Source organism: Bos indicus x Bos taurus, chromosome X, assembly GCF_003369695.1.
Source record: "Bos indicus x Bos taurus breed Angus x Brahman F1 hybrid chromosome X, Bos_hybrid_MaternalHap_v2.0, whole genome shotgun sequence".
In the NCBI taxonomy this organism is placed as follows: Eukaryota; Metazoa; Chordata; class Mammalia; order Artiodactyla; family Bovidae; genus Bos; species Bos indicus x Bos taurus.
The window spans coordinates 106,970,533-107,042,621 of NC_040105.1; the positions used below are offsets into that span (position 1 = coordinate 106,970,533).

At 43.3% G+C, this 72,089-nt stretch overlaps 1 protein-coding gene and 1 pseudogene across 1 annotated transcript; both read left to right on the forward strand.

Annotated features, from left to right (window-relative positions):
• The first annotated feature begins 41,954 nt into the window (after positions 1–41,954).
• LOC113888134 lies at positions 41,955–42,295 on the forward strand (annotated as a pseudogene).
• A 27,168-nt stretch (positions 42,296–69,463) lies between these two features.
• Positions 69,464–71,315, forward strand: LOC113888135 (PWWP domain-containing protein MUM1L1-like). Its single transcript, XM_027535440.1, is given in 2 exon segments — positions 69,464–70,575; positions 70,577–71,315. Coding segments are annotated over 2 exon segments (1,851 nt in total).
• The last annotated feature ends 774 nt before the right edge of the window (positions 71,316–72,089 follow it).

Below are 72,089 nucleotides of genomic sequence, written 5' to 3' on the forward strand. Positions count from 1 at the left end.
CTTGATGAGTCTGGCTAATGGTTTGTCAATTTTATTTATCCTTTCAAAGAACCAGCTTTTGGCTTTGTTGATTTTTGCTCTGGTCTCTTTTGTTTCTTTTGCATTTATCTCTGCCCTAATTTTTAGGATTTCGCTCCATCTACTAATCCTGGGGTTCTTAATTTCTTCCTTTTCTAGTTGCTTTAGGTGTAGAGTTAGGTGATTTACTTGACTTTTTTCTTTTTTCTTGAGGTATGCCTGTATTGCTGTGAACTTTCCCCTTAGCACTGCTTTTACAGTGTCCCACAGGTTTTGGGCTGTTGTGTTTTCATTTTCATTTCTTTCTATTCATATTTTGATTTCTTTTTTGAATTCTTCTGTGATTTATTGGTTATTCAGCAGTGTGTTGTTCAGCCTACATATGTTGTGATTTTTAATAGTTTTTCTCCCGTAATTGAGATCTAATCTTACTGCATTGTAGTCAGAAAAGATGCTTGGAATGATTCCTTTTTTTTTTTTTTTTTACCAAGGCTAGATTTATAGCCCAGGATGTGATCGATCCTGGGGAAGGTTCCATGTGCACTTGAGAAAAACGTGAAATTCATTGTTTTGGGGTGAAATGTCCTATAGATATCAGTTAGGTCTAACTGGTCTATCACTATCAGTTCAGTTCAGTCACTCAGTTGTGTTGGACTCTTTGCATCCGCATGGACTGCAGCACATCAGTCTTTCCTGTCCATCACCAACTCCCAGAGATTGCTCAAACTCATGTCCATCAATCAGTGATGCCAATCAAACATCTCATCCTCTGTTGTCCCCTTCTCCTCAGACTTCAGTCTTTTCAGCATCAGGGTCTTTTCCAATCAGTCAGTTCTTTCAGTCAGTTGGCCAAAGTAGTACAGCTTCAGCTTCAGCTTCGGTCCTTCCAATGAATATTCAGGACTGATTTTCCTTAGGATGGACTGGTTGGGTCTCCTTGCTGTCCAAGGGACTCTGAAGAGTCTTCCTCAACACCACAGCTCAAAACCATCAATTCTTTGGTGCTCAGCTTTCTTTATGCTGCAACTCTTGCATCCATACATGACTACTGGAAAAACCATAACTTTAACTATATGGAGCTTTGTTGGCAAAGTAATGTCTCTGCTTTTTAATATGCTGTCTAAGTTTGTTCTATTTTTTTCTTCCAAGAAGCATGGTTGCAGACACCATATTCAGTAATTTTGAGCCTAAGAAAATACAGTCTGTCACTGTTTCCATTGCTTCCCCGTCTATTTGCCATGAAGTGATTGGACAAGATGCCATGATCTTCATTTTTTGACTGTTGAGTTTTAAGCCAGCTTCTTCTTTGTTACATTCACTAGTTTGTTGCATTTTTAGATTCCACATACAGATGATATTACAGAGTATTTGTCTTTCTCTTTCCCTAATTTGACTTATTTTACTAAGGAAAATTCCTCACAAGTCCATCCATATTGTTGCAAATAGCAAATTTTCATTCTTTTTTGTGACTGAGTAATATCCCTGTGTGTGTGTGTGTGTGTGTGTGTGTGTGTGTGTGTGTGTGTGCATGCAGCTCTGTATACAATACTGCTTCTTTATTCATTTATCTGTTGATGAGCATTTGGTTTGCTTTCATATCTTGGCTAGTGTCTTAACTAGTGGGATTCTCCCTCTCCCACAAATTCTTTCTTCTTTTCTCTTTAGAGAGGATCCTCTAACATTTATTTCAGGTTTAGTTTAGTATTGATGAACTCTTAATTTTTGCTTGTCTGAGAAGCACTTTGTCTCTCAAGTCTGAATGATAATCTTACTGGGTAGATATTCAGGTTGTAAGTATTTCTCTTTCAACATTTTAAATATAAATATATAATGCCACTCACTGTGGCCTGCAAGGTTTCTATACAATATTTAGCAGATAGCCTTATGGTGCTTCCCTTTTATGTGATTCTGTGATTTCTCTTGCTGCCTTTAGAATCTTCTCTTTATTTTTAACTCCTGCCATTTTAATTATACTGTATCTTAGTGTGGGTTTGTTTTGGTTTATTTTGTTTGGTACCCTGTGTGATTTCTGTACTACCTTCTGGTTTTGGAAGTTTTCAGCCATAATTTCATCAAATACAATTTACCATCTTTTCTCTCTTTTATTCTTTTGAGACACCAATAATATGAATGCTGATAAGCTTAATGTTATCCATAGGTCTCTTAAACTGTTCTCATTTTCTTTGGGGGGGGGGAAGGTTTCTTTTAGCTATTCTGATTGGTGATTTCCATTATTATTCACTCCTGTGTTATTGTCAGTTCTGCTGTTAATTCTTCTTGTTTTTTTTTTTTTTTTTATTTCTGTTAATGTATTCCTCAGCTCTGTCTGGTTCTTTTTTATATTTTCTGGTTCCTTGTTAGAATTTTCAATGCGTTTTCCTATTTTTTTCTAGTTGAGTTAGCATTATTATTACTATTTCTTTGGACACTTTACCTAGTTAATTCTTTATCTGTTATTTAGTTGTTTGGTCATAGGTTCAAAATAAAGCACAATTGCACTCATCTCACATGCTAGTAAAGTAATTCTTAAAATTCTCCAAACCAGGCTTCAGCAATATGTGAACCATGAAATTCCAGATGTTCAAGTTGGTTTTATAAAAGGCAGAGGAATCAGAGATCAAATTGCCAATATCTGCTGGATCATCAAAAAAGCAAGAGAGCTTCAGAAAAACATCTATTTCTGTTTTATTGACTATGCCAAAGCCTTTGACTGTGTGTACTGGGGTCCAGCTCCGGTAGGATCCAGGGAATCCCTCAGGAGGATGGCATCAGTGAATAGGGAAAGTAAAAGGGGAGAGAAAGAGGCTTGATCTTCCTTGGTTTACACAGAAAGCCAATAAAGTCCGTGACACTGGACTTGCTCTGTCTACGGAGGCCACAGGAGCCCTCTCGGTGGGGTGAAGACGCAGGGCGCCCTTCCCCTGAAGACGCTAGGCACCTTCCAGATTGAGTCTTAGAAACCCGGGCAGATAAGTGGACTCAGAGAGCCCCTGTGCTCCAAGTAGTCATCCTGAAAGAAGAACAGAGAGAGAAAAGGAGAGAAAATGGAAAAAGAATGACACGGGAAGACCAAGCTCTGATGAAGCCAGCTCCATAGCTTTATTTTCAAAAGGACCTTTTATACCCCAAGTTGTACATAGAGGATAATAAGGGGTATAGAGTCATGAAAGGTCAGCAGTCCTTGATCCTTATCGAGACCAGGTTTCTTTCTGCAAACTTACCATATACAAAGGCTTTAGGTGATTTACATCATCTTCTGGCCAGGAGGCATGTTAACATTTTTCTTCTGATAAAGCTGAGTCAACCAGAAAAACTTATTTTCTCCAAAGGTGATTTCTTTAAAGTTTGGCAACACTTTCTGAAAGCACTAGATAAAGTTGCATTCCTATAGGGCAAAGTGCAGTGGGGGATAACAAGGAAAGAATTTATTAACTCAAGGGTCGAAGGAGGTTAACATCAAGGTTACTACTTATATTTCTATATACCAACTATATTAATTAATATACTCACAAGGACACAATGGGTAAGGGATATAGAAACTTGGCAGCAAGCATTAGCTCAAGAATGAAATCCTCCATCAGTTCTGTTCTAATAATTTTTAACTCCCTGAGAAGCTCTATATTGTTTGAATATCTTAAGCTTCCCGTGCCTCTCACGGTTGGGAGGATGTAAACAATCATATGCGTAGCTGTGGGAGTCTGGATAAACCTGTCAGGCAAGTTAGAAAGCTATCTGAGGGATTTGAATTGAAACACTCCTATTGTGCCCAGGAGACTTATTAACTAGAGCTCTAAGTTGATGTCCTTCAGAGAAAGGTGGTCGGGGATAGCCTCCCATTAATGTCAGAGGAGTTGGTGCAAGTCATAAAATAGTAAGACAGACAGATTCTGGTTTTGGGGTAGATGCTCGAGCAGGTCCAGGGGGTCCCTTGAGTCCTGACTCGCCTTTGCCTTCAGGTCCTCTCTGCATGACCTTTGTTATGGGTGGGATCTCCCATGCTGGTTCCCGGCATGTGTGGATCACAATAAACTGAGGAAAATTCTTCAAGAGATGGGAATACCAGACCACCTGACCTGCCTCTTGAGAAACATGTATGCAGTCAGGAAGCAACAGTTAGAACTGGACATGGAACAAAAGACTGGTTCCAAATAGGAAAAGGAGTACATAAAGGCTGTATATTGTCACCCTACTTATTTAACTTATATGCAGAGTACATCATAAGAAATGCTGGGCTGGAGGAAGCACAAGCTGGAATCAAGATTGCCAGGAGAAATATCATTAACCTCAGATAGGCAGATGACACCACCCTTATGGCAGAAAGTGAAGAAGAACTAAAGAGCCTCTTGATGAAAGTGAAAGAAGAGAGTGATAAAGTTGGCTTAAAGCTCAGCATTCAGGAAACTATGATCATGGCATCTGGTCCCATCACTTCATGGGAAATAGATGGGAAAACAGTGGAAACAGTGGCTGGCTTTATTTTTCTGGGCTCCAAAATCGCTGCAGATGGTGATTGCAGCCATGGAATTAAAGGAAGCTTACTCCTTGGAAGGAGAGTTATGACTAACATAGATAGCGTATTAAAAAGCCGAGACTCTGTGGGAGATGGAGAGGATGGGATGATTTGGGAGAATGGCATTGAAACATGTATAATATCATATATGAAACGAATTGCCAGTCCAGGTTCGATGCATGATACAGGATGCTTGGGGCTGGTGCACTGAGATGACCCAGAGGGATGGTACGGGGCGGGAGGTGGGAGGGGAGTTCAGGATAGGGAACACGTGTACACCCATGGCAGATTCATGTTGATGTATGGCAAAAACAATACAATATTGTAAAGTAATTAGCCTCTAATTAAAATAAATAAATTTATATTAAAAATAAAAAGCAGAGACATTACTTTGCCAACCAAGGTCCTTCTAGTCAAGGCTGTGGTTTTTCCAGCGGTCATGTATGGATGTGAGAGTTGGACTATAAAGAAAGCTGAGCACCAAATAATTGATGCTTTTGAACTGTGGTGTTGGAGAAGACTCTTGAGAGTCCCTTGGACTGCAAAGAGATCCAACCAGTCCATCCTGAAGGATATCAGTCCTGGGTGTTCATTGGAAAGACTGATGTTGAAACTGAAACTCCAATAATTTGGCCACCTGATGCAAAGAGCTGACTCATTGGAAAAGACCCTGATGCTGCGAAAGATTGAGGGCAGGAGGAAAAGGGGATGACAGAGGGTGAGATGGTTAGATGGCATCACCAACTCAATGGACATGGGTTTGGGTGGACTCCGCGAGTTGATGATGGACAGGGAGGCCTGGCGTGCTGCAGTTCATGGTGTCACAAAGAATCAGACATGACTGACCGACTGAACTGACTTTCTCAGTCTTTCAATGGAGATCAGTCCTTCTGTCTTCCCATTTTTCTCTGCCTCTCTGAATTTAATTGCATCAATTATCTATTATGGTCTTGAAGGGGTGATCTTGTGGGGGAGCATCACTGTACAGCCTGTACCATATTCAGTGGGGGGTGGGGGTGGAGGTGGGGGTGGGCCTGAATTTCATGGACTACAAGTCACATCTTTCCTTGGGGTGTGCAAGCAGCTATCACCTGGGAAGTTCGGCGGTCCCAGGTCTGAAGCCAGATGTGAGGCAGAAACTTCCTTTTTCTCAGTGGCTTTCACTGTCCTATTGGGGGCAGGGTGGGGTCCCAAGTTTCTGGAGAAGAAGCCCTGAATGTCAGACCAGATCTGGCTGTGTTCCCTCAAGTATGTACGCTCCCCTCTCCCAGCACTGCAACGCTTGCCACAGAGGGACAAGAGGAGCATGTTCTGGTTAGGAAAAAAAAAGGAGCAAATCTATAGGCTGGCTGCTTACACAGGTCCAGGCTACCTCCAACTTGCCATCTGTGCCAGCACCGGCAGTAGCGTCTCCTGCCCTGCTTAAACATAGCTTCTGATCTGAGACCTCTTAGTCCCTCACAGCTGATCACTTCCCCCAGCCTCTGCTATCCCTACCCTGTTGAAGACGGGTGCCATTGGGCAGATGAGGCCCTCATGGGCTCTGGGCACATACTGGATCATCTCCTGTGGCAGTCTGGCCTCCACCAGAGATCAGCACTTCTCCTGATGTAAGTGCCCTCCATGAGCATGGCCCTGTCTCTCCCACCCAGATGCCGCCCTGGACCAGATGTACCTCTGTTTCCCACATCCCAACTCTCTGCTTCGTCATGGCAGCCCCTGCTCCAATGCAGATAAGCCACACTAAGTAAGCTTGGCATGTGTAGGGGTGGGCACTTGGGGGGAAAACAGGCATCCACAAATGCAGTCTCAATCTGTCCTCTTTACTGTGGCTTGGGAGCAAGCCCCTGAGCACATGCTCCTGGAGAGGGAAGTCCAGGCTTTCCACAGACCTCCTGTTAGTCCACATGGCTCTGCAACCAGCTAAGGGTGTTTCTCTTCCCTATGTCAGACCCCAGGACTTGTGTGCAATATATGGCTCAAACCACTCACACCCAGGGCATATCTCCAACCGTGTAATCTCCCTTATATTCTTAGTCCTCTCCCATGGGCACAGGTCAGGACTTGAATGATACTTTTTCCTTCCTACCCTATTACCCGTGGATCTTTCTTTGAGAGTAGGTTTAGGAATCTTTCTGCATTTTCCGATTAGTTTTTTGAGCTAATTGTTCTACATGTCGATGTATTTTTTTTTTTAATTTGAGTATATTTGATTTACTATGTTGTGTTTTAGGTGTACAGCAAAGTGATTCAGCTTTACATATACATGTATTTGGACTTCCCACTTGGCTCAGTTGTTAAAGAATCAATGAACGAGATTTGGGTTCAATCCCTGCGTTGGGAAGATATGCTCAGAGGGTCATAACAAGCCACTCCAGTATTCTTGCCTGGAAAATCTCATGGACAGAGGAGCCTAGGAATCTACAGTCCATAGGGTTACAAAGACTAGGGCACATCTGAAGCAACTGAGCTTGCACAGGCACACATACATATATCTATTCCTTTACAAATTCTTTTTCCATTTATGTTGTTACAGAATGTCTAGCAGAGTTGCCTGTGGTTTTGTAGTAGGTCCTTTTTGGCTATCTATTTTATATATAGTGGTGTCTATACCACAGCCTTGTCTAAATCAATGAAACTAAGGCATGCCGGTGGGGCAACCCAAGACGGGTGGGTCATGGTGGAGAGATCAGACTGAATGTGGTCCACTGGAGAAGGGAATGGCAAACCACTTCAGTATGCTTGCCTTGAGAACCCCATGAACAGTATGAAAAAGCGAAATGATAAGATACTGAAAGAGGAACTCCCCAGGTCAGTAGATGCCCAATATGCTACTGGAGACCAGTGCAGAAATAACTCCAGAAAGAATGAAGGGATGGAGCCAAAGCAAAAACAATACCCAGCTGTGGATGTGACTGGTGATAGAAGCAAGGTCTGATGCTGTAAAGAGCAATATTGCATAGGAACCTGGAATGTCAGGTCCATGAATCAAGGCAAATTGGAAGTGGTCAAACAAGAGATGGCAAGAGTGAATGTCGACATTCTAGGAATCAGTGAACTGAAATGGACTGGAATGGGTGAATTTAACTCAGATGACCATTATATCTACTACCGCTGGCAGGAATCCCTCAGAAGAAATGGAGTGGCCATCATGGTCAACAAAAGAGCCTGAAATGCAGTACTCAGATGCAATCTCAAAAATGACAGAATGATCTCTGTTCGTTTCCAAGGCAAACCATTCAATATCACAGTAATCCAAGTCTATGCCCCAACCAGTAATGCTGAAGAAGCTGAAGTTGAACGGTTCTATGATGACCTACAAGACCTTTTAATACAATTTCTGTCCTTTATAGAGCCCATCTTTGCATGAAATATTCCCTTGGTATCTCTAATTTTCTTGAAGAGATCTCTAGTCTTTCCCATTCTGTTGCTTGCCTCTATTTCTTTGCATTGATCACTGAAGACTCAGATGGTGACAAGCCATGCCTTATTTATCATCATGTCAACACAAATAACCAATAAATGATATGTAACAGGAGTCAAAATAGAAAAGAATTTTATTGAACCAAACTGAGGACCACGGCCTAGGGAACAACTTCTCAGTAACTCTCAGAAGCTGTGCTGGAGAAGCATGGTTTTCATCACAGTTTTATATCTTTGCAGAATAAAGAACCATCAAACAGAAACATGCAGGGGTACATTCCTTCAAGATTTCAAAAGTAATAGATTAGCTCGTACAGAGTGAATCATCAGGACCTTGGTATCTGGGAAGGAAAATTTATATTTAAAGGAATACTAGCATAAGCATCATAGAATAGGGTAGCATTTATCCCCACCTTCAAAGTGTACATGCTTTACTTCTGGATAAAGAATTATTTTCTTAATGGCTAAAGCAGATGTACACCGCATGATAAACAGGTCGTAAGACAGGCTGTTCTAGTTAGCATAAAGTTCAAGCTAAATCACATATAAGCCAGAATTGTTTCCCCATATCTCAATTGTGAAAATTTCTTCCATCAATCACAAAGTTTCACTGATCCCAAACAGTGGTCTAAAACTCTAATCCTGCATCTGAACTTTGTACAACATTCAAGTTGTGGGCTATATGTTAATTTTGTCCTCCACTCTCCTGGAGGTAGAAAGGAGATTCCTTTTATTTTCTGCTCCTCTTAGGATATGGAGAGAGAACACTGAGCTGAAATTCTAACCCCTTGCAAATCCACAGATGTTTCCTTTACACCCATTTTTGATTCTGTATTCACACTAGGGGATTAGAAGGGATTCATACCCCTTGAGTGGTGCAGAAGTGCGCTGGCTGTGACAGACTGTGCAGAAGCACGTCTGAGAGTGGCTAACCCACGCCTAAGGTCAGGGGTGGCAACTGAGAGCGCCAGGCTGCAATGGCATAGGAGTGACCAAGAGTAGCTACCCCATTTCTGAGTTCAAGGGCAGAGGCCAAGAGGAGCTATCCCATGTCCGAGGTCAGGGGTGGTGGACGAGAGGAGCAACCCCACATCCAAGGAGGGGTGGGTGTGCGGGTGTAGGAGGGCCTAAAGGAGCTACTCCATGTTCAAGGTCAGGAGGGGTGACCTCGTCCAAGGTAAGGAGCAGCAGCTGTGCTTTGCTGGAGCAGCAGTGAAGAAATACCCCACGTTCAAGGTAAGAGAAACCCAAGTAAGATGGTAGGTGTTGCAAGAGGGCATCAGAGAGCACACACTTTGAAACCATAATCATACAAAACTAGCCAATCTGATCACACGGACCACAGTCTTGTCTAACTCAATGACAGTAAGCCGTGCCATGTGGGGCCACCAAGACAGACGGGTCATGGTGGAGAGGTCTGACAGAATGTGGTCCACTGGAGAAGAGAATGGCAAACCACTTCAGTATTCTTGCCTTGAGAACCCCATGAACAGTATGAAAAGGCAAAATGATAGGATACTGAAAGAGGAACTCCCCAGGTCGGTAGGTGCCCAATATGCTACAGGAGATCAGTGGAGAAATAACTCCAGAAAGAATGAAGGGATGGAGCCAAAGCAAAAACAATACCCAGCTGTGGATGTGACTGGTGATAGAAGCAATGTCCAATGCTGTAAAGAGCAATATTGCATAGGAACCTGGAATGTGAGGTCCATGAATCAAGGCAAATTGGAAGTGGTCAAACAGGAGATGGCAAGAGTGAACGTCCACATTCTAGGAATCAGTGAACTAAAATGGACTGGAATAGGTGAATTTAACTCAGATGACCATTATATCAACTACTGTGGGCAGAAATCCCTTAGAAGAAATGGAGTAGCCATCATGGTCAACAAAAGAGTCTGCACTGCAGTACTTGAATGCAATCTCAAAAACAACAGAATGATATCTGTTCATTTCCAAGGCAAACCATTCAGTATCACGGTGATCCAAGCCTATGCCGCAACCAGTAAGGCTGAAGAAGCTGAAGTTGAATGGTTCTATGAAGACCTATAAGACCTTTTAGAACTAACCCCCCACCCAAAAAAAAAATCTCCTTTTCATTATAGGGGACTGGAATGCAAAAGGAGGAAGTCAAGAAACACCTGGAGTAAGAGGCAAATTTGGCTTGGAATATGTAATTTCCAGAAGCAGGGCAAAGGCTAATAGAGTTTTTCCAAGAGAACACACTGGTCCTAGCAAGCACCCATTTCCAACAACACAAGAGAAGACTCTGCACATGGACATCACCAGATGGTCAACACCGAAATCAAACTGATTATATTCTTTGCAGCCAAATATGGGGAAGCTCTATACAGCCAGCAAAATCAAGACCAGGAGCTGGCTGTGGCTCAGATCATGAACTTCTTATGGCCAAATTCAGACTTAAATTGAAGAAAGTAAGGAACACCACTAGACCATTCAGGTATGACCTAAATCAAATCCCTTATGATTATACAGTGGAAGTGAGAAATATATTTAAGGGACTAGATCTGATAGACAGAGTACCTGATGAACTATGGACGGAGGTTCATGACACTGTACTGGAGACAGGGGACAAGGTCATCCCACAAAAAAAGAAATGCAAAAAAGCAAAATGGTTGTCTGACGAGGCCTTGCACATAGCTGTCAAAAGAAAAGGAGTGAAAAGCAAAGAAGAAAAGGAAAAATATTCCCATTTGAAAGCAGAGTTCCAAAGAAGAGCAAGGAGAGATAAAAAAAAAAAAAAGCCTTCCTCAGTGATCAATGCAAAGAAATAGAGGAAACAACAGAATGGGGAAGACTAGAGATCTCTATAAGAAAATTAGAGATACCAAGGGAACATTTCATGGAAAGATTGGCTCGAAAAAGGACAGAAATGGTATGGACCTAACAGAAGAAGAAGATATTAAGAAGAGGTAGCAAAAATACACAGAAGAACTGTACAACAAAGATCTTCACGACCCAGATAATCATGATGGTGTGATCACTCACCTCAAGCCAGACATCCTGAAATGTAAAGTCTAGTGGGCCTTAGAAAGCATCACTACAAACAAAGCTAGTGGAGGTGATGTAGTTGCAGTTGAGTTATTTCAAATCCTTAAAGATGATGCTGTGAAAGTGCTGCACTCAATATGCCAGCAAATTTGGTAAACTCAGCAATGGCCACAGGACTGGAAAAGGTCAGTTTTCGTTCCAATCCCAAAGGAAGGCAATGCCAAGGAATGCTCAAACTATCTCACAATTGCACTCATCTGTCATGCTAGTAAACTAATGCTCAAAATTCTCCAAGCCAGGCTTCAGCTATACGTGAACCATGAACTTCCAGATGTGCAGGCTGGTTTCAGGAAAGGCAGAGGAACCAGAGATCAAATTGCCAACGTCTGCTAGATCATGGAAAAAGCAAGAGAGTTCCAGAAAAACATCTATTTCTGCTTTATTGACTATGCCAAAGCCTTTGACTGTGTCGATCACAATAAACTGAGGAAAATTCTGAAAGAGATGGGAATACCAGACCACCTGACCTGCCTCTTGAAAAATTTGTATGCAGGTCAGGAAGCAACAGTTAGAACTGGATATGGAACAACAGACTGGTTCCAAATAGGAAAAGGAGTACCTCAAGGCTGTATATTGTCACCCTGCTTATTTACCTTATATGCAGACTACATCATGAGAAACACTAGGCTGGAAGAAGCACAATCTGGAATCAAGATTGCCGGGGGAAATATCAATAACCTCAGATATGCAGATGACACCACCCTTATGGCAGAAAGTGAAGAGAAACTCAAAAGCCTCTTGATGAAAGTGAAAGAGGAGAGTGAAAAAGTTGGCTTAAAGCTCAACATTCAGAAAATGAAGGTCATGGCATCCGGTCCCACTACTTCATGGGAAATAGATGGGGAAACAGAGGAAACAGTGTCAGACTTTATTTTTCTGGGCTCCAAAATCTCTGCAGATGGTGACTGCAGCCATGAAATTAAAAGACGCTTACTCCTTGGAAGGAAAGTTATGATCAACCTAGATAGCATATTGAAAAGCAGAGACATTACTTTGCCAACAAAGGTCCGTCTAGTCAAGGCTATGGTTTTTCCAGTGGTCATGTATGGATGTGAGAGTTGGACTGTGAAGTAGGCTGAGTGCCGAAGAATTGATGCTTTTGAACTGTGGTGTTGGAGAAGACTCTTGAGAGTCCCTTGGACTGCAAGGAGATCCAACCAGTCCATTCTGAAGGAGATCAGCCCTGGGATTTCTTTGGAAGAAATGAAGCTAAAGCTGAAACTCCAGTACTTTGGCCACCTCATGTGAAGAGTTGACTCATTGGAAAAGACTCTGACACTGGGAGGGATTGGGGGCAGGAGGAGAAGGGAACAACAGAGGATGAGATGGCTGGATGGCATCACTGACTCAATGGACGTGAGTCTGAGTGAACTCTGGGAGTTGGTGATGGACAGGGAGGCCTGGCGTCCTGCGATTCGTGGGGTTGCGAAGAGTCAGACACGAGTGAGCAACTGATCTGATCTGATCTGATACTGCTTATGGGACTCTGCTTCTAGGTATTGGCTCCTATTTCCACATACAGACTGTGGTAAATGGACTGAAAGAAAGGCCACAGCAATTCCTCCTGTCCCTGGATGTGCAGCCCTTTTGTTATATGTTGAAGGTGGAGTTGAGGATTTGCTGATGGATTTCGTGAAGGACACGAAAGAAACAGAGGAGTCAAGGAAGATGCCAGGGTGCTTGGCCTAAGCAATAGGAAGTAAAGAACTTTCATTTATCAAGGGGAAGAATGCAGAAGAAAAACAGATTTGGGAGGGGGAAAAAGCAGTCAGTGAGTAAAACGTTCATGAACACTAAATCTATTTGTTTTAAAAACTAAACTTACAAAATCTGTAAAACTAAGATTCCTTTAAATGTTCTGATATATATGCAATATATTAAGTAAGAGTTCAACTAAAATCCAAACTCCAAACAGGTTAGTTAATTGCATATTTTATTCTGGAAAGAGTCACATCCTCTTCGGGTTGAGCTGTTGGGTCTATCTAGAAAGGTTGACTTGTAGCACTGTCTCATGAAAACACATGATTTGTGAAAGAAATTGGAGTGTCATTGCCCTAAGTAAACACTGAATTATGTGCATATATGTGATGATGATGTCAGAGAAGGTAGCTTAATGATCTGAGTGGTCTTTTGATTTTCTGGTATTGGTTATAGAATAAAAGCAAATGCCTCTGGTAACATCAGATAACTCTTCATTTTTATCTTTTCACAGCTGATGCAGATGACCAGATGATTATTTTATTTTAGTCTTTTAATGTAGAATGTTAAGATATTTCTTAGCATTAAACCTTCCTTACATTCCCTGGTCACGGTGCACTCTTTGAACATGCTGCTCTGGATTATGCTGGCTAGTATTTGGGGCTTTCCCATTAATGTTTCAGGCAACATCTGCAGCGTAGGTGCCAATAATCTGTCTGAGAGATGCATGAATAAGCAGGAAAATGTGTTCACAGAACCTCATGCAAGCCAAGGAATTCAGAAGGACGAGTGCGTGGCAAACTCGGCAGGGAGGGTGGGCACCTGGCTGACTCCTCTGCTCCAAGTGCAACGGGCCTCACCTCCATCTTGTAAGACACAGACTTCTGGGCTCGCCCCCTGGGCCCTGGCCCCTGCCCCTCACCCACCGCCTGCCTGGGGAAACCTAGGCCCTGCCCCTCATTTCTGATCCCGCCTCCTTATGGCCATTAGCTCCGCCCCTCCCCCAACCCTCTTCTCCCGCCCCTCCAGTCCTGGCTCTGCTTCCACATTGCACCTGTGCACTAGCAACCATTTGCTCTTAAGGGCAGGGCCTGTGCAGGTGACAGTAATGCCCACGGCCCTGTGCACCCCTGCCCTGGGCCTGCCTCCATGGAAAGTGCTTTGGTTGGGGCTTGGGGGTGTAAATTAAGATCAGAATGGTAGTGGGGTTTCATGGTGTTTGGCAGTCTAAATGCAAATGCCTCAGGTAAAATCATACCCACTGACCTGAAATAGGGCCAACGAGAGATGGCTTATAATTTTATATGAGACTCATTCTGTAGCAGGAGAGGATAATAAAAGGGATATAAAGTTCCAGCTGCAATTGGCCAAAAAAAGAAGTGATCTGAGCTCTGCATCCTGATGAACCTCTCAGGCAGGAAATGAGACATTAAAGCTTAGGGTCCTCTAGACTTAATGGCAAGAACAGAATCGCTGCCACTTTCATCCCAAGATCTTTATGAAATCCCAGGAAGAGATAGGCACCCAGCCACCCTGAAGAGCTACAGGCAGAACAGACTGCCAGTCTTACTCTCCTTTCCCGTGGGGGTAGGGATGGGGTTACTGACCACAATAGGGCCATTTTCTGGGGAAATGTTTTTTGTTTTTTAATATGTTTTTATTTGGCTGCACTGGGTCTTAGTTGTGGCATGTGGAATCAAGTTTCCTGCCGGGGTCCAGCCCTGGTTGGATCCAGGGATTCCCTCAGGAGGACGGCGTCAGTGACTGAGAGAAATAGAGAAATAGATAAGGAAAGAATTTTGCAGTTAAGAAAATAGAGAAGAGAAAAGAGGCTGATATTCCTTGGTTTATGCAGAAAGCCAATAAAAACCCAGCACAGGACTTTCTCTGTTCATGTAGGCCACAGGCGCCCTCTCGAATAGCTGAAGGTGCCCCACCTTAGGCACCTTCTCGAGTGGGTCTTAGAAGCCCAGGCAGGAAAGTGAATGCAGAGGGCCCCTGTGCTCCAGGGAATCAGCCTGAAAAGGAAAAGGAAAGAGAAAGAACGACACGGGGAGACCAAGCCTGATGAGCATGGCCCATACTTTATTTTCCAATGCAGTTTTTATACCTTAAGTTGTACATAGAGGATAATGGGGAGGGGTAGAGTCATGCAATTCAGCAGTCCTTGATCTCTGCAAACTTATCATATACAAAAGCTTTAGGTGATTTACATCATCTTCTGGCCAGGAGGCCTGTTAACATTTTATGACCCTTTCTTCAGAAAACTTATTTTTCTCTAAAGGTGATTATTCTAAGGTCAGGCACCACCCTCTGAAAGCATTAGATAAACTTGCTTTCTTATAGGGCAAAAGTGTGGTGGGCTATAACAAGAAAAGAATTAACTCAAGGGTCCAAGGTTACAAACATTAAAGCTACTACTTACATTTCTATATACCAACTATATTAATCAATACACTCCCAGGGACACAGTAGGTAAGGGATATGGAAACTTGGAAGCAAGCACTAGCTCAACAAAGAAATCCTCTACTAGTTCTATTCTAACAATTTTAACTCTCTGAGAAGCCCTGCATTGTTAGAATATCTTAAGCTTCCCGTGCCTCTCACGGTTGGGAGGCTGTGAACAATCACATGCGTAGCTGCAGGAGTCCAAACAAACCTGTCAGGCAAGCTAGAAAGTCATCAGAGGGGTTTGAATTGAAACACTCCTATTATGCCCAGGAGACTTATTAACTAGAGTTTTAAGTTCATTTTCTTCAGAGAAAGGTGGTTGGGGATAGCCCCCCATTAATGTCAGAGGAGTTGGTGCAAGTCATAAAATAGTAAGACAGACAGATTCTGGTTTTGGGGTAGATGCTCAAGCAGGTCCAGGGGGTCCCTTGAGTCCTGATTCACCTTTGCCTTCAGGTCCTCTCTGCATGACCTTTGTCATGAGTGGGATAGCCCGTGCTGGCTCCTGGCATCTCCCCCTTTTTTATTTCTTAAGACAGCCAGATGTAATTCAGTTGCGAGCTTCTAAGTGCTCTGTCGAAGAGTTCTGACAATACAAGGAAGAATAATTATGAGAAGCAGAATTAAAGCAGCTACAGCAGCATACCTAAAAATAGTAGAAAGCATGTTTTTTCCTGAAATAAAGTTAGAGAATGTATGGAAATGGTCACTTGCTACTCCTGTGGCAGTAAAATCTAATCGGGAGTGTTCCATGGTCGTTATTTGATTATTAAGTTTCCCTAAATCTAAACTAATCTCGGAACTGTTCCAAACACCTGAAATATGATTTTTAATTTTCTTCAAGTAATAATTTGCCTCATTTACTTTCAGGGGTGTGACACATATCCACCGGTAGTCAGCATGACAGGACAGTGCCAACTTTATTTTTAAAGCCTGTAATTCAGTTCCAATATGCATTATTGCTTCTTCTAGGGCATCTATCCTCATTTCTAGCTTCCTGTCTATAGTTTCCTGTGGTGCCAATGTAAAGAAACATTTTTGGACATAGTATCAACATATTGAGCAGTATGTACTTGTTGAGTCAATGATATTGCTGCCACAGTAACAGAAGTAATTGCAGTTATTAGAGCTGCTTTTCCCAAGATAAGTAAGCCCACAAACCATTGTGATCGCATTAAATCCTGTAGTTGTTATAATACAGCAAGACCATAATTATCATACCATTGAGTGGTTACCGTTACAGGCACCATAAGATAGGGTGGGCATTGCAACACCATAAAAGAGCAAACATTATATTGAGGGGTCAAACAAGATGAAAGCATACATTGTTCACAAGTTACTATATTAGGTCCACCTCTTTCTTACTGACCTCTTTGGCCCTGATCACTATGTCTGCATTGCAAAATGCCTGTTGTGGGTGCACCGGGGAACAGCTGCAGGTGTCGGCCCGGGGAGCAGTGTCCCCAGCAGCAGGAGGCAGAACACAAGTGGCAGGCTGTGGGCCGAGGCACCCATGGCGGACAGAGGGGTAGGGTTCAGGGACTCGGGCTAGCAGCTGCCGCCTGGGATCGGGGCGTTCCCCTCTCACCTGCGGGGCCATCCTGGTCTGGACGGCACTCCTTGGGTGTGCTTTCCTCTCTGGCCCTCACTCGCTGCACAAACTTTCCTGGCCCTAGGTCATGGGGTGCAGTGAGGAGGGTGCGGGGCATGGCTGGTGGCGTGGAGGTGAGAGCTGGCTGGGGGGCGGTGAGTGAGCGAGTGCCTGGGGACTGTGACATGATGAATTAGTCTGTCTGGGATCCAAATTGGCGAATCTTTGTCCTGAGGAAAAATACAAATATACCCTCTCCCACAAGTTAGCAACACATCTGGCCGGGATATGATATTTATACCTTAAACCAACTGCATTTTGATGGTGAATTTTGTGACAATTTTTGGCCTTATCAATCTTTTTATGTAAGTTTAAAGCAATTACTTTAGTCAATGCATCTGCCAAAGCATTTCCTTCATGTAAAGGGCCGGGCAAGCCGGAATGGGCTTTAATATGTCCCACAAAATATTTTTATCTCTGTGTTTAATCTCTTTCTGTAAATCAGATAACAAGGAGAAAATAGTAGTTTTATTTTCTTGAATATTAGCAGTCTCTATGTGAGGAAACAACCCTACAATATATCAGGAGTCAGTCAAAAGATTGAAGGTGTGGTCTCTTAAATGTTGAAGAGCCTAAATAACTGCTCGTAACTCAGCCCTGACATTTTATTCCTTTGAATTAAAAGATCTTTTAAAAGCCTTGGAGCTGTAATTTCCTGCACCCAAAAGGCTAGATCACTAGATCCAAATGTTTTGTGGCCCCTAGCTTAAGAAGTCAAGTTTTTTCCTGTCTGACAATAAGGTAAAATCAAAAGCTGTGTTACTCTATGACCTTTATTAATTTGCACAGTTTTGGTAGGCGGCGAGATCAAAACTTTAATTTCTCAATATAATCAGAATCTACTACACCAGGCACCACCAATTTTTTTTTTTTTTTTTGAAAAGAAAGCGAGCTACACCTCAGCACAAATCTTACAATGCCCTTAGGTAGGGGGCCAGCCACTCCCATTGGAATTGGAGTAACCGGCACATCAGGGGTTAATATTTTTGTTAAATCCCCTTACCATTCCGCTTTTGTCCTAGCCTGGGTGAGGCCCCCCTGAGGGGGTTTTCTCCAAGGAGCACACTCTGCATTTTGTGCATGCATCTGCTTTAAAAGCTCCTTTGTTCAAAAAAATTTTATCATCCTCAGGCTTAGGCAACGCTTTGGGAGGCTTTGGGGGCAAAGTGGGGAGACCAAGCTTCAGTGAGCAAGGCCCACACTTTACTTTCCAAAGTAGTTTTTATACCTTAAGTTGTGCATAGAGGATAATGGGTGGGGGGGTAGAGTCATGCAATTCAGCAGTCCTTGATCTCTGCAAACTTATCATATACAAAAGCTTTAGGTGATTTACATCATCTTCTGGCCAGGAGGCCTGTTAACATTTTATGACCCTTTCTTCAGAAAACTTATTTTTCTCTAAAGGTGATTATTCTAAAATCACCCTCTAAAAGCATTAGATAAAGTTGCTTTCCTATAGGGAAAAAGTGTGGTGGGCTATAACAAGAAAAGAATTAACTCAAGGGTCCAAGGTTACAAACATTAAAGCTACTACTTACATTTCTATATACCAACTATATTAATCAATACACTCCCAGGGACACAGTAGGTAAGGGATATGGAAACTTGGAAGCAAGCATTAGCTCAACAAAGAAATCCTCTACTAGTTCTATTCTAACAATTTTAACTCTCTGAGAAGCCCTTCATTGTTAGAATATCTTAAGCTTCCCTTGCCTCTCGTGGTTGGGAGGCTGTGAACAATCACATGTGTAGCTGCAGGAGTCCGAACAAACCTGTCAGGCAAGCTAGAAAGTCATCAGAGGGGTTTGAATTGAAACACTCCTATTATGCCCAGGAGACTTATTAACTAGAGTTTTAAGTTCATTTTCTTCAGAGAAAGGTGGTCGGGGATAGCCCCCCATTAATGTCAGAAGAGTTGGTGAAAGTCGTGAAATAGTAGACAGATTCTGGTTTTGGGGTAGACGCTCAGGCAGATCCAGGGTGGGGGGCCCTCAAGCCCTGATTCACCTTGCCCATCAGGGCTCTCCCTCATGACCTTGTCATGAGTGGGAACACCTGTGCTGCCTCCCGGCAGTTTCCCAACCAGGGATCGAACTTTGGCCCCCTGCATTGGAAGCACGGAGTCTCAGCCACTGGACCACCAGGTAAGTCCATGCTGAAATGTTTAAACCATGGTATACTATACGTAAGACATGCAATTTTAGTTAATTGCATGTCTAATTCCAGTTAGAACTGGAAAGTGTATTGATATTCTTAAAGAATAAACAATGCCAAAAAATTGTACCCACTTAGCTAATTTAATTCTGCTATTACAAAGTCTTTATAAGATCTAGTGGTGTGGTGTAATAAAAGATGTCTCAGGCACAAGGGACTAAGAATCTAATGCAGGCTTCAGCAGGAATTAATTGTGTGTTTGCTGCTTCTAGTTTGGTCCTACTGACTTCTGAACTAATCTTCTATAAAACCATGCTGGTCACTCTACCTCTCCTTGCCGTTGGGAGTATCACATTTCTCCATGATCCCCAAATATGCATTCATGGCCTTCATGAAGTGGCTAAAAGTATCACTTCTCATAGGGAGGTTATTAAATTACCTGCTACCTTTAGGGGATTGGGCTTCCCAAGTGGCTCAGATGGTAAAGAATCTGCTTACAATGCAAGAGACCAGGGTTCGATCCCTGGGTTGGGAAGATACCCTGGAGAAGGGAATGGCAACCCACTCCAGTATTCTTGCCTGGAGAATAACATGGACACAGGATCCTGGCAGGTTACAGTCCATGGGGTAGGACAGAATCAGACACGACTGAGTAACATTAAGGGGAATACTTCCCTAAACAAACGAGCAGGCTTAACAAAGAGGGGAACTTTTAGCATGGCCTGGAGACCCCATCCCCTTGCCACCAGCTCCTGTTCTTAATGCATCAGCCTTCAGAGCTTAGAGCTCCGCCCCGGTTCAGGTGACAACGCACATGACAGAGTCTCAGTTTTTGATCATGCTGGTGTTCATTGTGAATAAGAAAAAACATACAAGTGAAATCTTCTGAAGCAAATGAATTTTATTGGAAGAACGTAAGTATTTAACAAAATACAAGAAATTTAAGCAACAAATAGATTTTACAAACACAGAAATGAGGCTAACTCAGGGAAACTCAGCAATGTCTTTTTTTGTCTTTTTTTTTTTTTTTTGGCCATGCCATGAAGCGTGTGGTATCTTAGTTCCCCCAACAGGGATTGAACTCCCTCCCCCCTATATCAGAAGCACGGAGCCTTAACCACTGGACTCCCAGGGAAGTCCCAATAGTATGTCTTTTTATATTCTCTGCAGTAAAAGGTTACTAGTGAACCTTTACAGGCTCTCACTCATTCTTGCAGGTCTAGTCCCAAACTATAACAAAAGTATTACTGGCTCAACTAGGAAAAGATGAAAAGTATACTAAACCAAGTAACTATGGCCAGGAAACTCAGTGACACAGCAAATAGAAGGCTGTGAGGAGGTCTCAGAGAAAATAGGCCTGCTAGAGAGACCAATGAGCCTGAGACAGTGCCTTTCACCCTGTGAAATATAAATACAGTACATACACAATTTGACATGTCCCCATGGGTACAAAATTTTTAAAGATTTCTTGAGTAAGCAAAAAAGCACATATTATAAAACATGAAAACAACCCCAAATCCAAGCCCTCCCCAAAGGCACAATACCACAAAGTCAATTTCTGGTCAAATGACAACTCCTTGATGTCCCAGGGTCACTCCTTGAGCTGAAGTCCTCTGCATGAAGTTGATGACTTCTGTAGAATTGCTGTGATTCTATGAAATTCAAAATCCTATGGAAGAAAGGTTAACCTTATACACCACCAATGAAAATACTACCTATACATAGAAAAACCAAGGCAAAACCATAATACAGAAGCTGTAAATGGAATTACCCATTTCCTCGAGGAGAAACAGTCTTCCCTCTCAGTTCTAAAATCTAAAAACACTTGAGGGGGTGCATTCATTTGTGATCATGGAAGGGTCTTCTTTATTTTTTTAAACCCCTTTATTGAGGTATGAGGACTGACTCACATATAAAAAAAATGTGCACATTTAATGTATGCAATCTAATGAGTCTGGAGATAAGTATACATCCATAAAGCATCTCCATAATCTATACCACAAACACATTCATCCATTCTGAAGTTTCATTTCACCTTCATAATTTATTATTATTATTATTTGGTAGTAAAACATGACAGAATAAGATCTACCCTCTTAGCATTTTCAGTTCTGGGATCTGGAGGAGATGCAGAGGTGCTTGGTTCCTGGCTTTAACTATATCCTATATCCTGTAGCTCAGTACTCTGACAACTTACTAGAGGAAAATCTACAACAGGCCTTTCAGCATTCTGGAAGGTTCTTTGTCTGACTGATGGGGACAGGCTGAGTACACCAGTGAATATTCTTAGGATTCACTGAAGTGAGTTCACTGCTTTTTTTTTTTTCCAAAGCTGATGAGAAGTAGTACAGTAGGCTTGCACATGAATAAGGAGAGGCGAAGGAAGCTCAGAAAGCCAAGCCAAATCTAAACTGTGAGGTGGCCTGGCTGGCGATGCTCAGTAACCCATTTTGTGTGCATGCTGGAGTCAGCATAGTGGACTGGGAGGGCAAATTCAAATCCAGAGGGATGAAGAGACCATTCAAATCTTATGGGAATGCACATATTGTGCTCATTTTGCCCACTCTTTTGACAGAGCTGCACACTAAAATTCCATAACTAAAACTGCAGGATCTGAGTCCTTGCCACCTACCAAGTATTCTAGCAGGTCTTGTGCACCACAAGACACAGAAATCGTACCTCTGCCAACTGGAGATCAAATCTCTGCTCCTTCCGAGCACTTGAGAAAGGGATGGTGAGAGATGAAGTTCAGCTCCTCTTGCCAACAGATTGCTGACATCAGCAGAGCAATTCAAACCATCTCTAAACAAGATTTGTAGTTTTAATCCTCATCTCAAGGGATCCTATTGATCACAGAGAATCCCCACTGAGGACATATGTATGGGTTAAAAAGCAGCTAGAGAGGATAAGAAGTCACTCACATTTTTCACTTTCCCTTCAGGTGCTATTTCCACAAGTTCCTCATGAGGAAGTTCTCTGCACAGGTCTGACTATGGCCAGGACTACTTTAGAATCAGCACTTGGAGGGAGGGTGCAGATACCCAGGGGACCTGGTATCTCATGGGAGCCTATTGTAAGGGAAACTAAAATACGGAAAATTAAATTGCTCATGTTGAAAAGGGAAAAGACCTTCTTTCTCAACTTATCCCAAAAAACTTTGGAATATGTGTCAGTTATTTGTCTGACTCTGCTGCTGTTCAGTCACTTCAGTCATATCCGACTCTGTGTGACCCCATAGATGGAAGCCCATTAGGCTCCTCTTTCCCTGGGATTCTCCAGGCAAGAGTACAGGAGTGGGTTTCCATTTCTGACTCTCTGCAATGTAGGCAAATCTTTTCTGTAAGTTAAATAAGCCTCTTTTTATTTTGACAAACCAAGAGTGTTATTTCAGGGACCTGGCAGGAAAAGCAGTGATAAAGGGCCCATAAAGCTATATGAAAAAGTGGGAAATATCTCTGGAGAAAAAAAAATAGTGTAAGCAACAGCAGTCCCTTCTCAGAATTCCCTTAGATTATACACTGTGCAACAGTATAGCAAGGCAAAGAGCTCCCTTTCCACAACAGCCATGTTTCACAGGTCTAGACAACAGAACAAGGAAGACACAGCAAAGCCTTCACTTGCAGACAAAATCACAATTCACTTGGGAAAATTGAAAATAAATCTGTTCCCATAATAAATGTCCTAGTTTATTTAAAAAAAAAAAAAAAGCCATATTTTCTTACAGGATATCCATCAGGGTCCATTGTTATCTTCTGTCCCTCAGCTATGCTAACCCAAAAGAAGGGCACAAGAATGGAGAAAGGAGACAGGAGAAAGAGTGCTGAACCCACAATGTCCACCACGATCATCACAACAAAGACTCTTGTCCTCCCCACTGTCAGTCTTTCCTTATACTCTCAGAGCCTCCTCCTCAAAGCCCTGCTGGGCCCAAATTTCCCTAATCAAAAGAAAGCAAAAGCCTGAAATGGGGCAACCATTTGACCTACCCCCTACCCCCAGATTGAGCTCCCCTTTCCTCTCCCCCACTCATTACACAACACCACAAACAATTCATAACTGTCCTTCCACTCTTGTACCAACAACACCTTCTTCCTTGAGAGTGCAGAGAAGGTCCCCTTGAGGTAATGTCACCCCCACCAACAGAAAAAACCAAATGGAAGAGGAGCCACCACCAAGAAGAAAGGCTTTCTAGCAGATACACAGAGACGAGAGACAGCTACAGCCTTGCATGTATCCCTCTCCAGCAAGAGGAAACCAAGGGTTTCATCCTCCAGCTGGGGCACCTGATTCTGGAGTTTCCTGTACACCCAGGGTCATTGGCATATGCCCTGAAGGAAGCAAATGGCCCCAGATTCATGGACAGTCCATTGACAAGACCCATCGGACCTCTTTCTTCCAAACAATGTGCAGAGTGTGCTCAGTGGAAGAGTGCAGAAAGTGGACGTGAAAAGTTCCAACCACATTCCTACAAACAGAGTTGGGACTCCTCAGGTTTCCCAATATGCCCTCACTCTGCACAATGGCACAGAATTCTGACATCAGGCTACCACCAACTTCTGCCCCAGACTCAACATTTCCCATGCCCCACATGCTGCCACTGCCAATATGCACCTTCTTTAGGACTTTAGCAAGGCACCTGAGGTGTCTGTGTATTGAAGGAAGAAGTGTCTGCCTGGTATATCAGTAGAACACACCAGCAACAACAGCTCACTTTCATGTGCCTCTTTATGGCCACAGGTAGTCTTCATGGAAGAGTTGAGTGGTCTACTCAACCAAACATAGTCAACATCAGTGGGCGCCTCCCAGGAGACTTCCTCAGATTATTACTCTAGGGCACAATATAGGAGGGGGAAGGCTACTTTCCTGAGCCACTTTTCACAGCCTAAGGCAGTGCACAGACTGAAGCAGGAACACAAGAACATCCCCAACAGTCAAGTCCAAAATTCTGAGGAATGCTATAACATAGGGTAAATCCTTCATGATGAAAATTCTGAGGAATGCTGTAACATAGGGTAAATCCTTACCTTTGCCAGAATGTAACCCACTCTCATGTCACACTCAGCAATGTGCACTATTCCTTTAAGTCCCCTTGCTACAGTGATTACAGGCAGTACCAGGGATTGAGAAATAGGTAGGAGACACTTTTGAGCACAGAAAGTCCAATTCACCTTTCACATTGATGGCCTATGTCCTCCTGTCCAGTTTTCTCCTGTGCTCTGAGAGCAGCTTCCCAGCTGCTCTTCCCAGCCCCTTCCCCACCTCTAGGCTTTAGGCACCCCAGTGAAGGTCTGCACGCAGTTAGTCATTCCATCTTTCCTGATCAGGGAAATCCTTCCCACTTTGGGCCTCTAACCTCTACTGTATTTCTTCTGAAAAGAACTGGCAATCAAAAGTCGCCTGAGAACCACTCATGAAACTCATTTAGTTCAAGATTAAATTGGTACAGCTACTATGGAAAACAGTATGAGAGTCCCTCAAAATTAAAAACAGAACCACCATCTAGTCCAGCAATCCCATTTGTGGTATGTATCCAAAGGAATACCTCACACCGAGAATTTATAGAACATTAACATTCCCATGAGTGAGTAGACATTCACTGAGGTACTGTCTCACGAGCCTAATTGACATGGCTCACCTAAGAATGAATTCCTGGGAAAGAACCAGCAAGCCAGAGTCCATCTCAAATTCAGAGGAGGATTACCTTCTCTTTCCATGAGAGCCCGGATTTGTGAGACTGTCACCAGTTGGAGAGTCACCTTTTTGGAATCCTCAACCTTGTGACTTATTTTTAAGTGCCAATACACAGTAGATTTATCTATTAAACCATCCATTTAGGTTATCTTGACCCCTGCCTCCAATGAAGTCAGCCAAGATGACTTTGATGGGCAGTGGAAGCAAGTGGGTATGGAAGGGGAAGAAGACATCATGTTTATTCTTAAGTTACACAATTGTTCTGACTAGGAAATAAGGCAGTTTTCATCATCATCATCATGTCACTTAGTGAAGGAACATGGAATTAGGACAAGTTTTTCTAAGTATCTCAGCCTTCATGTTTTCACTGAGTAGGAAACTATCATTACCCCCATCTTTCACAGCTTTAAAGTAATTTCACCAATTACAAGGGTAAACAAAACATCTTTAAAATGTCAACATGCCCTCTAAAGACTACACACTTTAGTTTTCAATCACAAAGAAATGTGGATTTTCTTTTAACCTTTGGTGAATGAAATTCAGGTTCTGTGATGCCACCTTCTGGATAACACCTGTGCTAATAAAGCAACAGAGGAGCCTGAGGTTTCTATGAAACTAGAGGGTAGAAGGGAGAAGGCAATGGCACCCCACTCCAGTACTCTTGCCTGGAAAATCCCATGGACAGAGGAGCTTAGTGGGCTGCAGTCCATGGGGTCGCTAAGAGTCAGACACAACTGAGCGACTTCACTTTCACTTTTCACTTTCATGCATTGGAGAAGGAAATGGCAACCCACTCCAGTGTTCTTGCCTGGAGAATCCCAGGGACGGGGGAGCCTGGTGGGCTGTCGTCTATGCGGTCGCACAGAGTCGGACACGACTGAAGTGACTTAGCAGCAGCAGCAGCAGCAGCAGAGGTTAGAAGTGTCTTTGAATGAACCTTAGAAGAGTTCATAAGGTCCATTTAGCACTTTTCCCCACCCCAACTGTGAAGACTCTTCCTCAGATTTTCAACAAATTAACCACTGCCCAGAAAAGAAGTAACTTTATACAGACAATGAAAGAGAGGAGACCTTTTCTGCACTGCCAGTTAACAAGCACCCTCTTGGAGGGAGGAGCCAAGATGGCAGAGGAGTAGGACGGGGAGAACACTTTCTCCCGCACAAATTCATCAAAAGAGCATTTAAACGTCAAGTAAATTCCACAAAACAACTTCTGAATGCCGGCAGAGGACATCAGGCACCCAGAAAAGCAACCCAACTCTTCGAAAGGAGGTAGGAAAAAATATTAAAAACAAAAAAAATGAGACAAAAGAGGGAGGGACGGAGTTCCGTCCCGGGAAGGGAATCTTAAAAAGAGAGAAGTTTCCAAACACCAGGAAACCTTCTCACTGCCGAATCTGTGCCGAGCTTTGGAAGCACAGAGGGCAACATAACAGGGAGAAAAAATAAATAAACAATTAAAACCCACAGATTGCGAGCCCTACGGTAACTCCCCCAGAGGAGAAGCAGCGCAGATGCCTGCATCCGCCATTAGCAAGCCGTGGCTGGGCAGGGAGGCGCGGCGTGGGCTGCATCGCTGAGAGTAAGAATCTGGCCTGAATACCCTGAGCGCTATCTGAGCGAAATAATTTGGGCTAGCAAACCAGACTGTGGGATATCTACCACGCGAAAAGCTAGCCCTAACCTAAGACCGCCAGGCCCGCGCACGGAACAAAGGACTGAACAGAGATAGCCGGCTGCAGATCTTCCCCCTCTGGTGACAGGCAGCCAGAGCCGGAAGGGGGCAATCGCAGCCCCACAGAGACATTATCTATAAAACTGTAAGCAGGCTTCTTTGCTAACTAAAACTTCTTGGGGGTCTGGACGGTCAACATCTGCCTGAGAAGGTGCGCCGGTTTTACACCCAGATAACCGAGTGGCGGGGAGGCGATAAGTCGCAGCATTGGCGCTCGCCAAACACCTCATCACCTGAGCTGCTCGGACCTGGGAAGAGCACAAAACGCAGGCCCAACTGAGTCTGCGCCTCTGAGGACTACCCGAGTGCCTGAACCTGAGCGGCTTGGACCTGGGAGCTGCATGCAGCCCAGGGCCAGCCTCGGATTGTTCCCGGCGGAACAACCTAGAGTCTGAGCAGTGTGGACAGGGAGGCTACATGCGCCGTGAGCGGGGGCAGACCCAGGGTGGCTGAGGCACTGCGAGCCCACGCCAGTGTTATTTGTTTGCAGCATCCCTCCCTCCCTCCCCACAGCGCGACTGAACAAGTAAGCCTAAAAAAAAAAAAAAAAAAAGTGTCCTACACCATGCCCTTTGTGTCAGGGCAGAAACCAGATACTGAAGAGACTAGCAAACAGAAGAAGATATAACAGAGGGGAACGCCTTGGAAGCTACAGGCAATAGATCAAAACCCTGTGGTTACTACGGACTACATAGGAAGGGGCCTATAGATCTTGAGAAATATAAATCTGACCAAGGAACTAGCCAAAAATGAACTGAACCCACAACACCCACACAAAAAAAAACAAAAAAGTCCTAGATATATTTTTATTATTTTTACAATCATTCTTTCTTTTTTTTAATTAAAAAAAATTTTTAAGTCCTCTATTGTTCCTTTAATTTTCACTTTTATAACCTATTACTTTGCAAAAAAAAAAAATTCATATATATATATTTTATAATTTTTTGACCTTGTTTTTTTTGTTTTGTTTTGTTTTTGTTTTTGTTTTTTTCTTCTTTTCTTTAACATTGTATTTGTGAAATTCCAAACTCTACTCTAGATTTTTAATTTTCGCTTTTTGGTATATGTTATCAATTTTGTACCTATAGTTTTTTTTTTATATAATTTCTGTGACTTTTTTTTTCTTCTTCTTCTCTGTTTCTTTCTCTTCTTCTTTTATATAACATTGTATATCTGAAATTTCAAACTTTACTCTAGATTTTTAATTTGTGCTTTTTGGTATTTGATATCAATTTTGTACCTGTATTTTCTTTATAATTTTTGTGACATTGTTCGTATTTGTTTGATTTCTCTCTTTATTTTTCTTCTTTTTTTTTAACATTGTATTTTTGAAATTCCAAACTCTACTCTAGATTTTTAATTTTTGCTTTCTGGTATTAGTTATCAATTTTGTACGTGTACTTTATAATTTTCACGACCTTGTTTGTTTTTGTTTGTTCGTTTTTTCTCTCTTTCTTTTCCTTCTTCTTTTCTTTAACATCGTATTTTTGAAATTCCAAACTCTACTCTAGATTTTTAATTTTTGCTGTCTGGTATTAGTTATCAATTTTGTACCTGTACTTTCTTTACAATTTTCGCGACCTTTTTTGTTTTTGTTTGTTCGTTTTTTCTCTCTTTCTTTTCCTTCTTCTTTTCTTTAACATCGTATTTTTGAAATTCCAAACTCTACTCTAGATTTTTAATTTTTGCTTTTATGTATTTGTTACCAATTTTGTACCTTTAAGGACCCAATCTTCAGGACCCATTTTTCACTAGGGAGTGAGATTACTGGCTTGACTGCTCTCTCTCCCTTTGGACTCTCCTTTTTCTCCACCAGGTCACCTGTGTCTCCTCCCTAACCCCTCTCTACTCTACCCAACTCTGTGAATTTCTGTGTGTTCCAGACGGTGGAGAACACTTAGGGAACTGATTACTGGCTGGATCTGTCTCCCTCCTTTTCATTCCCCTCTTTTATCCTTCTGGCCACCTCTGTTACCTTCCTCCTTCTTCTCTTCTCTGTATAACTCCGTGAACATCTCTGAGTGGTCCAGTTGTGGAGTGCACATAAGGAAGTGACTACTGGCTAGCCCACTCTCTCCACTATTGATTCACCTCATCTCATTTGGGTCACCTCTAACTCCCTCCTCCCTCTTCTCTTCTCCATGTAACCCTGTGAACCTCTCTGAGTGACCCTCACTGTAGAGAAACTTTTCATCTTTAATGTAGATGTTTTATCAATGGTGCTGTATAGAAGGAGAAGTTTTGAAACTACTGTAAAAATAAGACCGATAACCAGAAGCAGGAGACTTAAGTCCAAACCCTGACTCCAGGGAACTCCTGACTCCAAGGAACATTAATTGACAGGAGCTCATCAAACACCTCCATACCGACACTGAAACCAAGCACCACACAAGGGCCAACAAGTTCCAGGGCAAGACATACCAAGCAAATTCTCCAGCAACAAAGGAACACAGCCCTGAGCTCCAAGATACAGGCTGTCCAAAGTCACCCCAAAACCATAGACATCTCATAACTCACTACTGGACACTTCATTGCACTCCAGAGAGAAGAAATACAGCTCCACCCACCAGAACACCGACACAAGCTTCCCTAACCAGGAAACCTTGACAAGCCACCTGTACAAACCCACACACAGTGAGGAAACGCCACAATAAAGAGAACTCCACAAACTGCCAGAATACAGAAAGGACACCCCAAACTCAGCAATTTAAACAAGATGAAGAGACAGAGGAATACTCAGCAGATAAAGGAACAAGATAAATGCCCACCAAACCAAACAAAAGAGGAAGAGATAGGGAATCTACCTGATAAAGAATTCTGAATAATGATAGTGAAATTGATCCAAAATCTTGAAACTAAAATGGAATCACAGATAAATAGCCTGGAGACAAGGATTGAGAAGATGCAAGAAAGGTTTAACAAGGACCTAGAAGAAATAAAAAAGAGTCAATATATAATGAATAATGCAATAAGTGAAATTAAAAACACTCTGGAGGCAACAAATAGTAGCATAACAGAGGCAGAAGACAGGATTAGTGAATTAGAAGATAGAATGGTAGAAATAAATGAATCAGAGAGGATAAAAGAAAAACGAATTAAAAGAAATGAGGACAATCTCAGAGACCTCCAGGACAATATTAAACGCTACAACATTCGAATCATAGGGGTTCCAGAAGAAGAAGACAAAAAGAAAGACCATGAGAAAATACTTGAGGAGATAATAGTGGAAAACTTCCCTAAAATGGGGAAGGAAATAATCACCCAAGTCCAAGAAACCCAGAGAGTCCCAAACAGGATAAACCCAAGGAGAAACACCCCAAGACACATATTAATCAAATTAACAAAGATCAAACACAAAGAACAAATATTAAAAGCAGCAAGGGAAAAACAACAAATAACACACAAGGGAATTCCCATAAGGATAACAGCTGATCTTTCAATAGAAACTCTTCAAGCCAGGAGGGAATGGCAAGACATACTTAAAATGATGAAAGAAAATAACCTACAGCCCAGATTATTGTACCCAGCAAGGATCTCATTCAAGTATGAAGGAGAAATCAAAAGCTTTTCAGACAAGCAAAAGCTGAGAGAATTCTGCACCACCAAACCAGCTCTCCAACAAATGCTAAAGGATCTTCTCTAGACAGGAAACACAAAAACGGTGTATAAACTCGAACCCAAAACAATAAAGTAAATGGCAACGGGATCATACTTATCAGTAATTACCTTAAACGTAAATGGGTTGAATGCCCCAACCAAAAGACAAAGACTGGCTGAATGGATACAAAAACAAGACCCCTACATATGTTGTCTACAAGAGACCCACCTCAAAACAGGGGACACATACAGACTGAAAGTGAAGGGCTTGAAAAAGATTTTCCATGCAAATAGGGACCAAAAGAAAGCAGGAGTAGCAATATTCATATCAGATAAAATAGACTTTAAAACAAAGGCTGTGAAAAGAGACAAAGAAGGTTACTACATAATGATCAAAGGATCAATCCAAGAAGAAGATATAACAATTATAAATATATATGCACCCAACACGGGAGCACCACAGTACGTAAGACAAATGCTAACAAGTATGAAAGGAGAAATTAACAATAACACAATAATAGTGGGAGACTTTAATACCCCACTTACACCTATGGATAGATCAACTAAACAGAAAATTAACAAGGAAACACAAACTTTAAACGATACAATAGACCAGTTAGACCTAATTGGTATCTATAGGACATTTCATCCCAAAACAATGAATTTCACCTTTTTCTCAAGCGCACATGGAACCTTCTCCAGGATAGATCACATCCTGGGCCATAAAGCTAGCCTTGGTAAATTCAGAAAAATAGAAATCATTCCAAGCATTTTTTCTGACCACAATGCAGTAAGATTAGATCTCAATTACAGGAGAAAAACTATTAAAAATTCCAACATATGGAGGCTGAACAACACACTGCTGAATAACCAACAAATCACAGAAGAAATCAAAAAAGAAATCAAAATTTGCATAGAAACGAATGAAAATGAAAACACAACAACCCAAAACCTGTGGGACACGGTAAAAGCAGTCCTACGGGGAAAGTTCATAGCAATACAGGCACACCTCAAGAAACAAGAAAAAAGTCAAATAAATAACCTAACTCTACACCTAAAGCAACTAGAAAAGGAAGAAACGAAGAACCCCAGGGTTAGTAGAAGGAAAGAAATCTTAAAAATTAGAGCAGAAATAAATGCAAAAGAAACAAAAGAGACCATAGCAAAAATCAACAAAACCAAAAGCTGGTTCTTTGAAAGGATAAATAAAATTGACAAACCATTAGCCAGACTCATCAAGAAACAAAGGGAGAAAAATCAAATCAACAAAATTAGAAACGAAAATGGAGAGATCACAACAGACAACACAGAAATACAAAGGATCAGAAGAGACTACTATCAACAATTATATGCCAATAAAATGGACAACGTGGAAGAAATGGACAAATTCTTAGAAAAGTACAACTTTCCAAAACTGGACCAGGAAGAAATAGAAAATCTTAACAGACCCATCACAAGCATGGAAATTGAAACTGTAATCAAAAATCTTCCAGCAAACAAAAGCCCTGGTCCAGACGGCTTCACAGCTGAATTCTACAAAAATTTAGAGAAGAGCTAACACCTATCCTGCTCAAACTCTTCCAGAAAATTGCAGAGGAAGGTAAACTTCCAAACTCATTCTATGAGGCCACCATCACCCTAATACCAAAACCTGACAAAGATCCCACAAAAAAAGAAAACTACAGGCCAATATCACTGATGAACATAGATGCAAAAATCCTTAACAAAATTCTAGCAATCAGAATCCAACAACACATTAAAAAGATCATACACCATGATCAAGTGGGCTTTATCCCAGGGATGCAAGGATTCTTCAATATCCGCAAATCAATCAATGTAATACACCACATTAACAAATTGAAAAATAAAAACCATATGATTATCTCAATAGATGCAGAGAAAGCCTTTGACAGAATTCAACATCCATTTATGATAAAAACTCTCCAGAAAGCAGGAATAGAAGGAACATACCTCAACATAATAAAAGCTATATATGACAAACCCACAGCAAACATTATCCTCAATGGTGAAAAATTGAAAGCATTTCCTCTAAAGTCAGGAACAAGACAAGGGTGCCCACTTTCACCATTACTATTCAACATAGTTTTGGAAGTTTTGGCCACAGCAATCAGAGCAGAAAAAGAAATAAAAGGAATCCAAATTGGAAAAGAAGAAGTAAAACTCTCACTATTTGCAGATGACATGATCCTCTACATAGAGAACCCTAAAGATTCCACCAGAAAATTACTAGAAATAATCAATGACTATAGTAAAGTTGCAGGATATAAAATCAACACACAGAAATCCCTTGCATTCCTATACACTAATAATGAGAAAACTGAAGGAGAAATTAAGGAAACAATTCCATTCACCATTGCAACGGAAAGAATAAAATACTTAGGAATATATCTACCTAAAGAAACTAAAGACCTATATATAGAAAACTATAAAACACTGGTGAAAGAAATCAAAGAGGACACTAATAGATGGAGAAATATACCATGTTCATGGATTGGAAGAATCAATATAGTGAAAATGAGTATACTACCCAAAGCAATTTATAGATTCAACACAATCCCTATCAAGCTACCAACAGTATTCTTCACAGAGCTAGAACAAATAATTTCACAATTTGTATGGAAATACAAAAAACCTCGAATAGCCAAAGCTATCTTGAGAAAGAAGAATGGAACTGGAGGAATCAACCTACCTGACTTCAGGCTGTACTACAAAGCCACAGTTATCAAGACAGTGTGGTACTGGCACAAAGACAGAAATATTGATCAATGGAATAAAATAGAAAGCCCAGAGATAAATCCACGCACATATGGACACCTTATCTTTGACAAAGGAGGCAAGAATATACAATGGATTAAAGACAATCTCTTTAACAAGTGGTGCTGGGAAATCTGGTCAACCACTTGTAAAAGAATGAAACTGGACCACTTTCTAACACCATACACAAAAATAAACTCAAAATGGATTAAAGATCTAAACGTAAGACCAGAAACTATAAAACTCCTAGAGGAGAACATAGGCAAAACACTCTCCGACATACATCACAGCAGGATCCTCTATGACCCACCTCCCAGAATATTGGAAATAAAAGCAAAAATAAACAAATGGGACCTAATTAACCTTAAAAGCTTCTGCACATCAAAGGAAACTATTACCAAGGTGAAAAGACAGCCTTCAGAATGGGAGAAAATAATAGCAAATGAAGCAACCGACAAACAACTAATCTCAAAAATATACAAGCAACTCCTACAGCTCAACTCCAGAAAAATAAACGACCCAATCAAAAAATGGGCCAAAGAACTAAATAGACATTTCTCCAAAGAAGACATACAGATGGCTAACAAACACATGAAAAGATGCTCAACATCACTCCTTATCAGAGAAATGCAAATCAAAACCACTATGAGGTACCATTTCACACCAGTCAGAATGGCTGCGATCCAAAAGTCTACAAATAATAAATGCTGGAGAGGGTGTGGAGAAAAGGGAACCCTCTTACACTGTTGGTGGGAATGCAAACTAGTACAGCCACTATGGAGAACAGTGTGGAGATTCCTTAAAAAACTGGAAATAGAACTGCCTTATGATCCAGCAACCCCACTGCTGGGCATACACACTGAGGAAACCAGAAGGGAAAGAGACATGTGTACCCCAATGCTCATCGCAGCACTGTTTATAATAGCCAAGACATGGAAGCAACCTAGATGTCCATCAGCAGATGAATGGATAAGAAAGCTGTGGTACATATACACAATGGAGTATTACTCAGCCATTAAAAAGAATACATTTGAATCAGTTCTAATGAGGTGGATGAAACTGGAGCCTATTATACAGAGTGAAGTAAGCCAGAAGGAAAAACATAAATACAGTATACTAACGCATATATATGGAATTTAGAAAGATGGTAACAATAACCCGGTGTACGAGACAGCAAAAGAGACACTGATGTATAGAACAGTCTTATGGACTCTGTGGGAGAGGGAGAGGGTGGGAAGATTTGGGAGAATGGCAATGAAACATGTAAAATATCATGTAGGAAACGAGTTGCCAGTCCAGGTTCGATGCACGATGCTGGATGCTTGGGGCTGGTGCACTGGGACGGCCCAGAGGGATGGTATGGGGAGGGAGGAGGGAGGAGGGTTCGGGATGGGGAACACATGTATACCTGTGGCGGATTCATTTTGATATTTGGCAAAACTAATACAATTATGTAAAGTTTAAAAATAAAATTAGAAAAAAAAAAAAAAAAACAAGCACCCTCTTGGTGCCTGAACTTGGTGCTGAGCCACATCAGCTTTGGCATAAAGTATCAGAGATGGCCAGAAAAGAAAGTGGCTCAAAACAATGCAAGGTGTGAGTTGCTGGGCTACTTCTTGGCATCACAGCAGGATTAAAGAGGCTGGTTTCCAAAGAGAAGCCCAGTAATATCTGAGGAAATTTGCTGTCCCTGTGAAAGGAAAGAAACATTTGGTTGAAATGGGATCTGGACAGTAGGTAGACGAGCTAAATGAAGCCACAATGTTCTGTTCCCATATACGGATTCTGGAAATGGTGTACTAATTCCTTCAGTAGCTGCTGTGTGCTGAGCACTTTACAAAAACCATACAAGAGATATCCCTGAGAGCAAGGTGTGATTCCCATTTTGAAAACCTGGGAATTGAGGCTCAAAGATGACAGTAAGAAAGAGTCAGACTCAGATACTAAAATTTATTTTTAATGAAACATGATGTATTGTCTCAGCAACATCTGCAAGGCAAAAAAAAAAAAAAAAAGCCAGACAAACTGTGGAAGGGTAAATATTTAATGAAGTATTGACCTGCATATTATTTGAATTGTTAGCCTAGACCCCCAGAATCCCTGCAAAGTAAATGCCCACCCACTTATAGAGGGGATAGACTGGCAGACTATCATTCTCTGCCACCCACTTGGTATACAGGCCTCATCTTTCTCCCCTTTCCTAAATAGACCTGGCTTTAAATTACATTCAAATCCATGTTCCCCTACCTGAAAAAAAAAAAAAAAAACAGCACTCCCACAGTCTCTGGATTCCTGAAGTTTGTTTTTCATAATTCCATCCAGTTCAGCCTGCTTCTGCCTCATATAACAAGTGTTTTCCAAAAGGATAAAAAGACAGATCAGAACTCTGATGTGAAAATGGCAAGATCAGGCTTTCTAATAAATTCAATATCTGTAAGAATGGCACAGTGAACTGGAAAAAGATGCCACTGACTACTTAAAGACATCAATTATAAACATAGTGTCTGAGAAGCACTCAAGGAGTGATCCTGACATTGTTGGAAGTTCCTATCTTAGGGATGACATTTCCACACCATGTTAAATAATGTTACAGCTGATGGGATCAATGGTACCCTCCTACCAGCATTTGTAGCCTCACATGACATAAGGTTGCACTTACTCATCTGGCAGGTCTGGACAGCTAATTCTGGGTCCACTCTCTTCTCATCACAGGCCCATAGGCTGGCCAGTACTAGATTTTTCCATCACAGGTCCTGGAGGAAACAGTGATTATACAGATCTACAAGGAGACTTGCTTACAGATGGACAGCCTAACACAGTTGCCGGAAAATTAGGTAACTTCGAAGCTTATAACATGAGTTACTGGGGCAAACTTCCCCTTTCCCTTATCCACAAAACACCAAGGCAACCAAGGGCCGTCAGCTGTCAAAACACCACACACGCCTCTCAGAGCCTTACTTTCTTGTTTCACATGGAAAATAACAGAAATACCCTCAATGGTTAAGAAAGGTCACAAAAATGGCCAAGATCAACATTTGAACCAATCCCTGGCAATGATATATCCACCCCAAATGCCCTACAATGTAAAGCAGAATCAGCTCCATGGTGGCCACCAGTCACCAATCAGACTGTCCGGCACCCCCACTCTCCCAGCCAAATGCACCCACCCTTCCCTCACCTTAAGCTGCAAACACTACAAAGCATTAAGACCATAATTGGGAAGGAGGCACTGAGACCCACATTTAAACAAAGAAAATCTTCAAGTTTCATCATGCCATTACAGTAATGCCCAACACCAAACCCGAAAGTGCCTTAGAGATCTTCTCTGCCATCCACCCAGGAGCCCGCAGACACGTCCATCTAAGTGTCCATCAGGACACACCATCTACCTGACTCTTCAAATCACACCGCAGACAGCCAAACACAAATAGAGTTACTAAAACTTACACTTTTGAGATCTCCAGAAAAAGAGCTGCCATGTTAAATCCAGCAGAGGAAAATGGTCCATGGAAGCCCCACAGGACAATCCAGACAGTCAGGAGCTTAGGCACATGCTGGGGCTGCTTCCACAACTTTTCACGCTGCTGCCTCCCAAAATCATCATTGGTGGGCCTGCGATGATTGATGGGGAGATTGGCCATTCCTCTCAGGTATGTCTACTGGTGGGAAATTGTCCATTTCCCAAGGCCCATCTCACATAATGTAGAAGGCAATGGCACCCCACTCCAGTACTCTTGCCTGGAAAATCCCAAGGGTGGAGGAGCCTGGTAGGTTCAGTCCATGGGATCTCAAAGAGTCAGACACAACTGAGTGACTTCCCTTTCACTTTTCACTTTCATGCCTTGGAGAAGGAAATGGCAATCCACTCCAGTGGTCTTGCCTAGAGAATCCAAGGGACGGGGAAGCCTGGTGGGCTGCCTGTCTATGGGGTCTCACAGAGTCAGACATGACTGAAGCGACTTAGCAGAAGCAGCAGCAGCAGCAGCAGTAGCTGACATAATGAAATCTCTGCTTGTATATATCATATCTTTCTATATCTGTGTCCATCCCTCAATGGCTAGCTCTACTTATTAGGCCTTTGCACATACCTTTTGCTTTGTTTCTCGTCATCTTAGACTTTGGAAAGTGTGCACATTCAGTTTCTCCAGGCCTAGATCAGTTACATTCCCCTCCAAGAAGCCTTCCAAGTTTTACTCCTTCCAGGCAAAATGTGAGTTCTTCATATTACATATGGACATGGAGATATATCAGAGCAGAGATGCATAGGACTTATTTCTGAGCCCTGGGGACAGATAGTACTGGGCTGGGCATGGTGTGACGGACACAAGATTTGCACTTGGATATTTTGCAAGTCAGTTCAGGTTGCAGACATTTGGGGAAGACCAGGGAACACTGACAATAGACTAACTCTTAGAAGCTTGCTAAGATTGGTACCACCCTTTTTGGAATTTCATATCCTTTCCTGCTTTTCTATCTGTGAAAATCTTGTCCTTCCTAAAAGGTTCAGGCATAAATCACTTCCCTAACTCTTTTCCTGAACGCATGTTCCCACCCCAGCCACAAGAGTTATTTCTCCTATGACTATAGGAAGAAAGATATGAGGATTTCATATCTCTGCTGCAAATGTCATTAAGCTTCACAGTTATCCAAATTGAGACTGGATGCTCACTTCTTTCCAGGAGGCCTCTTTCTGAGAGATTTCTGCACCTGCTCTAAATTTTTGAGTTGTACAAACAAGAAGGTGCATCTCCCCTAGGCTTGACTACGTTGAGTGTTTAACTCATCTACACTCTACATGGTGTGTGGACCACATAGCCACTGGGTCCCTTACCTGGACTGCATGGTAATAGTGCATAGTGCTTCTAGGAAAGGTGCTGTACTTCCCATGGGAAAGATCATTTAGGAGGGTATTTGAGGCTTCGTGGTGTGCACAGTGTTATGCAGCAGTCTATCATGTTGCCCTATCCAGTGTGACGTCGAATTTTATGTGCCAACTTGACTGGTCATGGAGTGTCCAAATTAAACATTATCTCTGGGTGTATCTGTGAGGTTGTTTCTGGATGAGATGAGCATTTGGATCAGTGACTTAGTAAAATAGAAGGCCTTTCCCATTGTGGGTAAGCATCATCCAATCTGTTGAGGGCCCAAATGGAACAAAAGGCAGAGAAAGGAAGAATTCTTGAATTTTTTCCCTATCTCTCTGCTTGAGATAAAACATTTCTCTTCATTTTCTCCTTCTCTTCAATAAGGATTCACACCACCAGACCCCTGGTTCACAGGCCTTCAGACTGGAACTGAATTATACCACTGGTTTTCCTGGCTTTATACCTTGTAGGCAGGAGATTGTAGAGTTTCTCAGCCTCCATAAATAGGGAACTAACCTCCACATGGAACAACAGACTGGTTCCAAATAAAAGGAGTACGTCAAGGCTGTATATTGTCACCAAGCTTATTTAACTTATATGCAGAGTACATCAGGAGAAACACTAGGCTGGAAGAAGCACAAGCTGGAATCAAGATTGCTGGGAGAAATATCAATAACCTCAGATATGCAGATGACACCACCCTTATGGCAGGAAGTGAAGAGGAACTTAAAAGACTCTTGATGAAAGTGAAAGAGGAGAGTGGAAAAGTTGGCTTAAAGCTCAATGTTCAGAAAACGAAGATCATGGCATCTGGTCCCATCACTTCATGGGAAATAGATGGGGAAACAGGGGCAACAGTGTCAGACTTTATTTTTTTGGGCTCCCAAATCACTGCAGATGGTGACTGCAGCCATGAAATTAAAAGACACTTACTCCTTGGAAGAAAAGTTATGACCAACCTAGATAGCATATTGAAAAGCAGAGACATTACTTTGCCAACAAAGGTCCATCTAGTCAAGGCTATGGTTTTTCCATTGGTCATGTATGGATGTGAGAGTTGGACTGTGAAGAAGGCTGAGCGCTGGAGAATTGATGCTTTTGAACTGTGGTGTTGGAGAAGACTCTTGAGAGCCCCTTGGACTGCAAGGAGATCCAACCAGTCCATTCTAAAGGAGATCAGCCCTGGGTGTTCTTTGGAAGGACTGATGCTAAAGCTGAAACTCCAATACTTTGGCCACCTCATGCGAAGAGCTGACTCATTGGAAAGGACTCTTTTGCTGGGAGGGATTGGAGGCAGGAGGAGAAGGGGACGACAGAGGATGAGATGGCTGGATGGCATCACCAACTCAATGGACATGAGTTTGTGTGAACTCCAGGAGTTGGTGATTGACAGGGAGGCCTGGCGTGCTGCAATTCATGGGGTCACAAAGAGTCGGACACGACTGAGCAACTGAACTGAACTGTGCAGAACAGATCAAAACAGAGGGTCAGCAGAAAAAGCGAGACAGAGCACCCGTAACAGCCTCACTCCAACATCCCATGAGCCTTACATATACAGGAGCCTGCCTTGTCTGCTGCAACGAGGAGCTGGGCTGTGTATGTTTATGCTGAAGGCCAGGTCGACAGCATTGTCGTATAGGCAGTGTACACAGCCATCAATTGTATGTTGGACCAGGTCAGTGCCTGTCTGGACCACCTGAAGGAGAGGAATGACCACCTCCCTAGCCGCCTCCAAGAGTGCTTGAATCCAACTGGCAGATGCATCTTGAGATCCAACAGCTGTTCAGGGAAGCCCCCATGCAATTGGGAGCCCCTAGTGAAGCCTTCCAAGGGCCTGTGAGCCAGGCCTCTACCCCACCTGCCTGGATGAGCCAGGCTCTAGCCTGACCCTCATCACCTGGCTTAGGACTGGCCTCCAAATGTCCCGGGGGATCTGCCTGCCTAGGCCATCCTTCTGCTACTTACCTTTTGCATGCTTTGCATGCCCCCACCGCCTGGCATCCCCTCCTGGGGTCAGGTGTGGGCCTGTGACCCACGCAACTTGCCTACTTGCCCAAATCCTGGATGCTCCTCACTCTGCCCAGGCCTTGAGTGTCCCCATTGAACTAGTCTCCATCAGCATGTGCATGAACATGCACACACACACACACATACACACACACACACAAAATCATTCACATTCTCAACTTTATATAATATTTGCAAACCTCCTACAAAAGATGTCTCCCAAACTTAATCCACCCACGAATGGAATGAAAGTGCCTGTTTTCCTGCATTCTGAATGTTAGATTTCCCAGACATCATTGTACATCTTATTGGGGAAAGCTGTGTCTTAATTTCTCTGGTTTGAATGTGTTTGAATAATATTTGAGGGCAGACTGAATAACATTTGAATGAAACTGATATTGAATATTCACTGCACCTCTGTTAATATCCTCTGTAGATTGCCTGATCAAGACCTTGGCCCATCTATCAGTTGGTCAGTATGAGAGTGTCCCTGGTAAAGCCAGACATGTGCCTGGTTTCTGAACTGATGGCATTCTGGCTGAGGACTGTGCCCTTAACCTGTGAAGTTCAGCCTAATGTGGATGGTTAGTGTCAGAGTTGCCACCCTCCTTCTTCCCCTCATTTGATGGGCTCCATGCAGCCACAAACATAGGGCTGGGCAAGGGTATAGAAATTGTGGTGGTTTGCTTTCTGGGACTTGAGTCAGTCACCAAGAGTAGACCTAACATCTGGAAGAGTAATGGCTGCCCAAAGTTGACCCAGATCACTTGTCTGAATCAGCAGAGAAACTCAGACCACACATAGCAGAAACTGGACCTTCATGTCTGTGACACTGTGTCTAGAGACCAGGACACAATTGTAGCCTGTGTCCCTGGGATACAGATAGATGGATAGATAGATCACTGGAGGGATATAGAGACAGAAAAAAAAGAAAAGAATGGAGAGGGAGGAGGGAGGCTGAGAGGACACCAGCACAGGAAACAAGGCACAGACTAGCCTACATTTGCTTGTGTCTGGAGGGGACTCGTGCCCTAGGGCCTTCCACGATACTCATAGCCTCTCCAGTCTGAGTCCAGCCTTGCTGCAGGCCTCACCATAATCCCTCAGTGCCTGGAGAAACATCCTGAAAGTTATGAGATGACCACCATTCACTCCCAAAATCTTGGCAGAAAGGTACTCCATGCCTTTCTAGTCTTGGCATACCTGGGGTGGGGAAAAGAACCAGAACAAAAAGCATAAAAGGAACCCAGAATGGACAGGCCCCTACTCATCCTTTTTTCCTATATGTTTCCTGTTACCCAGTCATTCATCTCCAAGTTGGCACCACATTTAAAGAAAAAGGAGGGTAGAAGGAGGCAGGGACCACCTGCTCCTAGTGTGTGTGTGGTGGTGGGGAGGGTAGGGGAACACTGAATCTTACTGATTTAAGAGATTCTTGATGTCCACCAAAATAACAGAATTCTAAAAGTGCACACATGGTCCAGGAGTTATGTGGACTGCTACATGCATGTGCCTGTGCAGTGAGACCCTACTGCTGAGTGTCAGGATATCCAGTGTTTCACATAGATGCCCTTTCAGCATCATATTTATCCCCACAGCAATAGTTATGAGGGAGACACATACAGCCTGGCCTATAAAAAGCCCTCAATAAATGGAAAAATTATGCACATTCCTCTCAAGTCTTCCCCAGGTACCAAATCCCTTGTTTTTCTACAAAACACAAAATGTGTCAAATTATTTTAATTATTTAATTAATATCTACCAATCCTGTATTTGAAGTACAGATAAGAAGAAGGATCAACCCCCCTCCCCCAAATCTCAGCCTATTTCTCTTCTGGCTGCTGACTTGGACTTGCATAGATAAGTTGGGTAGCTCACATCTTAATGGGAAAGTCATTCTTTAACACGAGTAGGTCATAATACTAAGATAAAGAAGTAAATTCCAGCTGTGATGACAGTACAGAGGACCTTCTTCAACCTCCTTATCCTGATGAACCCCTTGGGCAGGAGGTGACACGTTGCAGCTTTGGGGGACCCCTAGACCGGGGTGGGAAGAGGTGAGTTTGCTGAGAGCCACAGCCTGTAAGATCTTTATGAATAATCAGGGAGAGACCGGAATCCACCACCCAGTGGGCACATCTTCAATCAGGACAGGCTGTGACAGTCTTGCTTTCTTTTCCCCGGGAGAACGATTTCAATGAGTGCAAAGTTTTAATGACCGCCCTTCACCCTCCCTGCCTCGGCCATCCACACACCTAACACGCTTCCTTGCTCTAAGGCTGCATGAGCCTTGCTGGTGCATGAGCCTGCCATGTCTGGAGACCATGTGGAACAGGGCATGCCTGTGGTTGTCCATACGGAAGGCAAGGATGACGGCTTCACCCGAGAAGCAGTACAGGCAGCCATCAACCCCATGTTGGACCAGGTCAACACCTGCCTGGACCAGCTGGAGGAGAGGAATGACCACCTCCCTGGCCGCCTCCAGGAGTGCTTGAATCTAACTGGTATACACATGTTGAGTTCCAGCAGCCACTCAAGGAGGCCCCAAGTGATTGGCAGCCCCTGGTGGAGCCCTCCAAGGGTGCCGGGGCCAGGCCCCAACCCTGCCTGCCTGAGCCAGGCTCTAGCCTGAGTCCTTGCCACCTGGCTTAGGACTGGCCTCCAGATGTCCTGGGGTACCTGCCTGCCTGGGCCATCCTTCTGGTACTTCCTTTGGCAGGCCTGGCATCACCCCCACCTCCAGGCATCCCTACCTAGGGTCAGGTGTGGGCCTGTGACCCACCCAACATGCCTGCCTGCCCAAGTCCTGGATGCTTCCCCCTCTGCCTAGGTTCATTAGACAGATTGAGAGTTATCTTAACATTCTCCAGAATTAGTATTCCTGCACCATGTTGCCAATTAAATGGCTATTTCATAAAATGTTGTCTGCAAGCTGCTGTACAAAGGATTGGTAAATTTACCTATTAGAAATTTTACACAATATGTGCAGAATTTTGTTTTTTTCAAGCACAAAATAATTCTGCCATTCAGGTACCTTTTTGATTCTGTCCATTCATACTCTGGTAAGGAGTGTTACATAGTTAAAAATCCCTAATACTCAAGGGACTGGATTCTAATACAAAATGGGCCAGGAGCTAATTGTGTGCTTCCAGATTTTTGTTCCCATAACTTCTGATGTTCTCCAGAACCATGCTGGGCCACTTCTCGTATCCTCACCCTTAACAGAAGCAGGAGATACCCCCACCACCCCCACAATATCCAGGCATGTATCTGTCATCCTCATGAAGTGGCCAGAAGGATCACATCACCTAGGAAGATGTCAGATTACCTACCGTTCTTCTCACCTTAACAAGGGGAGAACTTCAATTCTGACCTGGATAACTCTCACCCTGCCACCCCACCCCCTGTCATCAATGCCCCAGATTACTGAGCCCAGTGTCCCACTCGGTACCTGATGTGATGCATATGCAGAGCCACATCTTCATTGATCGTGATTGGAGTCATCACAAATAATAACATCTACAAGTGGGAGCTTTTCCATCATACACATTTTATTGAAAAACAAAATTTTACAAATTCAAAATATTCTACACAATCTTCTGTTCCCCTCTGACAGAGTGGAACAGTACATCTTCCACTTGCCAAGACTGGTGAGATCAGCATAACAACTGAAGCCATCTGTAAACAAGGCCTCTGGTTATAGTCCCTACTGCAAATGACCACAGAGAACTTGCCATAAGGGCACAGATATTGGTAAAATATAAGCAAGCTGGAGGGTGAACAGTGGCTCCTACTTATTCCTTTTCCTTGAGGTACCTTTGGCACAAGTTCCACTGAAGGAAGTTCCCTGTGGCCTGAGTTTGGCCAGGGTGCGGCAATCACAATTTGTTGGGGACAGACACCTGGGGAGACATGGTATCTCATGTTAGGATATTGGAGGGCAAATACAAAGTGACACAAGAAAAAAGGTTTAATTATCCCCATTGAAAAATGAGAGCAGGCTTTCAACCCTCCCTTTGCTTTAGAAGTTTTACTTTGGAAAACTTGTCAGTTCTTTCTCTGCCTCTTTGCAGTATGTGGAAATCATTTTAAAAAGCTCACTAAACCTCTTGCCAATTTGACAACCCGGGAATGCTCCTTTAAGGACCTGGAAGCAAAAATTCTTGCAAAAGGGGAGAACTAGGTAAAGAGGGAACAACTTAAGCAGTTGAAATCAGAAACTGCTAGACCTTCTGGACAATCGGAGGAAGAAATGACCATCAAAGCAGTGCACCAGAGTCAATAAAGCTGCAGGAGAAGATCATGAAAAGGTAAGGACAGGCAGCATCTCAGGAAGATTATAGCTTCCTCAGAAGCAAAAGGTGTTCCTTCTCAGAACTCCCTCAGGTTATGTTATTGTGCAACAGTATAGAACATTCTAAACAACATTAAATGGTGCACAAAAAGAGCAGCGGTAGCAAAATCACCTCCTGGCAGAGAGGCCCACAATTCATGGGGAAAATGAAATGTGAGGACCTGATCCCAGTATCAATGCCTCACCTTGAATAGAGGCCTGCTGAAGTCCAGCCCCAGTGGATCCAGGGAATTCGAAGCGGGGACGGCGTCGGCGAGGATCAGGAAACAACTGCTTAATTAAACGTTAATCAAGGATATAAAGAGTAATAGAATAAGGATAGCTCAGTGAGGAAATTCAGTGGAGAAAAGAGGCCAAAATAAGGATAGCTCAGTGAGGAAATTCAGTGGAGAAAAGAGGCTGAATAATTCAGCCAGAAGGTGAGAGAAAGAACGACATGGGGAGACCAAGTTTCGGTGAACAAGGCCCGCACTTTATTTTCCAAAGTAGTTTTTATACCTTAAGTTGTGCATAGAGGATAATGGGGGAAGGGGTAGAGTCATGCAGTAAGCCAGGCTTTCTTCCTGCAAACTTATCATATGCAAAAGTTTAGGTGATTTGCATCATCTTCTGGCCCGGAGGCCTGTTAACATTTTAAGAAACTTATTTTTCTCTAAAGGTGATTATTCTAAAGTCAGGCGCCAGCCTCCAAAAGCATTAGATAAAGTTGCATTCCTATAGGGCAAAGATGTAGTGGGCTGTAACAATAAAAAGAATTAACTCAAGGATCCAACGTTACAAACATTAAAGCTACTACTTACACCAATTATATTAATCAATACACTGCCAGGGACACAGCAGGTAAGGGATATGGAAACTTAGCAGCAAACATTGGCCCAATAAGTGAAAAACCCTTCACCAATACAATTTCTAATCAATCTTTTAACTACTCAAAGGAATCTGTGTTTAGACAATTTAGAACATCTCCTGCCTCTCACAGTTGGGAGGCTCTGAACAATCACATGTGGCCGGAAAAACCTATTCAGGCAGGCTAGAGGATTTCCAAAGGAGTTTGTAGGTTGAAACACTGTCACACCCAGGAATTATTAACTGAAGCTGTAAGCTAACTCTTTTTTCAGAGAGAGGTAGTGGGGGACAGCCCCCCATAAAGTCAGAGGTGTAGGTGAAAGCACAAGCAGAAAGTAGGCACACTCTGGTTTGGAGGGGGGGGGGGTAGATGCTCGAGAATTTCCAGGGGAACTCCTGAGGCTCAATCCCGCCTCTGTGTATGCCGAGCCTCCTTCCTCATGACCTTTGCCACGGGCGGAGTTCCTCATGCTGGCTCCCGGCAGTGATAGAATTCCAGTTGAGCTATTCCAGATCCTGAAAGATGATGCTGTGGAAAGCGCTGCACTCAATATGCAATATGCAATATGCACTCAATATGCAATATGCCGGCTCCCGGCAGAGGCCCACATTCATTCACTTCACACGTATCCATGCGCTTTACTATCTTCTATACCACAGCTATGACCACCGTATGGCAGTGTGAGGGAACAGTGCCAGGAGACAGGAGAAAGAGCCCTGCACCCACAATGTCCACCACAATTTTCACACCAAAACCCTTGTTCTCCCCACTGTCAGTCTTTCCTTAAACTGTCAGAGCCTCCTGCTCATAGCCCTGCTAGGCCCAAATTTACCTAATCAAGAGAAAGCAAAAGCCTGAAATGGGGAAACCGTTGAACCCTTTCCCTCCCCAAACTGAACTCCCCTTTCCTCTCCCCAACTCCAGTAGCACAACACCACAAACTGCATAACCACCCCTCCACTGTTGTACCAACAACACCTTCTTCCTTGAGGGTGCAGAGAAGGTCCCCTTGAGGCAATGTCACCCCCACCAACAGGAAGACCCAAATGGAAAAGGAACCACCACCAAGAAGAAAGGCTTTTCAGCACATACACAGGGGGAGAGACAGTTACAGACTGGGGGTGTAGCCCTCTCCAGCAAGAGAAAAACAAGGTCTTCATTCTCCAGCTGGGATGCCTTACTTTGGAGGTTCCAGGACATCCAGGCTCACTGGCACATGCCCTGAAGGAAACAAATTGCCCTGGGTTCAAGCACAGTTCATTGACAAGACCCATCGGACCTCTTTCTTCCAACCAAATGCAGAGTGTGCTCAGCGGAAGAGTGCAGAAAGCGAACGTGGAAAGTTCCAAGCACATTCTCACACACAGAGCTGAGACACCTCAGGATACACAATATGCCCTTGCTCTGAACCATGACACAATTCTAACAACAGGATACTGTCAACTTCTGCCCCAGACCCTACATTTCCTATGCCCTTGGTGGCACAGAAGTCCACTTCAGGTCAGATCCACCTTAGGCCTGAAACCCCACACTTACTATGCCCTTTGTACAACAGAAGTCTGACTCAGGTCACATCTAACTTACCACCCAGTCCCAACAATTCCCATGATCCTTACTGTGGAGAAGTCTAACTTAGGCCGGAGCCAACTAAAGCTCCAAACCTCACATTTCCAATGCCCTTTGCCATAGAAGTCTGACTCGGGCCAGAGCCACCTTATGCCTGGAACCCACATTTCCTATGCCCTTTGAGGCACCGAAGTCTTATTCAGGCCAGAGCTAACTTACCACCTGGACCACCTGGACCCATGTCTGTTGGGGCAGAGAAGTCTGACTCAGATCAGAGCCATTTTACACTCAGGACCCAACATTTCCCAGGCCCTTTTATAACACCAAGGTCTGCCTCAGGATAGAGCCAACTTACACCCAAGTCCCAATATTTCCCATGCCCCTTTGTGACACAGACGTCTGACCAGTAGGTCAGTGCCAACCTACTACCCAGATCCAACTTTACCCACGCCCCATGGGACTCAGAATCCTGACAAGAGGCTACAGACTATGGCCAGGAGCCACCATTCACCATGGCTACATGCTGCCAGTGCCAATATGGCTGTCTTTTAGGACATTCACAAGGCACCTGTGACGTGTGAGCTTTGAAGAAAGTACTGTCTGGCTGGTATACCAGTAGAACCTACCAAGAATAGTTGCTCCCTTTCAGTTGTCTCTTTACAGTGCACAGGGAAATCTCAACATGAGAGCTGAGCGTCTACTCAACCAAGTGTAGTCAACATCAGTGGGCACCTCCCAGGAGACTCCTTCAGATTACCCTTCTAGGCTACAGTATAAGGGGGCAATGGTCACCTTTCCGGAACTGCTTTTCACAGCCTATGGCAGTGCACACACTGAAGCAGGAACACAATAACTTCTCTAACAGTGACATTCACAAGTCTGAGGAATGCTGTAAAGTAGGGTAAAGCCCCCGTTATAAAAGTCTCACCTGTGCCAGAATGTAATCTATTCTCATGTTTCACATAATCATCTGCATTGCTATCATCAGTCCCCATGCTCTGCTGATCCCAGGCGGTTCCAGGGATGTGGAAGGGGAAGAAAACCCTTCTTTGAATACAAGAAGTTTCTCATATCTCTCACACCAGAGTCCCCTGTCCTTAATCATTATGAGCAGCTGCATCCAGTGCTGCTCCTTCTTACGCTCTGCCCACCTGCAACTAGCAGGCCTCTGAAAGAGGGGCCATGGTCTATATGACATGCCATCTTTCTTGATCAGAGGGGCTCCTGCCCTGGGGTGACCCTGTAACCTCTAAAAGCCTCTCTGTAAAAGAACAATCAAACTGGCTGGCCAATCAGCCAAGAAATCCATTTAGTTCAGTATGTATTCTCCCAAATCTTGGGAGCATTTTCCATATCAGTCATTTCCACTATGGTTATAGACACAGTGTGCCACCCCCAGATAGCCATATTGACTTGAAATGAAGAGGAGATGGAGGTGAGGGTAACCACCAAAAAAAAATTTTTTTTAAGCAAGAAAAATGTTACTTAAGAAGGCTTCACACAGCTTAGTAATTAACATCAGAAGACTGGTCCAGCTAAACCCAGCGATGATGCCCCTTTATGCCATTGGTGTGGAGGTCATCTGTAACCATGGCAATATAAGGATCCATTCTGTACCACGAATGGCCCCTGAAAAACAGAGAATTATCTATTTCTTATAAGTAGTACTCAAATCACAGGATTTGAGAAGATGAGGTAATAAACTGCCTTGTCACTTAGCCTCCAGAAGCATGTATTTGATGAATGTTTTCTCTCAGATGGGAATGGTAATGAACTTCAAGGTCTTTTTTGTTTTGTTTTGTTTTTTAAACTTTACAATATTGTATTGGTTCTGCCATATATCAAAATGAATCCACCACAGGTATACATGTGTTCCCCATCCTGAACCCTCCTCCCTCCTCCCTCCCCATACCATCCCTCTGGGTCGTCCCAGTGCACCAGCCCCAAGCATCCTGTATCCTGCATCGAAGCTGGACTGGCGACTCATTTCATATATGATATTATGCCATTCTCCCAAATCATCCCACCCTCTCCCTCTCCCACAGAGTCCAAAAGACTGTTCTATACATCAGTGTCTCTTTTGCTGTCTCGTACACCGGGTTATTGTTACCATCTTTCTAAATTCCATATATATGTGTTAGTATACTGTATTGGTGTTTTTCTTTCTGGCTTACTTCACTCTGTATAATAGGCTCCAGTTTCATCCACCTCATTAGAACTGATTCAAATGTATTCTTTTTAATGGCTGAGTAATACTCCATTGTGTATATGTGCCATAGCTTTCTTATCCATTCATCTGCTGATGGGCATCTAGGTTGCTTCCATGTCCTGGCTATTATAAACAGTGCTGCGATGAACATTGGGGCACACGTGTCTCTTTCAATTCTGGTTTCCTCAGTGAGTATGCCCAGCAGTGGGATTGCTGGATCATAAGGCAGTTCTATTTCCAGTTTTTTAAGGAATCTCCACACTGTTCTCCATAGTGGCTGTACTAGTTTGCATTCCCCCCAACAGTGTAAGAGTGTTCCCTTTTCTCCACATCCTCTCCATCATTTATTACTTGTAGACTTTTGGATCGCAGCCATTCTGACTGGCATGAAATGGTACCTCATAGTGGTTTTGATTTGCATTTCACTGATAATGAGTGATGTTGAGCATCTTTTCATGCGTTTGTAAGCCATCTGTATGTCTTCTTTGGAGAAATGTCTATTTAGTTCTTTGGCCCATTTTTTGATTGGGTCATTTATTTTTCTGAAATTGAGCTGTAGGAGTTGCTTGTATATTTTTGAGATTAGTTGTTTGTCAGTTGCTTCATTTGCTATTATTTTCTCCCATTCTGAAGGCTGTCTTTTCACCTTGCTTATAGTTTCTTTTGTTGTGCAGAAGCTTTTGAAACGAGTTTCAAGAAAAGATCTGAGAATAGTTCTTGCTTCTATTAAGCTTCATATCAGTGGTTTTCATATTAGCATCATCACCAGAAAAACCACCATCATGGCCACCACCATCACCATCACTTCCAGTAGGCTAACATGCCTCTCAAAATGACTGCTGCTATCCTGATGAAACTACTCTCTGTGTATAAGAGGACAGTATAAAAAAGAAAGACACCCCATTACAAAGATCTTGCCGTTAAGTGCCCAGTATTTCCCATTTCTCTGTCACGCACATAAATCAGGGGCAAGCATGAGCTTGATATAGATAATTTAGTTTGAAGACCTTGTAGTACATTACCATTGCCATCAGAGAGAAAACATTCATTGAATACGTACCTCAGGAGGATAAATGACAAGGCAGGCCTAGAGATCAACACCTGGAATAGCACAGAGGAGCCAGGTCACATCTGACCTACTGAGTAGTGTCCCCTTATCTCCCTCAAGAGTTCCAGCTCTTGAGACTGCTGCCAATTGGCAAAACACCCTTTTGGAATACTCTGCCTTGTGATTGCTTCCGAAAATGCCAATAATCAGCAGCAGGACCCATGAAACAATTCACTGAGGTCTTCCCCACAGCCCCCTCCAATGAAGGGACTCAGGATGACTGTGATGTGATGGACAGCCAGCACACACGTGTGTGGAAATGAGAGGAGGGGTCACCATTATTGTTAAGTTTCACAACTGTTCTGACTAGCAAATGAGCCAGGCTTGATCACCATCATGTCTCTTGGTCAAGGATCACAGGTTAGGAGAAAGCTTTCTCTCAATATTATAAGCTTCAGTTCATCACTGAATGAGGAATTCACAATGACACCCATCATCAAAGGATTTAAAGTAATTTAACCTATTACAGGTATAAACCAAAAGAGTATGAATGTCAGTGTGCTGGGAAAAGGCTACATACTTTAGTTTCCCATCAAAAAAGATATGTGCAATTTGAACTTGGGTGGGTGAAATTCAGGTTCTGTTATGCCAGCTTCTGACTGAAACTTGCACCGCTAACAAAGCAGAGGAACCAGAGTTATTTATTGAGACTAAAGGTTAGAAGTCTCTTTGAGAACATTTCAAACAGTGCATATTTCTATTGAACATTTTCTCCTCCCCTTTCAAATGAGCAAATGACTTCACCTGAATGTTGACAAATTAATCACCACACAGAGAAGAAGTAACTTTATATAGAAAGAGAAAGAGTAGAGACCTTTCTGGCACTGCCCAGGTAACAGTCACCTTCTGGCCTCCACAAAGTTCACACTCGGGAAAGTCCTCACAGGTGCAGATGAGAAGCTACGTCAGCCTCCACGTGAGGTGTCCTAGTTGAGCAGAGCAGAATATCACTCCCAGAAAGGAAAAACCTGGAGTCCTGGGCTGCCTCTTGCTTCACAGCAGGACTAAAGACATGTGGTTTCCAATGATGTGCTTGAGTAACTCCTGAGTTAACTTGCTGGCCCTGAGAAAGGAAAGTGAAGTGAAGTTGCTCAGTCCTGTCCAACTCTTTGCGACCCCATGGACTGTAGCCTACCAGGCTCCTCCATTCATGGGATTCTCCAGGCAACAGTACTGGAGTGGGTTGCCATTTCCTTCCCCAAAGAAGGAAGGGAAAACAACCACATAAATGAAATGATCCCAAAGTCTAAAGAGCTGGGACAGGAAGAGGAAAAAGTGGTAAGAAAAGGAGTTGAACCAGATACCATAACTTTCTGGGGTACTACATTCCTTGAGCACCACCTGTGCCCTAAGTCCTTAACAAAGGTTATCATATCACACTTGATTCTCACAACATCCATGGCAGCATGCTAGAAATCCCATTGAGCAAAGGAGGAGAGTGAAGCTCAAAGATGGTAATAAGAGAGAGCTGAGAGACTTTCAGATACTGGAGGCTATTTTTGGGTGAAACACTAGATACGGTCTCAGCAATGTCTGCAAGCAAACACACGGCCACGTATTACTGGAAAGGTGAAAATTTGAAGGAGTATTGACTCTTGTCTTGACAATTACTTCCACCATATTCCTAGGATCCTTATCGCGTGTGGAAGTGGTCTGGCAAAACGCCATTCCCTACCACCCACTTGGTCCACAGGTCCCATTTTACCCTTTTCCATAGACAGAAATGTTTTCAATTACCTTCAGATCCATGCTGTCATACCAGGAAAAAAAGGCATCCAAGCAGTGCAAATTCCACATTCATGAGGTCTGTTTTCAACAGGCCAATCCAGTCCATCTCACTGCTGCCAGCTACTGCAAGAGTTTCCAATGAGAATAAAAAGACAGATTGGCCTTCTGATGCTAAACTGTCAAAATCAGGTTATTTTGAAAACTGACATTCTAAAAATCAATGTTTCTGCAGCAGAGGCACCCACAATGAACAGAGGAACATGATTAAGATCTGGCAAAAGATACCACAGTCTTGTTGTAGGAACTGATTCCATTAACAGTTTCTACCACAAAATTAGCAAGCAGTGTCCAGTGAGAGACCTTGACATTGTTCTCTTAGAGACCCAGGAAAGACATTTGGATACCATCTTCAATTATGCTACAGGTGACAGGGAAGGGGTCCAACCCTCTGCTCAGCACATGTGGTCACACATAACGTAAGTTTGCTCTTACTTGTCTAGTTGCTTTCAGATCCACTCTTCACTTGACAGTCCCCTAGGCTGACCAGTACTGGAATTTTCCATCACAGGTCCTGAAGCAGATCTGCAAGAAGATTGCCTGCACATAGACAGACTTGCACAACTGTAGGAAATTTAAGTAACTTGGAAACACATGTAAGTGGTGTCTGGGGCAAGCATCTGTTTCCCTTATGTAGAGAAGTTTCTGAAAACTTTGAGCCCAGATACTCAATCATGCTACCAGTAACATAAGACAGAGACTGATGTTCAGACATATGGTTGCCCCTTCAAAATGAACCAATAGATCACCCTGCATTAACCAAACATCACACAGAAATTTTGAAACATTACAGTGAAAGGCAATGACACTTATTTGGAGAAGGACAGTCTCAGAGAACACCTGTTTTTTTTGAGAGCTTGGGCTAGTGGACAGCTTGAAGCCAGTTGCTGGTGTTAAACAAGAGTGAAAAAAAAAAAAAACAATCGGAACAATTTTTTCCTTATTCATGCAAAGAAGACAATGAAAAACTTTTACAGAAGTCTTATGAAAGAGGATGCACATTTAACTGAGTTAAATGATACCAAATGCATACGTTTTCTGCAAAATAAAACCCCAAACTCTTGTTAATGGTGGACATAGTCAGATGAAATGCATTCAGTGCCATAAACACATCAAAGACAAAGTCACATGATTAAGTTATGCATTTAAAAATCAAGACTATCCCCCAATGTTTACCCTTAATAAAGTTTGTCAAGAGGGAACAATACCAGAATATTAAGGAAATAACTCTTTCAAACAAGAAATTGTAATACAAAATAAAGCATAATCATAGGTGAACTTCACTTTTTGCAAATTGAAGTTTGTAGAAAACCATTTAAAGAAAATTCTGGGGAGTGCCAGGATCAAACTTAATTGAATACAGTGGGATGAACATGTAAACTTCAATGCTAACAGCATCCAGTCTTGGCTGACAAGAGCAGCTAATGCACATCCACAATGACTGTGCAAACTCAAGTACCCAGCCAGTCCATTCAATTCAGAATACGCCCACTGAAAATACTTTTATTGTAAGAGTAGTTATGAAACACGACCAAGATCACAAGCAAATTCAAACGATTGCAATGCCCTATAAAGGCCCACACCATTATACTGTAAACGAAACAAAAAGGAAAACACTTGGTGCTTGATTCTCTTCTGGGTTTTAAAGAAAGCAACAAGCCAAGTGACTTCTGTTTTCTTATTTGTAACCAGCAAACATCACCAAATATTTTAAGGACCATTTTTGCTTGAATACAATGATCTTAAACTCAGATAAAATGCAAAACAGCCTTCCAAGGTGACTGAATACCAGGTCTGGGGCCAGTGAACAAGCCCCAAACCAATCAAGCCATCTGTGTGCTCATTTTCATGTGAAAATTCTCGGGATTTGTGTTCTGTTTTAAGGCAACACATGAAGAAGACCATTCTGAAAGTTAACCAACAAATGATATTAAACTTAAACCCATGTTGTTAAATAAAACACAAAATACCAAGACAGCCAAGGGCCGTCAGCTGTCATAACACTGCACATGCTCCCTCAGAGCCTTACTTTCTCCTTTCGTGTGGAAAATAATACACTCAGTGGTTAAGAAACATCACAAAAATGTCCAAGATCAGCATTTGAACCAATCCCAGGCAATGCTATGTCTTTCAATGTGTATGTCTCTGTGTGTTGCTGTTTGTGTGTGTCTCTCAGTGTGTGGGTTTACAGTGTGTGTGTCTCTCTCGAGTGTTAGTATCTCTCAGCGTGTGTGTCTCTCTCAGTGTTTTTGTCTCTTTCTCAGTGTGTGTGACTCTGTGTGTCTGTCTGTGTGTATGTCTCTGTGTGTTTGTGTCTCTCAATGTGTGTGTCTCTCTGAGTGTTTGTGTGTCTGTCTCTCAGTGTGTGTATCTCTTTGTATAACTGTGTGTTTCCCTCAATGTGTGTCTCTCTCAGTGTGTGTGTGTCTCTCTGTGCATGTGTGTGTCTCTCAGTGTGTGTCCCTGGGTGTCTCTGTGTGTGTCTCTGTAACTCAGTCAGTGTGTCTCTCTCACCATGTGTGTGCTTTTGTCTCTCAGTGTGTGTACGTTTATCACTCTCAGGGTGTGTGTTTCTCTCTCTCTCTCAGTGTGTGTGTGTCTGTCTATCAGTATGTGGGTGTCTCTGTGTATGTGTGTGTGTCTGTGTGTGTGTATGTGTCACTCTCAGTATTTTTGTCTCTGTGTGTCTATGTGTGTGTCTCTCAGTATGTGTGTGTCTCTCAGTGTGTGTGTCTCTATGTGTCCCTGTGTGTGTTTCTCAATGTTTGTGTCTCTCTCTCAGTGTTTAAGTCTCTTTCAGTGTGTATGTGTCTCTCTCTCAGTGTGTGTGCCTCTCTCTCAGTGTGTGTGTCTCTCTAATGGTGAGTGTGTCTGGTTCTCAGTGTGTGTGTGTGTGTGTCAGTGTGCATGTGTGTCTCTCTCTGTATGTCTATGTCTCTCAGAGTGAGTGTCTCTCCGTTGTATGTCTCTATGTGTGTCTCTCAGAGTTTGTGACTCTCTCTCAGTGTTTAAGTCTCTCTATCTGTGTGTGTCTCTCAGAATGTGTTTCTCTCTCTCATTGTGGATGTTTACACACACACACACCCTGAGAGAGAGACACACACACTGAGAGACACACACACAGAGACACAGACTGAGAGAGAGAGACACTCACACTGAAAGACATGCAGAGAGACACACACACTGACTCAGTGACACCACAAATACTGAGAGACACACATACAAGGACACACACACACACTGCGAGCAAGACACACACACACTGAGAGAGGAAGAAACATCCACACTGAGAGAGATAAAAACATATTGAGAAACACACTCACACTGTGAGAGAGTGAATACAAAAAACACTGAGAGACACACACACACACACCACTGAGAGGAAGAGACACACACACTGAATGAAAGACACACACAGACACTAAAAAAGAGATACACAACACCGAGACAGACACACAATGAGACAGAAACACACACATTGAGAGAGACACACACTGAGAGACACATTCACACTGAGAGAGACACACACAGTGAGAGACATAAAGATACAGAGAGAGAGACACAAACACTGAGAGACACACACACACAGAGACACAGACTGTGAGAGTGAGACACTCACAAGGAGACATGCGCAGAGACACACACACTGAGACAGTGATACCCCACATACTGAGGTACATACACATACAGGGAAACACACATACTGAGAGAGAAAGAAACATCCACACTGAGAGAGAAAAAAACACACTGAGAAACACACACACACTGTGTGAGAGTAAACACACAAACACTGAGAGAGACACACACACACACCACTGAAAGGAAGATACACACACACTGAATGAAAGACACACAGACACAAAGAAAGAGACACACAACACTGAGACAGACACACACACTGAGAGACACATTCACACTGAGAGAGACACACACAGTGAGACATACACATACAGAGAAAGACACACACACACAGACACACAGAGACACACACGCTGAGAGACATACACATACACACTGACAGACACACACATACTGAGAGACACACACACACACTGAGAGAGAGACATATACAAACCCACTGACATACACAAACTGAAAGAGAAACACACATTGCCACCCACTGAGAGACATACATACACACAGACATAAAAACACACACAGAAACACACACAAAGAGACACTCACTAACTGAGTGAGAGACACACACACACAGAGACACTCACACACACTGAGAGAGACACACACATACTAACACACACACAGAGACCGAGAAACACAAAGAGAAAGAGAGAGACACACACACTATCAGACACAGACACACACTGAGAGAGGGACACACATCCTGAGAGAGACACACACCCAGAGAGACATGCACACTGAGACACACACACAGACACACTGATAAACATACACATACAGAGAGACACACACACACACACACATTGAGAGAGACACACACACACTAGGAGTGATACACACATAGAGACACACACAGTCACTGAAAGACAGACACATTCTGAGAGAGACACACAGAGACAGAGAGACATACACATATGGAGAGAGAGAGACACACACACTGAGAGAGAGACACACACACAAACACTGAGAGACATACACATGGAGACAGAGACAGCCACACACAATGACTGACACACACATACAGAGACACACACACACTGAGAGAGAAAGAAACATCTACACTGAGAAAAACACACTGAGATACATACTCACACTGAGAGAGACACACATACTGTGAAAGAGTGAACACAGAAACACTGAGAGAGACACACACACACCACTGAGAGGAAGAGACACACATGCACTGAATGAGAGACACACATAGACACTAAGAAAGAGACACACAACACTTAGACAGACACACAATGAGACAGACACACACATTGACAGAGAGACACACACGCTGAGACTGACACACACACACTGATAGAGACAGAAACATCCACACTGAGATAGAGGAAGACACACTGATAGACACACTCACACTGACAGAGAAACACACAAGAGACACACAAACAGAGAAACACGGAGAGAAACATACTGAGAGTGACACATATACACACACTGAGTGCAAAACACACATACAGAGTAAGTCACACACAAAACCACACACATACACAAGACACACACACATACTGAGAGAGTCACACACACTGAGAGAGAGGCATATAGAAACCCACTGACACACACACACTGAGAGAGAAACACACATAGCCACACACACTGAGAGACACACATACACACAGACATAAAAACACACACAAAGAGACACTCACTAACTTAGTGAGACACACACACAGACACACACACTGAGAGAGAAACACACATACTAACACACATGCACTGAGAGACACACATACTCTGTGAAACACACAGAGAAAGAGACACACACACAAACTAACAGACACAGACACACACTGAGAGAGGGACACACAGTGAGAGAGACACACCCACTGAGAGAGAGAGACACACACACTGAGAGACATGCACACTGAGAAACATACACAGACACACTGTAAACATACACATACAGAGAGAAACACACACACACATTGAGAGAGAGACACATACACTAGGAGTGATATACACATAGAGACACACACAGTCACTGAAAGAGAGACACAATCTGAGAGACACAGACACACAGAGACACCCACACTGAGATAGAGAGAGACACACACACTGAGAGAGACACTCACACAGTGAGAGACACATGCACTGAGAGATATACACACACAGATGCACACACTAAGGGAGAGACACAGACACAGAGACAGACACACACTGAGAGAGAGACAAAGCCAAAATTACAGATACACATAAACACACTGAGAGACACACACATACTGAGAGAGAGACGAACATACTGAGAGAGAGGCATATACAAACCTACTGACAGACACAAACAAACAGAGATACACACAATGAGAGAGAAACTTACGCAGCCACATACACTGAGAGACACACATATACACAGAGATAAATACACAGAGATCAACACAAAGAGACACCCACTCACTGAGCGAGTGACACACACCCACAGATATACACACACAGATACTCACACCCACTGAGTGAGACACACACAAACTGACACACACTCACTGAGAGAGACACACACAGAGACACTCACATACACTGAGAGAGACACACACACCAAGACACACACAGAGAATGAGAGACACACACACTAACACACACACACACACTGAGGGACACACATACTGGGAGAGGGACACACACACTGAGAGAGACACACATACTGAGATAGAGACACACACACTGAGAGGCACAGAGACACTGAGAGACATACAAATATGGAGAGAGAGACACACACACACAAACTGAGAGAGAAACACACACACACCCTGAGATATAGACACACACATACACTGAGAGACAAACACACAGAGAGAGAAACACTGACACACACTGAGAGACAAACACATATAGAGACACACAAACACTGTGTGAGAGTAGACACACACACCGTATAAGATTGAACACACTGCATCTGAGACACACACACACACTGATAAAGAGAGACATCCACAGAGAGAGAAACACACAGTGAGAGACACACACACACTGAGAGGGATACACACTGAGAGAGAGATAGAAACACTGAGAGACACACACAGAGACACACAAACTGAGAGACAAACACATACACACTGACAGACACACACACACACAGAGAAACCCACACTAAGTAAGAGGCATATACAACCCGACAGACAGACACATATAAACCCAGACACACACACACACACACACAGAAACACACATAGCCACACACAGTGACAGACACACATATACACAAAAATAAACACACAGAGAAAAACACAAAGAGATACTCGCTGAATGAGAGACACACACCCACAGACACACACACACACACACACACCACACACACTGAGAGAGACACACAAACTTACACAAATGCAAGAGAGACACAAACACACTGAGACACACACAGAGAATGAGACACACACACACTAATAGACACACACACACTGAGAGAGGGACACACACACTGAAAGAGACACACATACTGAGAGATAGACACACACACTGAGAGACACACACAGAGACACTGACAGACATACACATATGGAGAGAGACACACATGCCTACTGAGAGAGAAACACAAAATTGCAGAGAGACACACACTAAGGGAAAGACACACACACATTGAGAGAGAGTCACACACAAACTGAGAGAGAGAGAAACATCCACACTGAGAGACACACACACTGAGAGACACACAAACAGAGACATACAGAGACATACACACTGAGAGAGAGACACACATGGATACTGAGAGAAACACACATACAGAGTGAGTCACACATACAGAGAGACACAGTCATACACACTGACAGACACACATATACTGAGAGAGATACACACACACTGAGAGAGAGGCATATACAAACCCACTGACAGACACACCCACACACACAGAGACACACACACTGAGAGAGAAACACACAGACAGACAGAGACACACACACTGAGAGAGAGACACACACACCCTGAGAGAAAGACACAAACACACTGAGACACACACACAGAGACATACACAGAGAGAGAGACAGACACAGAGAGAGACACAAACACAGAAACACAATCACACACACACTGAGAGAGAAACACACAGACAGACAGAGACACACACACTGAGAGAGAGACACACACACCCTGAGAGAAAGACACAAACACACTGAGACACACACACAGAGACATACACAGAGAGAGAGACAGACACAGAGAGAGACACAAACACAGAAACACAATCACACACACACACACTGACAGACACACACACACTGAGAGATACACATAAACTGAGAGAGACACACACACTGAGAGAGAACCACACACACATAGATACAAGCACACTGAGACACACACACACTGATAGACATACACATACAGAGAGAGGACACACACACTGAGACACACACACTACGAGTGACATACACATTGAGAGTCACATACAAACCCTGAAAGTGAGACACATACTGAGAGACCCAAACACACTCAGACACACAGAGACACACACACTACAAGAGAGACACAAACACTGAGACACACACACACGCACACACACTAAGCAAGAGAGAGAGAGAGACATCCACAATGAGAGAGAGAGTAACACAGAGTGAGAGACACACACGCTTAGAGAGACACAAACACTGAGAGCCACACACAGGGACACATAGACACATGCACACTGAGACACACACACAAACTGAGAGACATACATATACAGAGAGAAACACACACACACTGAGAGAGAGAGACATGCACAATGAGAGAAACACACAGTGAGAGACATACACACTGAAAGTTATACACAAACACTGACAGACATACACACAGACACATAGAGACACACACACTGAGAGACATACACATACAGAGACAGACACACACTGAGAGAGAGACACCCACACACTGAGAGACAGACTCACACACACTGAGAGACACACAAACACACACTGAGAGACATACACAAACAGAGACACACACACACACACTGAGAGAGCAACACACACACACTGAGAGCATAACACACACTGAGAAAGACACAGAGACTGAGATAAGACTCACACAGAATGTGAGAGACACATAGAGACATACACAAAATGAAAGAGACACACACACACACTGAGTGAAACAAACAAACACACAGAGAGACACACACATACAGAGAGACACACACACGAGAGAGAAACACTCTGAGAGAAATGCACACAATCACACACACACACACACACACTGTGACAGACACACACACATACTGAGAGACAGACACTCACTGAGAGGCTCACACACAGAGAGTCACACACATACACAGTGAGAGAGACACACACATATTGACAGAGACAAACACACACTGAGAGAGACACAGGCACACTGAGACACACATACACACACATAGAAGAACAGACAGTGAAAGACACACACACACCATCTCTCTTATGTTTTGTTCTTTTTGTGTGTTTGTATTTGTCTTGTGTGTAAGTGTGCTGGCTATGGGAAACTCAAATTTGTTTCCTGAATGCAGCCCCTTAGGTGCATTCTCCAGAATGTGACCATTTTGTGTAATAATCCTTCTGAGTTAACTTGTAAATGAGCACCACTTATCTGACTCAAAACTAACAGCGCTTACAAATGAAATACTTCCTAATATTTAGAAAATTGACCAAAAAGAATGTTAAACCTCTTGAACTGGGAAATACTCAGTACTGAGTTGATATATCTGGTATTGAAGCTAGCTTGAGTTTGTTGGTTTTCTAAATGTAACACAACTGTTGTACCTAGATTTTTTAGAGATCAAATAAGACCTTATATCTGTTGCAAATGTGTCAGCAAGAAAATATCAATAACTTGATATGATGAAATATTAAGCCTACCTAAAATAGCTTTCTCCAGATTTTGATAACTTGAAAGTAATCCATGGTAAATGGCAAGAATTCATTGACAATCTGGGTCACACTTCAAAAAGGATAAAATATTGGAACATTGGTTCCTGGACAAATCTAAGTTTACCAACCTCTCCCTTCTTAGAAGAGGAAAACTAAAGCATAAGTTTCCAATCAGAAAATACTGGTATAACAAAAAGTTCACAATTATCTGCCTCTTCAGTTCAGTTCAGTTCAGTTCAGTCGCTCAGTTGTGTCTGACTCTTTGCAACCCCATGAATCGCAGCACACCAGGCCTCCCTGTCCATCATCAACTCCCAGAGTTCACTCAGACTCACGTCCATCGAGTCAGTGATGCCATCCAGCCATCTCATCCTCTGTTGTCCCCTTCTCTTCCTGCCCCCAATCCCTTTCAGCATCAGAGTCTTTTCCAATGAGTCAGCTCTTTGCATGAGGTGGCCAAAGTACTGGAGTTTCAGCTTTAGCATCATTCCTTCCAAAGAAATCCCAGGGCTGATCTCCTTCAGAATGGACTGGTTGGATCTCCTTGCAGTCCAAGGGACTCTCAAGAGTCTTCTCCAACACCACAGTTCAAAAGCAGCAATTCTTTGGCGCTCAGCCTTCTTCACAGTCCAACTCTCACATCCATACATGACCACTGGAAAAACCATAGCCTTGACTAGACGGACCTTTGTTGGCAAAGCAATATCTCTTCTTTTGAATATGCTATCTAGGTTGGTCATAACTTTCCTTCCAAGGAGTAAGTTTCTTTTAATTTCATGGCTGCAGTCACCATCTGTAGTGATTTTGGAGCCCAGAAAAATAAAGTCTGACACTGTTTCCACTGTTTCTCCATATATTTCCCATGAAGTGATGGAACCAGATGCCATGATCTTCATTTTCTGAATGCTGAGCTTTAAGCCAACTTTTTCACTCTCCTCTTTCACTTTCATCAAGAGGCTTTTTAGTTCCTCTTCACTTTCTGCTATAAGGGTGGTGTTATCTGCATATCTGTTCTTGCCTGGAGTATCTCATGGACGGGGGAGCCTGGTGGGCTGCCATCTATGGGGTCACAGAGTGGGACACGACTGAAGTGACTTAGCAGTAGCATTAGCAGTATCTGCATATCTGAGGTTATTTATATTTCTCCCAGCAATCTTGACTCCAGCTTGTGCTTCTTCCAGCCCAGCGTTTCTCCTAATGTAATCTGCATATATGTTAAATAAGCAGGGTGACAATATACAGCCTTGACATACTCCATTTCCCACTGGGGACTAGTCTGTTGTTCCATGTCCAGTTCTAACTGTTGCTTCCTGATCTGCATATAGTTTTCTCAAGAGGCAGGTTAGGTGGTCTGGTATTCCCATCTCTTTCAGGATTTTCCACAGTTTATTGTGATCCACACAGTCAAAGGCTTTGGCATAGTCAATAAAGCAGAAATAGATGTTTTTCTGGAACTCTCTTGCTTTTTCCATGATCCAGCAGATGTTGGCAGTTTGATCTCTGGTTCCTCTGGCTTTTCTAAAACCAGCTTGAACATCAGGAAGTTCACGGTTCACATATTGCTGAAGCCTGGCTTGCAGAATTTTTAGCATTACTTTACTAACACGTGAGATGAGTGCAATTGTGCGGTAGTTTGAGCATTCTTTGGCATTGCCTTTCTTAGGGATTGGAATGAATACTGGTCTTTTCCAGTCCTGTGGCCACCGCTGAGTTTTCCAAATTTGCTGGCATATTGAGTGCAGCACTTTCACAGCATCATCTTTCAGGATTTGAAACAGCTCAACTGGAATTCCATCTCCTCCCCTAGCTTTATTCATAGTGATGCTTTCTAAGGCTCACTTGACTTCATATTTCAGGATATCTGGCTCTACTTGAGTGATCACACCATTGTGATTATCTGGGTCATGAAGATCTTTTTTGTACAGTTCTTCTGTGTATTCTTGCCACTTCTTCTTAATATCTTCTGCTTCTGTTAGGTCCATACCACTTCTATCCTTTATCGAGCCAATCTTTGCATGAAATGTTCCCTTGGTATCTCTAATTTTCTTGAAGAGATCTCTAGTCTTTCCCATTCTGTTGTTTTCCTCTATTTCTTTGCATTGATCACTAGGAAGGCTATCTTATCTCTCCTTGCTATTCTTTGGAACTCTGCATTCAAATGGAATATCTTTCCTTTTCTCCTTTGCTTTTCACTTCTCTTCTTTTCACTGCTATTTGTAAGACCTCCCCAGACAGCCATTTTATTTTTTGCATTTCTTTTCCATGAGGATGGTCTTGATCCCTGTCTCCTGTACAATGTCATGAACCTCCGTCCATAGTTCATCAGGCACTCTATCTATCAGATCGAGTCCCTTAAATCTATTTTCACTTCCACTGTATAATCATAAGGGATTTGATTTAGGTCACACCTGAATGGTCTAGTGGTTTTCCCTACTTTCTTGAATGTAACTCTGAATTTGGCAGTAAGGGATTCATGATCTGAGCCACAGTCAGCTCCCGGTCTTGTTTTTGCTGACTGTATAGAGCTTCTCCCTCTTTGGCTGCAAAGAATAGAATCAATCTGATTTCAGTGTTGACCATCTGGTGATGCCCATGTGTAGAGTCTTCTCTTCTGTTGTTGGAAGAGGGTGTTTGCTATGACCAGCGCATTTTCTTGGCAAAACTCTATTAGCCTTCACCCTGCGTCATTCTGTATTCCAAGGGCAAGTTTGCCTGTTACTCCAGGTGTTTCTTGACTTCCTACTTTTGCATTCCAGTTTCCTATAATGAAAAGGACATCTTTTTTGGGTGTTACTTCTAAAAGGTCTTGTAGGTCTTCATAGAACCAGTCAACTTCAGCTTCTTCAGCATTACTGGTTGGGGCATAGAGTTGGTTTACTGTGATATTGAATGGTTTGCCTTGGAAACGAACAGAGATCATTCTGTCGTTTTCGAGATTGCATCCAAGTACCGCATTTCGGACTCTTTTGTTGACCATGATGCTACTCCATTTCTTCTAAGGGATTCCTGCCCGCAGTAGTAGATATAATGGTCATCTGAGTTAAATTCACCCATTCCAGTCCATTTCAGTTCGCTAATTCCTAGAATGTTGATATTCATTCTTGCCATCTCCTGTTTGACGACTTCCAATTTGCCTTGATTCATGGACCTAACATTCCAGGTTCCTATGCAATATTGCTCTTTACAGCATCAGACCTTGCTTCTATCACCAGTCACATCCACAACTGGGTATTGTTTTTGCTTTGGCTCCATCCCTTCATTCTTTCTGGAGTTATTTCTCCACTGATCTCCAGTAGCATATTGGGCACCTACTGACCTGGGGAGTTCCTCTTTCAGTATCCTATCATTTTGCCTTTTCATACTGTTCATGGGGTTCTCAAGGCAAGAATACTGAAGCGGTTTGCCATTCCCTTGAGCATTTCAGGTTTCCTCCAAAATTTTCAAGCACTAAGCAAAGATCCACTAGGGAGGCACAACTTGGAGGAATCTGGGCTCGATTACTTTACAAGATTGCTAGAGAAAACTTGGGTGAGTGCAGTATTAACTAATCTCACTTCATTTATCCTTAAGTATCCATTTATTAAGTATTTATTGAGTGCCAGATCTTAAGCCATAATTTATGTAACTTTTAGACTATATTTGCATTGTCTTACAGTGACGAATGACCTTATTTGACCAAGTGTTTTGAGACTTTTTGACAAACTTCCCAAATCTCAAACTTTAATTAAATTTCTTTTGACTTCAAGCTGACTTTAAGGTTCTTTAGGGGGCCCTTAAGGCATCTGAAGTAAGATTAGTGAATTAGTTTCATTTGATATGTTGAATTACATGGGAAGTGTTTTCAAAGGGTGATAAGTCTTCCAAGATTATATGGTATGGGTAAAGTTTACTATATGTCCTGGTATAATCTATCAGCCATAATTCTGGTTCTACCACAGAAACTTGATTCAGCTTCTTTATCAATACATTGTGATCAGATCTTCAACCTCACCTTTTAAGTCTTTAATAGACAGTTAAGCTGTGCTTTGCAAAATTGCTTAATCTTCAAGCAAATTCATAGGAAGGCCTTTTAAACAAACATAGGTCAGATATATCATTGAATTTGGTTAAGAAATTTTTATCACACTGGTAGGAGAAGCAAATCTTCCCTCTAGCTGGCAGCCACAATGGACCCTAAGGCTGTCTGAAGCAGAATCAACAGAGTGACAAGACAATCCTACAGTGACACTCACCCTTGAAGGGAGAGGGGATTTTGACTGTGCTATATGCTAGCACTTAGGAATGAACAGTGAAAAAGGAACTGTTAGCTGCTTAATTAAGTGAGTTATGAAGTACTGGCTTTGGAAAAACCTGGTTTTAATAAAATACAATGAAAGACTAAAACCAAGGATTGCTACTTTGTGCTCTGAAATAACACAGCTCTATTGAGAACAATACCTTGGTGGCATGAAGGTAAAATGAGAAAAAGTAAGCAACTCAGGGCAAGTGGTAACTCCTTTAGAGCAGAAAGAGGATGGCCCTCCATTATCAAATACCATTTTGCCATATTTTCTGTGTGACATGTGCTGTTCTTATCCCAGTTCTGGCACCTTATCACTTTGATGAGAATAACAGAAGGATTGGTTACTGAGTCAACTGGTGTATATGATTATAATGGTTAGGGACTCTGTCTGGAATATTACTGATTTTGATCTGTGTTCTCCAGATATTCAGAAGCCATGCCCCTCAAGTTAGTCATGATCTAAAATAATTTGGTATATTATACTTCTGCAAGTCTGGTTACCAGACAACACATCTCCCTAGACTGGTTTTCAGGCTTATTCTCCTGAATTCAGGTCCAGGCTGGTTTTCAGCCTCATTCTCCTGAATCCTTTATACAAAATCTTTATTATATAAAACTTGAATTGAGGACTTGGAACTTGAGAGTATTTATAACTTGATATCAATTCCCCAATCAAGGTAGGACTATGCCCCACTTCAACAGGAAACAGCTAGACAGGTTTCACCACATTTCCTGAAAGACTTGGGGGAAGGATGGAATGGAATTGGAGGTTGAAACCCAGATACCCTAAATACAAGTTCCTCTGCCAAGTTTAAACATACTCATGTGTAACCCTCAAGACTGAGGAGTATCAAATAAAAGGGGAGAATTGTAACAGAACACAGTGAGCTCAGCCCCTAGCACAGCAGCTGTTGCTCTGCAATATTATGCTGCACCCTGTTAGCAGGCAATGGGTCCTGCTCAGCCATTGGTCGGTGCCACAGTGGGCCCCGCCCACTGGCAACCAACTGCCAATGAGTGACACTTAGTGGTCCTGCTCAGCCATTGGTTGGTGTCACAGTGGGCTCCGCCCACTGCCAACCAACTGTCTATGAGGGACACTTAGTGGTCCTACCCAGCCATTGGTCGATGCAACAGTGGGCAAAGCCCACTGGCCACCAACTCTCTATGAGCGACAGTTAGTGGTTCTGCTCAGCCATAGGACAACGCACCAGTGGGCCCTGCCCACAAGCTATCAACTGTTAAGAAAGGACGTTTAGTGATAGGATTCAAACAACAGTGCCGTGATGGTCAGAGAAGTGGAGAGTGAGGTAAGAGGCAGATCTGGGCCTTCTCCCTGAGGCCCTCCAGCTCACCTGGCTTTAGCTGGCACCCCAGAGAACAGGCTGAAGTCTGTGTCCTGTATGGCTCCAGAGCCCTCACCAAGGGCCCCCACTAGCCTTTGAGGCAAGCAGTGAACCTCTCCCCTGTCCCTGTGTCTTTGACCCCATAGTAGTGGCCGTCTGCCTGGGTTGCTGTCTGTGGGACCTGGTCTCTCCCCACTGGGGAGTCCTGAGGAGCCTGAGGGCCATGTGGGTTGGGCACCTGGCTCCTTCAGTGATGACGGATGAGGAGGGTCTTGAGACCTGGTCCTGAGGGAGCTACCAGCTGAGCTCTGCCTCCTCCTAGCCAGGCCCAGGACCTTGGAGGGTGAAAGTTGCTCCTTGGGACATTGCCCTTTCTTATCAGGGCAGAGAATAACATTTGTTTGGTAGAGATTTATAGGAACACCTCATCTGACCATGACCTAACCTCAAGAACAAAGACTCTGACACCAAGAAGTTTGTAACAATTAACCACATCCCTCACTCAACTAGTGCTTTTAAAAGGGCTTTGATGAAAGCTTTCAGTAACGTTGGGATTTGTAGGACATGAGCCACCCATCTCCTTGCATGGCCTTGTAATAAACCTTTCTCTGTTCCAAGCTCCAAAGTTTGAGTATTGTTTGGCCTTGCTGTGTGTTGGGCACATGGACTTGGTGATGTTCAGTGAAAATCTACCCTTGCCTCCTTTGTCATAAATGAATTGACCGTATGCACTGGGCTGTATTTCTCGGCTGTCTTCTGTTCCACTGGACTGTGTGTGTTTTCATGCCAGTACCATATCTGTTTGATGACTAGCTTTGTAGAGTTGTCTGAAATCAGGGAGCCTGATTCCTGAGGCTCCTTTCTGAAGGTTGCTTTGGCGATTCAGCCCTTCTTTCTCAAGGTTGCTTTGGCAATTCAGGGTCTTTTGTGGCTTCTACTACTAAGTATGTGTTCAGGGGAGACAAACTACTAAAGCAGGCAGATGAGCTACTAAGGTTATCTGCTCAGGGCTTTGTTTTCTGTTCCACTGCTTTTTGTGTCTGTTTTTGTGTGAGTACCATACCTGGTAATGACCAGAGCTTTGTAGTGTTGTCTGAAATCAGGGAGCCTGATTTCTGACGCTCCTTTCTCAAGGTTTCTTTCCTGGTTCAACCCTTCTTTCTCAATGTTGCTTTGGTGGTTCAGGGTCTTTTGTGGCTGCTCCTACTAAACCTATGTGTTCAGGGAAGATGAAGGCTCTCATGGAGCTGGTTGTCCCCACTCCTCTGAGATAGCATGAAGTAGCAAAAAGTCAGTAAGTTATCATGGAAGCATTTCAAAATGCAACAGAAGGGAGAAATAAATGTGACTCCCACATTATAAGTGAGATTTAACTAACATTTCTGTTTCAGAGTGGCATGCATTCCAGACTTGGGGAAGGGAGCATAACAAACCAATCCATGGTTCAGTAGCCTAACTTGCTACCTGCTTTTGCATTTTATAGATCCACTTTGGAGGTGCTTAGGTCCTGGGTCTGTACAGTTGATGCTGTTTGACCCCTGAGAGAACTCTGTGCACTTCAGAAGCACTGAGCAGGGTGAAGGGTCTGCCAGACGTGCAGTTTGAGTCTGGGAACAGACAGATCCAGCTCCAGAACCACACCTGCTACGATCTGCATGCCTAGGGTAAGCCTTCCCCTTTCCCTAAACATTTCACCTGCAATCAGTTCTCTACACACCTCTGAATTTCAAGCTTGTGCTCTTTAACGTAGCAATAGCTGACACCCAGTATATCTGTATGCTGGTGATCACCTTTGGCTCTCCTGGGTGCACAGGCAGTGGGGGCACTGGCTCTCTAGGAAAGAAAGAGTGAAGCTTTCTCCTGGTATGGGCCCCAAGAAGTACACAAGGCAAAGGATGTCCAGTGACACAAACAAGGTCCCAGTCATGAGATGCCTGCCTCCCCACATGATTGTCCTTTCATGCATAGTGGGGCTTTCCTGGTAGCTCAGATAGCAGAGAATCTGCCTGCAGTGCAGGAAACCAGGCTTTTATCCCTGGGTCAGGAAGATCCCCTGGAGATGGGAATGGCATCCCATTCCAGTATTCTTGCCTGGAGAATTCCATGGACAGAAGAGCCTGGTGGGCTACAGTCTTTGTGGTCGCAAAGAGTTGGATAGGACTGAGCAACTAATTCACACACACACACAGTAACAAATAAGGCAAGGTGTTGGGTTTGGAGGGCTTATAAAACTCTGGTACATTTGGTATTTTCTCCCCACGTATCTATCATATATATATAACTCTTTTGGTATTTTCCCCCCACGTATCTTCCATTTATATATAACCCCTAGGTGCATGGATACACAGCCTTGATACTTCTTTGCTTTATCTCTCATCAATTATATTTGGCCAAGCCTTCCACTTTTACAAAAGGCATACCCCCTCTCCCCAACCCGTGCTGACTCTTTTCTTCTTTCCCATATTCCAGAATTCTCCATTATAGGCCATGGAAAACACAACTCCGGGCATCTTTCAAAGATTTGGGTAGAAAAGCACAGGCTACACAAGCTATAGATGCTTCGTAGTCTTAGGCAAAAGGTGTGAGCAAGCATACTGTTTAAGGGAGACCTGCCATAGCTGTGGGTATGATGGCCAGACCACTCAACCTCGGCTATCTAATCCTTGGTGCCCAAGTTGAATCATGATGGATGCCTAGTATGTCCTCTGCATTTGGAAAGGCCGCTTTTGGCCAGCCAAGATCTTGTCCAGACCCAGCGTCTCACCACAACAGAAGAGAAAAAGGGCCCTTTCTCTGGAAGTTCAGATACTCTCAGTAGATGAAAATATCAGTGTGAAAAGCACAAACATAAAGACCCTAAATGAGTCCATGATTGAAAACCTCGCCACCTCACTAGCAGCCCAGCCGGAGCCCAGTGCCCCAGAAGAAGAGGAAATGGCCTACATATCTGCTATTAAAATGGCTTGGGACCTTCTGAATAAGAAAGGAAATTACACTACAGCAAGAGTCATGGGTTATCCAGAGTCCAAGAAGCAGTCTCCAAGGAGACCACAAAAGCAACCTCGTAGAAGGCATTGGGAGCCCAATTGGGGCTTACAGAGGAGTGTGAGGAAAAAGAAAAGCTCCAAATCACCCGTGGTACCTTCAGAGAGGGAGGATGGCCCATATCCTGACAAGTCGCAGGTGTGCACACCCATTGCCCAGATCCCAAGTGAAATGCAAACAGAGTCATATCAGAGCTTTGGGGTGCACCCAAACTTCCCATCACTTTCAGAAGATGACCATGAGAAAGAGGCCAAGAAAAAGGGGGACACCTCAAAAGTTATATCCTTGCCCTGTACAGTGAAGGAGGTGGGTGTAGATGTTAGAGGTGGATGTGTGCTTCCATCACTTGCACCGGGTTTCATCCTCATTGTGCCCAAGGCTCTGGAAGAGCGGGCACAAAACACCTGCCTGAAGTCCCTAGCTGTGTGCCCTGAACATGCTACGTTCTCAGGGAATGTTGACCCTGGAGAGGGCACCTGCAACTCAGGCTCAGAAGGCACAGAGGCATCCTCCAATGCCCCTAACCTGGGCCTGCGTTATTCACTCTGCCTAACAAACAGAAAAAGGAAGCTGCAGGTCCCAGGGTGTGAGGAAGAGCGGCAAGAATCTCAACCCTCAGCTGGCTCAAAGGCTATTAAGCACACCAGTGCCATCAAGAAGGGCGGGGGCAAGGAAGCGGGACAGCTGACAAGCATGGCGTTCCCAGAGGAGCTGTGTCCCATTGAGAGAGGAATGTTGGTCTGGTTTAAGTTTCAGAATCATCCATTTTGGCTAGCCATGGTCAAGAGTGTCAGCCCAACCGAGCAGACCACAAGGGTGCTTTTGATTGAGGCCAACATGCATTGTGAGAAGAGCAGTATTCAAGTTCCTCTTCAAAGGTTGAAGCATCTGGATTATAATGGCAAAGAAAAGCTAATGAAGAGAGCCAGCAAAGTATTTCTCACTGATTTCCAACTACAGAGAAGGGCTCGTAAGTGGGTCTTTTGTGGGCTCTTTCCTGGACTATTATGCTGCTGACATCACTTACCCCTTGAGGAAAGCCATCCAGGAAGGAGATCTGCAGATGGATTTCCCCAAGGTGAATTATTCTGACCTGGAAGATTCTGAGGAGGAGACCTCTGCAGCTTTAAAGAGGCACTGCAAGAGAATCCTCCCTGACCGGATGAGGGCTGCTTGGGACTGAGCCAACCAGAAGCTGGTGGACTTCATCATGAAAAGAAAGGGGGCTGACCCACATCTTCTGGACATCGTCAAAGGCAGGAAAGAATCCAGGTGGCTTGAATCATTTCTGAATTCACAGAGGTACATGATCCCCATTGAAACATACCTGGAGGATGACGATCAGCTGGATGTGGTGGTAAGCCACTTACGAGAAATCTACAAACACGTAGACAAGAAAGTGCTGGCTCTGATGAGAGATGACCCAGTGAGCTTCCTTCTGGACGTTCTTCTGCCAGAAGCAATCATTTGTTCAATTACTGCACTGGATGGATTGGAGTACAAGGAGGCAGAAGCAAAGTACCTGCAAGGGCCACCTGTGCATTCCCGGGAAAAAGAACTGTTTGATAAGAAAATACTGAAGAAAATAAGAAAGAGATCAGCTGAGAGGTACAAGGCTAAACTCTCCCCCTGTGCCCAACAGGGCATCGGGGAGACGTCTCAGCCACACCATTAGCAACAATCCCCGTCTGTATGAACTGCATGATCTTTCCACTCCACATGGCATGAAAACACCTTCTGGAAATCTGAGGCCTCTGGAACACTCTTGAATTCACTCTGGATCCATCTCCAGCGCCTGCGAGTGGCAGAGTCATCCTGAGTTTCTTCTTCTGAATACTCTCACACAACTAAGTGGTTAAAATATTGTAAACAGCTGCACTTCCCTCTACTTGCCCAGATGTGTAGTTTTCCAGATATTTTCACTATGTGGCTTTTGACTCTACTTAATATTTTAAAGGTGGACATGCATTTTTTTATTAGATGAAAAAGCCTTGTATCAGATACAAAGCAGCAATCGTGTTTAAGATCTAAGGCACGTTTCTTACAGAAAAGCCACATGGGCTTCCCATTCCTACTGTGGCACATCGGTATACATGATTGATTGGATTTCTTCTTAACATAAGCCCTGACTTTCCCTTGCCATGCTTATCCATCTGGAAAAAAATCCCTGAGAGATGAAGCAAGTGACAGAGATGTTTCCTGTATACTACCACTACCTTCCAATGGTTCTTGGAAAAGCAGTCTGAAATCCAAACGAAGTTAACGGGTGGTCTGCATGTGGTCATGTGAGACTGAATGAAACCTCGGCGTGCAGTAAATGTTTTGTCAACCCTTGCAAGAATGTTCACCCTTGGCTTTCCTGAGATTCCATTTGTGGGAGGTGCTCTTCTTCAATGGCTGAATGGTTTCCCCAAATAGATAGACTCCTGGCTGTCTTCCTATATGACAG